Below are 71,706 nucleotides of genomic sequence, written 5' to 3' on the forward strand. Positions count from 1 at the left end.
TGTGGAATCAGAGTTTGGGAATCAGAGGAAGGGAATCAGAGTCGGGGAAACAGAGGCGGGGAATCAGATATGTGAAATCAGAGGTGGCGAATCAAAGGCGGTGAAACAGAGATGGGAAATCAGGCCAGGGAATCAGAGGCAGGGAATCAAACACGGGGAATCAGAGCTGGGGAATCAGAGGCGGGGAATCAGAGTTGGGAATCAGAGGCGGGGAATCAGAGGCGGGGAAACAGAGGCGGGGAATCAGATATGGGGAATCAGAGGTGGGGAATCAGAGGTTGGGAATCAGAGGCAGGGAATCAGAGGCGGGGAATCAGAGGCGGGGAATCAGAGGCCGGGAATCAGATATGGGGAAACTGAGGCGGGGAATCCGAGGCGGGGAAACAGAGCTAGGGAATCAGAGGCCGGGAAACAGAGGTGGGGAATCAGATATGGGGAATCAGAGGTGGCGAATCAAAGGCGGTGAATCAGAGATGGGGAATCAGAGGCGGGGAATCAGAGGCAGGGAATCAGATGCGGGGAATCAGAGGCGGGGAATCAGAGCTGGCGAATCAGAGGCAGGGAATCAGAGGTGGGCAATCAGAGGCGGGGAATCAGATATGTGGATTTCAGAGGCGGGGAATCAGAGGCGGGGAAACAGAGGCGGGGAATCAAATATAGGGAATCAGAGGTGGGGAATCAGAGGTTGTGAATCAGAGATGGGGAATCAAGGCGGGGAATCAGAGGCAGGGAATCAGACACGGGGAATCAGAGGCGGGGATTCAGAGCTGGGGAATTAGAGGAGGGGAATCAGAGTTGGGGAATCAGAGGCAGGGAATCAGATATGGGGAATCAGAGGCGGGGAATCAGAGGCGGGGAAACAGAGGCGGGGAATCAGATATGGGGAATCAGAGGTGGGGAATCAGGGGCAGGGAATCAGTGGCAGGGAATCAGAGGCGGGGAATCAGAGGCGGGGAATCAGAGGCGGGGAAACAGAGGCGGGGAATCAAATATAGGGAATCAGAGGTGGGGAATCAGAGGTTGTGAATCAGAGATGGGGAATCAAGGCGGGGAATCAGAGGCAGGGAATCAGACACGGGGAATCAGAGGCGGGGATTCAGAGCTGGGGAATCAGAGGCGGGGAATCAGAGTTGGGGAATCAGAGGCAGGGAATCAGATATGGGGAATCAGAGGCGGGGAATCAGAGGCGGGGAAACAGAGGCGGGGAATCAGATATGGGGAATCAGAGGTGGGGAATCAGGGGCAGGGAATCAGTGGCAGGGAATCAGAGGCGGGGAATCAGAGGCGGGGAATCAGAGGCAGGGAATCAGACACGGGGAATCAGAGGCGGGGAATCAGAGATGGGGAATCAGAGGCGGGGAATCAGAGGCAGGGAATCGGACGCCGGGAATCAGAGTCGGGGAATCAGAGCTGGGGAATCAGAGGCGGGGAATCAGAGTTTGGGAATCAGAGGCGGGGAATCAGATATGGGGAAATAGAGGCGGGGAATCAGATATGGGGAATCAGAGGTGTGGAATCAGAGGTTGGGAATCAGAGGAAGGGAATCAGAGTCGGGGAAACAGAGGCGGGGAATCAGATATGTGGAATCAGAGGTGGCGAATCAAAGGCGGTGAAACAGAGATGGGGAATCAGGCCAGGGAATCAGAGGCAGGGAATCAAACACGGGGAATCAGAGCTGGGGAATCAGAGGCGGGGAATCAGAGTTGGGAATCAGAGGCGGGGAATCAGAGGCGGGGAAACAGAGGCGGGGAATCAGATATGGGGAATCAGAGGTGGGGAATCAGAGGTTGGGAATCAGAGGCAGGGAATCAGAGGCGGGGAATCAGAGGCGGGGAATCAGAGGAAGGGAATCAGATGTGCGGAATCGGAGATGGGGAATCAGAGGCAGGGAATCAGAGGCGGGGAATCAGAGGCGGGGAATCAGAGGCCGGGAATCAGATATGGGGAAACTGAGGCGGGGAATCCGAGGGGGGGAAACAGAGGCGGGGAATTAGATATGGGGAATCAGAGGTGGGGAATCAGAGGTTGGGAATCAGAGGCAGGGAATCAGAGGCTTGGAATCAGATGCAGGGAATCAGATGCGGGGAATCAGAGGCGGGGAATCAGAGCTGGGGAATCAGAGGCCGGGAAACAGAGGTGGGGAATCAGATATGGGGAATCAGAGGTGGCGAATCAAAGGCGGTGAATCAGAGATGGGGAATCAGAGGCGGGGAATCAGAGGCAGGGAATCAGATGCGGGGAATCAGAGGCGGGGAATCAGAGCTGGCGAATCAGAGGCAGGGAATCAGAGGTGGGCAATCAGAGGCGGGGAATCAGATATGTGGATTTCAGAGGCGGGGAATCAGAGGCGGGGAAACAGAGGCGGGGAATCAAATATAGGGAATCAGAGGTGGGGAATCAGAGGTTGTGAATCAGAGATGGGGAATCAAGGCGGGGAATCAGAGGCAGGGAATCAGACACGGGGAATCAGAGGCGGGGATTCAGAGCTGGGGAATCAGAGGAGGGGAATCAGAGTTGGGGAATCAGAGGCAGGGAATCAGATATGGGGAATCAGAGGCGGGGAATCAGAGGCGGGGAAACAGAGGCGGGGAATCAGATATGGGGAATCAGAGGTGGGGAATCAGGGGCAGGGAATCAGTGGCAGGGAATCAGAGGCGGGGAATCAGAGGCGGGGAATCAGAGGCGGGGAAACAGAGGCGGGGAATCAAATACAGGGAATCAGAGGTGGGGAATCAGAGGTTGTGAATCAGAGATGGGGAATCAAGGCGGGGAATCAGAGGCAGGGAATCAGACACGGGGAATCAGAGGCGGGGATTCAGAGCTGGGGAATCAGAGGCGGGGAATCAGAGTTGGGGAATCAGAGGCAGGGAATCAGATATGGGGAATCTGAGGCGGGGAATCAGAGGCGGGGAAACAGAGGCGGGGAATCAGATATGGGGAATCAGAGGTGGGGAATCAGGGGCAGGGAATCAGTGGCAGGGAATCAGAGGCGGGGAATCAGAGGCGGGGAATCAGAGGCAGGGAATCAGACACGGGGAATCAGAGGCGGGGAATCAGAGATGGGGAATCAGAGGCGGGGAATCAGAGGCAGTGAATCGGACGCCGGGAATCAGAGTCGGGGAATCAGAGCTGGGGAATCAGAGGCGGGGAATCAGAGTTGGGGAATCAGAGGCGGGGAATCAGATATGGGGAAAGAGAGGCGGGGAATCAGATATGGGGAATCAGAGGTGTGGAATCAGAGGTTGGGAATCAGAGGAAGGGAATCAGAGTCGGGGAAACAGAGGCGGGGAATCAGATATGTGGAATCAGAGGTGGCGAATCAAAGGCGGTGAAACAGAGATGGGGAATCAGGGCAGGGAATCAGAGGCAGGGAATCAAACACGGGGAATCAGAGCTGGGGAATCAGAGGCGGGGAATCAGAGTTGGGAATCAGAGGCGGGGAATCAGAGGCGGGGAAACAGAGGCGGGGAATCAGATATGGGGAATCAGAGGTGGGGAATCAGAGGTTGGGAATCAGAGGCAGGGAATCAGAGGCGGGGAATCAGAGGCGGGGAATCAGAGGAAGGGAATCAGATGTGCGGAATCGGAGATGGGGAATCAGAGGCAGGGAATCAGAGGCGGGGAATCAGAGGCGGGGAATCAGAGGCCGGGAATCAGATATGGGGAAACTGAGGCGGGGAATCCGAGGCGGGGAAACAGAGGCGGGGAATCAGATATGGGGAATCAGAGGTGGGGAATCAGAGGTTGGGAATCAGAGGCAGGGAATCAGAGGCTTGGAATCAGATGCAGGGAATCAGATGCAGGGAATCAGAGGCGGGGAATCAGAGCTGGGGAATCAGAGGCCGGGAAACAGAGGTGGGGAATCAGATATGGGGAATCAGAGGTGGCGAATCAAAGGCGGTGAATCAGAGATGGGGAATCAGAGGCGGGGAATCAGAGGCAGGGAATCAGATGCGGGGAATCAGAGGCGGGGAATCAGAGCTGGCGAATCAGAGTCAGGGAATCAGAGGTGGGCAATCAGAGGCGGGGAATCAGATATGTGGATTTCAGAGGCGGGGAATCAGAGGCGGGGAAACAGAGGTTGTGAATCAGAGATGGGGAATCAAGGCGGGGAATCAGAGGCAGGGAGTCAGACACGGGGAATCAGAGGCGGGGATTCAGAGCTGGGGAATCAGAGGCGGGGAATCAGAGTTGGGGAATCAGAGGCATGGAATCAGATATGGGGAATCAGAGGCGGGGAATCAGAGGCGGGGAAACAGAGGCGGGGAATCAGATATGGGGAATCAGAGGTGGGGAATCAGGGGCAGGGAATCAGTGGCAGGGAATCAGAGGCGGGGAATCAGAGGCGGGGAATCAGAGGCAGGGAATCAGACACGGGGAATCAGAGGCGGGGAATCAGAGATGGGGAATCAGAGGTGGGGAATCAGAGGCAGGGAATCGGACGCCGGGAATCAGAGTCGGGGAATCAGAGCTGGGGAATCAGAGGCGGGGAATCAGAGTTGGGGAATCAGAGGCGGGGAATCAGATATGGGGAAATAGAGGCGGGGAATCAGATATGGGGAATCAGAGGTGTGGAATCAGAGGTTGGGAATCAGAGGAAGGGAATCAGAGTCGGGGAAACAGAGGCGGGGAATCAGATATGTGGAATCAGAGGTGGCGAATCAAAGGCGGTGAAACAGAGATGGGGAATCAGGGCAGGGAATCAGAGGCAGGGAATCAAACACGGGGAATCAGAGCTGGGGAATCAGAGGCGGGGAATCAGAGTTGGGAATCAGAGGCGGGGAATCAGAGGCGGGGAAACAGAGGCGGGGAATCAGATATGGGGAATCAGAGGTGGGGAATCAGAGGTTGGGAATCAGAGGCGGGGAATCAGAGGAAGGGAATCAGATGTGCGGAATCGGAGATGGGGAATCAGAGGCAGGGAATCAGAGGCGGGGAATCAGAGGCGGGGAATCAGAGGCCGGGAATCAGATATGGGGAAACTGAGGCGGGGAATCCGAGGCGGGGAATCAGAGGCGGGGAATCAGAGGCGGGGAATCAGAGGCCGGGAATCAGATATGGGGAAACTGAGGCGGGGAATCCGAGGCGGGGAAACAGAGGCAGGGAATCAGATATGGGGAATCAGAGGTGGGGAATCAAAGGTTGGGAATCAGAGGCAGGGAATCAGAGGCTTGGAATCAGATGCAGGGAATCAGATGCGGGGAATCAGAGGCGGGGAATCAGAGCTGGGGAATCAGAGGTGGGGAATCAGAGGCAGGGAATCAGATGTGGGGAATCAGAGATGGGGAATCAGATGCAGGGAAACAGAATCAGAAGCAGGGAATCAGTGGCCGGGAATCAGAGGCCGGAATCAGATGGTGGGAATCAGAGGCCTGGAATCAGAGGCGGGGAATCAGAGGCAGGGAATCAGATGCGGGGAATCAGAGGCGGGGAATCAGAGCTGGGGAATCAGAGGCGGGGTATTAGAGTTGGGGAATTAGAGGCGGGGAATCAGATATGGGGAAACAGAGGTAGGGAATCAGAGGCGGGGAAACAGAGGCAGGGAATCAGATATGGGGAATCAGAGGCGGGGAATCAGAGGTGGGGAATCATAGGCAGGGAATCGGATGTGCGGAATCAGAGATTGGGAATCAGAGGCCGGGAATCAGAGGTGGTGAATCAGAGATGGGAAATCAGATGCGGGGAATCAGAGGCAGGGTATCAGACGCGGGGAATCAGAGGTGGGCAATCAGAGGCGGGGAATCAGATATGGGGAATCAGAGGCGGGGAATCAGAGGCGGGGAAACAGAGGCGGGGAATCAGATATGGGGAATCAGAGGTGGGGCATCAGAGGTTGTGAATCACAGATGGGGAATCAGAGGCGGGGAATCAGAGGCAGGGAATCAGACGCGGGGAATCAGAGGCGGGGAATCAGAGCTGGGGAATCAGAAGCGGGGAATCAGAGTTGGGGAATCAGAGGCGGGGAATCAGATATGGGGAATCAGAGGCAGGGAATCAGAGGCGGGGAATCAGAGGCAGGGAATCAGACGCGGGGAATCTGAGGCGGGGAATCAGAGCTGGTGAATCAGAGGTGGGGAATCAGAGTTGGGGAATCAGAGGCAGGGAATTGGATGTGCGGAATCAGAGATGGGGAATCAGAGGTGGGGAATCAGAGGCGGTGAATCAGAGATGGGGAATCAGAGGCGGGGAATCAGAGGCAGGAAATCAGACACGGGGATTCAGAGGCTGGGAATCAGACGGGGGGAATCAAAGGCGGGGAATCAGAGCTGGGGAATCTGAGGCAGGGAATCAGAGTTGGGGATTCAGAGGCGGGGAATCAGATATGGGGAAACAGAGGCGGGGAATCAGAGGCGGGCAAACATAAGCGGGGAATTAGATATGGGGAATCAGAGGTAGGGAATCAGAGGTGGTGAATCAGTGATGGGGAATCACAGGCGGGGAATCAGAGGCAGGGAATAGAACGCGGGGAATCAGAGGCAGGGAATCAGAGCTGGGGAATCAGAGGCGGGGAATCATAGTTGGGAATCAGAGGCGGGAATCAGATATGGGGAAACAGAGGTGGGGAATCAGAGGCGGGGAAACAGAGGCGGGGAATCAGATATGGGGAATCGGATGCAGGGAATCAGAGGCGGGGAATCAGAGCTGGGGAATCAGAGGCGGGGAATCAGAGTTGGGGCATCAGAGGTGGGGAATTAGATATAGGGAAACAGAGGCGGGGAATCAGAGGCGGGGAAACAGAGGCGGGGAATCAGATATGGGGAATCAGAGGTGGGGAATCAGAGGCAGGGAATCAGATGTGCGGAATCAGAGATGGGGAATCAGAGGCAGGGAATCAGAATCAGAAGCGGGGAATCAGAGGCCGGGAATCAGAGGCCGGGAATCAGATGCTGGGAATAAGAGGCCGGGAATCAGAGGAGGGGAATCAGAGTCCGTGAATCAGAGATGGGGATTCAGAGGCGGGGAATCAGATATGGAGAATCAGAGATGGGGAATCAGAGGCGGGGAATCAGAGGCAGGGAACCGGACACCGGGAATCAGAGGCGGGGAATCAGAGCTGGGGAATCAGAGGCAGGGAATCAGAGTTGGGGAATCAGAGGCGGGGAATCAGATATGGGGAAATAGAGGCGGGGAATCAGATATGGGGAATCAGAGGTGTGGAATCAGAGGTTGGGAATCAGAGGCAGGGAATCAGAGGCGGGGAAACAGAGGCGGGGAATCAGATATGGGGAATCAGAGGTGGCGAATCAAAGGCGGTGAAACAGAGATGGGGAATCAGGGCAGGGAATCAGAGGCAGGGAATCAGAGCTGGGGAAACAGAGGCGGGGAATCAGATATGGGGAATCAGAGGTGGGGAATCAGGGGCGGGGAATCAGTGGCAGGGAATCAGAGCTGGGGAATCAGAGGTGGGGAATCAGAGCTGGGGAAACAGAGGCGGGGAATCAGATATGGGGAATCAGAGGTGGGGAATCAGGGGCGGGGAATCAGTGGCAGGGAATCAGAGGCCGGGAATAAAAGGCGGGGAATCTGAGCTGGGGAATCAGAGGTGGGGAATCAGAGTTGGGGAATCAGAGGAGGGCAATCAGATATGGGGAATCAGATATGGTGAATCAGAGGTGTGGAATCAGAGGTTGGGAATCAGAGGAAGGGAATCAGAGTCGGGGAAACAGAGGCGGGGAATCAGATATGTGGAATCAGAGGTGGCGAATCAAAGGCGGTGAAACAGAGATGGGGAATCAGGCCAGGGAATCAGAGGCAGGGAATCAAACACGGGGAATCAGAGCTGGGGAATCAGAGGCGGGGAATCAGAGTTGGGAATCAGAGGCGGGGAATCAGAGGCGGGGAAACAGAGGCGGGGAATCAGATATGGGGAATCAGAGGTGGGGAATCAGAGGTTGGGAATCAGAGGCAGGGAATCAGAGGCGGGGAATCAGAGGCGGGGAATCAGAGGAAGGGAATCAGATGTGCGGAATCAGATATGGGGAATCAGAGGTGGGGAATCAGAGGTTGGGAATCAGAGGCAGGGAATCAGAGGCGGGGAATCAGAGGCGGGGAATCAGAGGAAGGGAATCAGATGTGCGGAATCGGAGATGGGGAATCAGAGGCAGGGAATCAGAGGCGTGGAATCAGAGGCGGGGAATCAGAGGCCGGGAATCAGATATGGGGAAACTGAGGCGGGGAATCCGAGGCGGGGAAACAGAGGCGGGGAATCAGATATGGGGAATCAGAGGTGGGGAATCAGAGGTTGGGAATCAGAGGCAGGGAATCAGAGGCTTGGAATCAGATGCAGGGAATCAGATGCGGGGAATCAGAGGCGGGGAATCAGAGCTGGGGAATCAGAGGCCGGGAAACAGAGGTGGGGAATCAGATATGGGGAATCAGAGGTGGCGAATCAAAGGCGGTGAATCAGAGATGGGGAATCAGAGGCGGGGAATCAGAGGCAGGGAATCAGATGCGGGGAATCAGAGGCGGGGAATCAGAGCTGGCGAATCAGAGGCAGGGAATCAGAGGTGGGCAATCAGAGGCGGGGAATCAGATATGTGGATTTCAGAGGCGGGGAATCAGAGGCGGGGAAACAGAGGCGGGGAATCAAATATAGGGAATCAGAGGTGGGGAATCAGAGGTTGTGAATCAGAGATGGGGAATCAAGGCGGGGAATCAGAGGCAGGGAATCAGACACGGGGAATCAGAGGCGGGGATTCAGAGCTGGGGAATCAGAGGAGGGGAATCAGAGTTGGGGAATCAGAGGCAGGGAATCAGATATGGGGAATCAGAGGCGGGGAATCAGAGGCGGGGAAACAGAGGCGGGGAATCAGATATGGCGAATCAGAGGTGGGGAATCAGGGGCAGGGAATCAGTGGCAGGGAATCAGAGGCGGGGAATCAGAGGCGGGGAATCAGAGGCGGGGAAACAGAGGCGGGGAATCAAATATAGGGAATCAGAGGTGGGGAATCAGAGGTTGTGAATCAGAGATGGGGAATCAAGGCGGGGAATCAGAGGCAGGGAATCAGACACGGGGAATCAGAGGCGGGGATTCAGAGCTGGGGAATCAGAGGCGGGGAATCAGAGTTGGGGAATCAGAGGCAGGGAATCAGATATGGGGAATCTGAGGCGGGGAATCAGAGGCGGGGAAACAGAGGCGGGGAATCAGATATGGGGAATCAGAGGTGGGGAATCAGGGGCAGGGAATCAGTGGCAGGGAATCAGAGGCGGGGAATCAGAGGCGGGGAATCAGAGGCAGGGAATCAGACACGGGGAATCAGAGGCGGGGAATCAGAGATGGGGAATCAGAGGCGGGGAATCAGAGGCAGGGAATCGGACGCCGGGAATCAGAGTCGGGGAATCAGAGCTGGGGAATCAGAGGCGGGGAATCAGAGTTGGGGAATCAGAGGCGGGGAATCAGATATGGGGAAATAGAGGCGGGGAATCAGATATGGGGAATCAGAGGTGTGGAATCAGAGGTTGGGAATCAGAGGAAGGGAATCAGAGTCGGGGAAACAGAGGCGGGGAATCAGATATGTGGAATCAGAGGTGGCGAATCAAAGGCGGTGAAACAGAGATGGGGAATCAGGGCAGGGAATCAGAGGCAGGGAATCAAACACGGGGAATCAGAGCTGGGGAATCAGAGGCGGGGAATCAGACTTGGGAATCAGAGGCGGGGAATCAGAGGCGGGGAAACAGAGGCGGGGAATCAGATATGGGGAATCAGAGGTGGGGAATCAGAGGTTGGGAATCAGAGGCAGGGAATCAGAGGCGGGGAATCAGAGGCGGGGAATCAGAGGAAGGGAATCAGATGTGCGGAATCGGAGATGGGGAATCAGAGGCAGGGAATCAGAGGCGGGGAATCAGAGGCGGGGAATCAGAGGCCGGGAATCAGATATGGGGAAACTGAGGCGGGGAATCCGAGGCGGGGAAACAGAGGCGGGGAATCAGATATGGGGAATCAGAGGTGGGGAATCAGAGGTTGGGAATCAGAGGCAGGGAATCAGAGGCTTGGAATCAGATGCAGGGAATCAGATGCGGGGAATCAGAGGCGGGGAATCAGAGCTGGGGAATCAGAGGCCGGGAAACAGAGGTGGGGAATCAGATATGGGGAATCAGAGGTGGCGAATCAAAGGCGGTGAATCAGAGATGGGGAATCAGAGGCGGGGAATCAGAGGCAGGGAATCAGATGCGGGGAATCAGAGGCGGGGAATCAGAGCTGGCGAATCAGAGGCAGGGAATCAGAGGTGGGCAATCAGAGGCGGGGAATCAGATATGTGGATTTCAGAGGCGGGGAATCAGAGGCGGGGAAACAGAGGCGGGGAATCAAATATAGGGAATCAGAGGTGGGGAATCAGAGGTTGTGAATCAGAGATGGGGAATCAAGGCGGGGAATCAGAGGCAGGGAGTCAGACACGGGGAATCAGAGGCGGGGATTCAGAGCTGGGGAATCAGAGGCGGGGAATCAGAGTTGGGGAATCAGAGGCAGGGAATCAGATATGGGGAATCAGAGGCGGGGAATCAGAGGCGGGGAAACAGAGGCGGGGAATCAGATATGGGGAATCAGAGGTGGGGAATCAGGGGCAGGGAATCAGTGGCAGGGAATCAGAGGCGGGGAATCAGATATGGGGAAATAGAGGCGGGGAATCATATATGGGGAATCAGAGGTGTGGAATCAGAGGTTGGGAATCAGATGCGGGGAATCAGATGAGGGGAAACAGAGGCGGGGAATCAAATATGTGGATTTCAGAGGCGGGGAATCAGAGGCGGGGAAACAGAGGCGGGGAATCAAATATAGGGAATCAGAGGTGGGGAATCAGAGGTTGTGAATCAGAGATGGGGAATCAAGGCGGGGAATCAGAGGCAGGGAATCAGACACGGGGAATCAGAGGCGGGGATTCAGAGCTGGGGAATCAGAGGAGGGGAATCAGAGTTGGGGAATCAGAGGCAGGGAATCAGAAATGGGGAATCAGAGGCGGGGAATCAGAGGCGGGGAAACAGAGGCGGGGAATCAGATATGGCGAATCAGAGGTGGGGAATCAGGGGCAGGGAATCAGTGGCAGGGAATCAGAGGCGGGGAATCAGAGGCGGGGAATCAGAGGCGGGGAAACAGAGGCGGGGAATCAAATATAGGGAATCAGAGGTGGGGAATAAGAGGTTGTGAATCAGAGATGGGGAATCAAGGCGGGGAATCAGAGGCAGGGAATCAGACACGGGGAATCAGAGGCGGGGATTCAGAGCTGGGGAATCGGAGGCGGGGAATCAGAGTTGGGGAATCAGAGGCAGGGAATCAGATATGGGGAATCTGAGGCGGGGAATCAGAGGCGGGGAAACAGAGGCGGGGAATCAGATATGGGGAATCAGAGGTGGGGAATCAGGGGCAGGGAATCAGTGGCAGGGAATCAGAGGCGGGGAATCAGAGGCGGGGAATCAGAGGCAGGGAATCAGACACGGGGAATCAGAGGCGGGGAATCAGAGATGGGGAATCAGAGGCGGGGAATCAGAGGCAGGGAATCGGACGCCGGGAATCAGAGTCGGGGAATCAGAGCTGGGGAATCAGAGGCGGGGAATCAGATATGGCGAATCAGAGGTGGGGAATCAGGGGCAGGGAATCAGTGGCAGGGAATCAGAGGCGGGGAATCAGAGGCGGGGAATCAGAGGCGGGGAAACAGAGGCGGGGAATCAAATATAGGGAATCAGAGGTGGGGAATCAGAGGTTGTGAATCAGAGATGGGGAATCAAGGCGGGGAATCAGAGGCAGGGAATCAGACACGGGGAATCAGAGGCGGGGATTCAGAGCTGGGGAATCAGAGGCGGGGAATCAGAGTTGGGGAATCAGAGGCAGGGAATCAGATATGGGGAATCTGAGGCGGGGAATCAGAGGCGGGGAAACAGAGGCGGGGAATCAGATATGGGGAATCAGAGGTGGGGAATCAGGGGCAGGGAATCAGTGGCAGGGAATCAGAGGCGGGGAATCAGAGGCGGGGAATCAGAGGCAGGGAATCAGACACGGGGAATCAGAGGCGGGGAATCAGAGATGGGGAATCAGAGGCGGGGAATCAGAGGCAGGGAATCGGACGCCGGGAATCAGAGTCGGGGAATCAGAGCTGGGGAATCAGAGGCGGGGAATCAGAGTTGGGGAATCAGAGGCGGGGAATCAGATATGGGGAAATAGAGGCGGGGAATCAGATATGGGGAATCAGAGGTGTGGAATCAGAGGTTGGGAATCAGAGGAAGGGAATCAGAGTCGGGGAAACAGAGGCGGGGAATCAGATATGTGGAATCAGAGGTGGCGAATCAAAGGCGGTGAAACAGAGATGGGGAATCAGGGCAGGGAATCAGAGGCAGGGAATCAAACACGGGGAATCAGAGCTGGGGAATCAGAGGCGGGGAATCAGACTTGGGAATCAGAGGCGGGGAATCAGAGGCGGGGAAACAGAGGCGGGGAATCAGATATGGGGAATCAGAGGTGGGGAATCAGAGGTTGGGAATCAGAGGCAGGGAATCAGAGGCGGGGAATCAGAGGCGGGGAATCAGAGGAAGGGAATCAGATGTGCGGAATCGGAGATGGGGAATCAGAGGCAGGGAATCAGAGGCGGGGAATCAGAGGCGGGGAATCAGAGGCCGGGAATCAGATATGGGGAAACTGAGGCGGGGAATCCGAGGCGGGGAAACAGAGGCGGGGAATCAGATATGGGGAATCAGAGGTGGGGAATCAGAGGTTGGGAATCAGAGGCAGGGAATCAGAGGCTTGGAATCAGATGCAGGGAATCAGATGCGGGGAATCAGAGGCGGGGAATCAGAGCTGGGGAATCAGAGGCCGGGAAACAGAGGTGGGGAATCAGATATGGGGAATCAGAGGTGGCGAATCAAAGGCGGTGAATCAGAGATGGGGAATCAGAGGCGGGGAATCAGAGGCAGGGAATCAGATGCGGGGAATCAGAGGCGGGGAATCAGAGCTGGCGAATCAGAGGCAGGGAATCAGAGGTGGGCAATCAGAGGCGGGGAATCAGATATGTGGATTTCAGAGGCGGGGAATCAGAGGCGGGGAAACAGAGGCGGGGAATCAAATATAGGGAATCAGAGGTGGGGAATCAGAGGTTGTGAATCAGAGATGGGGAATCAAGGCGGGGAATCAGAGGCAGGGAGTCAGACACGGGGAATCAGAGGCGGGGATTCAGAGCTGGGGAATCAGAGGCGGGGAATCAGAGTTGGGGAATCAGAGGCAGGGAATCAGATATGGGGAATCAGAGGCGGGGAATCAGAGGCGGGGAAACAGAGGCGGGGAATCAGATATGGGGAATCAGAGGTGGGGAATCAGGGGCAGGGAATCAGTGGCAGGGAATCAGAGGCGGGGAATCAGATATGGGGAAATAGAGGCGGGGAATCATATATGGGGAATCAGAGGTGTGGAATCAGAGGTTGGGAATCAGATGCGGGGAATCAGATGAGGGGAAACAGAGGCGGGGAATCAGATATGTGGATTTCAGAGGCGGGGAATCAGAGGCGGGGAAACAGAGGCGGGGAATCAAATATAGGGAATCAGAGGTGGGGAATCAGAGGTTGTGAATCAGAGATGGGGAATCAAGGCGGGGAATCAGAGGCAGGGAATCAGACACGGGGAATCAGAGGCGGGGATTCAGAGCTGGGGAATCAGAGGAGGGGAATCAGAGTTGGGGAATCAGAGGCAGGGAATCAGAAATGGGGAATCAGAGGCGGGGAATCAGAGGCGGGGAAACAGAGGCGGGGAATCAGATATGGCGAATCAGAGGTGGGGAATCAGGGGCAGGGAATCAGTGGCAGGGAATCAGAGGCGGGGAATCAGAGGCGGGGAATCAGAGGCGGGGAAACAGAGGCGGGGAATCAAATATAGGGAATCAGAGGTGGGGAATAAGAGGTTGTGAATCAGAGATGGGGAATCAAGGCGGGGAATCAGAGGCAGGGAATCAGACACGGGGAATCAGAGGCGGGGATTCAGAGCTGGGGAATCGGAGGCGGGGAATCAGAGTTGGGGAATCAGAGGCAGGGAATCAGATATGGGGAATCTGAGGCGGGGAATCAGAGGCGGGGAAACAGAGGCGGGGAATCAGATATGGGGAATCAGAGGTGGGGAATCAGGGGCAGGGAATCAGTGGCAGGGAATCAGAGGCGGGGAATCAGAGGCGGGGAATCAGAGGCAGGGAATCAGACACGGGGAATCAGAGGCGGGGAATCAGAGATGGGGAATCAGAGGCGGGGAATCAGAGGCAGGGAATCGGACGCCGGGAATCAGAGTCGGGGAATCAGAGCTGGGGAATCAGAGGCGGGGAATCAGAGTTGGGGAATCAGAGGCGGGGAATCAGATATGGGGAAATAGAGGCGGGGAATCAGATATGGGGAATCAGAGGTGTGGAATCAGAGGTTGGGAATCAGAGGAAGGGAATCAGAGTCGGGGAAACAGAGGCGGGGAATCAGATATGTGGAATCAGAGGTGGCGAATCAAAGGCGGTGAAACAGAGATGGGGAATCAGGGCAGGGAATCAGAGGCAGGGAATCAAACACGGGGAATCAGAGCTGGGGAATCAGAGGCGGGGAATCAGACTTGGGAATCAGAGGCGGGGAATCAGAGGCGGGGAAACAGAGGCGGGGAATCAGATATGGGGAATCAGAGGTGGGGAATCAGAGGTTGGGAATCAGAGGCAGGGAATCAGAGGCGGGGAATCAGAGGCGGGGAATCAGAGGAAGGGAATCAGATGTGCGGAATCGGAGATGGGGAATCAGAGGCAGGGAATCAGAGGCGGGGAATCAGAGGCGGGGAATCAGAGGCCGGGAATCAAATATGGGGAAACTGAGGCGGGGAATCCGAGGCGGGGAAACAGAGGCGGGGAATCAGATATGGGGAATCAGAGGTGGGGAATCAGAGGTTGGGAATCAGAGGCAGGGAATCAGAGGCTTGGAATCAGATGCAGGGAATCAGATGCGGGGAATCAGAGGCGGGGAATCAGAGCTGGGGAATCAGAGGCCGGGAAACAGAGGTGGGGAATCAGATATGCGGAATCAGAGGTGGCGAATCAAAGGCGGTGAATCAGAGATGGGGAATCAGAGGCGGGGAATCAGAGGCAGGGAATCAGATGCGGGGAATCAGAGGCGGGGAATCAGAGCTGGCGAATCAGAGGCAGGGAATCAGAGGTGGGCAATCAGAGGCGGGGAATCAGATATGTGGATTTCAGAGGCGGGGAATCAGAGGCGGGGAAACAGAGGCGGGGAATCAAATATAGGGAATCAGAGGTGGGGAATCAGAGGTTGTGAATCAGAGATGGGGAATCAAGGCGGGGAATCAGAGGCAGGGAGTCAGACACGGGGAATCAGAGGCGGGGATTCAGAGCTGGGGAATCAGAGGCGGGGAATCAGAGTTGGGGAATCAGAGGCAGGGAATCAGATATGGGGAATCAGAGGCGGGGAATCAGAGGCGGGGAAACAGAGGCGGGGAATCAGATATGGGGAATCAGAGGTGGGGAATCAGGGGCAGGGAATCAGTGGCAGGGAATCAGAGGCGGGGAATCAGAGGCGGGAAATCAGAGGCAGGGAATTAGACACGGGGAATCAGAGGCGGGGAATCAGAGATGGGGAATCAGAGGTGGGGAATCAGAGGCAGGGAATCGGACGCCGGGAATCAGAGTCGGGGAATCAGAGCTGGGGAATCAGAGGCGGGGAATCAGAGTTGGGGAATCAGAGGCGGGGAATCAGATATGGGGAAATAGATGCGGGGAATCAGATATGGGGAATCAGAGGTGTGGAATCAGAGGTTGGGAATCAGAGGAAGGGAATCAGAGTCGGGGAAACAGAGGCGGGGAATCAGATATGTGGAATCAGAGGTGGCGAATCAAAGGCGGTGAAACAGAGATGGGGAATCAGGGCAGGGAATCAGAGGCAGGGAATCAAACACGGGGAATCAGAGCTGGGGAATCAGAGGCGGGGAATCAGAGTTGGGAATCAGAGGTGGGGAATCAGAGGCGGGGAAACAGAGGCGGGGAATCAGATATGGGGAATCAGAGGTGGGGAATCAGAGGTTGGGAATCAGAGGCGGGGAATCAGAGGAAGGGAATCAGATGTGCGGAATCGGAGATGGGGAATCAGAGGCAGGGAATCAGAGGCGGGGAATCAGAGGCGGGGAATCAGAGGCCGGGAATCAGATATGGGGAAACTGAGGCGGGGAATCCGAGGCGGGGAATCAGAGGCGGGGAATCAGAGGCGGGGAATCAGAGGCCGGGAATCAGATATGGGGAAACTGAGGCGGGGAATCCGAGGCGGGGAAACAGAGGCGGGGAATCAGATATGGGGAATCAGAGGTGGGGAATCAAAGGTTGGGAATCAGAGGCAGGGAATCAGAGGCTTGGAATCAGATGCAGGGAATCAGATGCGGGGAATCAGAGGCGGGGAATCAGAGCTGGGGAATCAGAGGTGGGGAATCAGAGGCAGGGAATCAGATGTGGGGAATCAGAGATGGGGAATCAGATGCAGGGAAACAGAATCAGAAGCAGGGAATCAGTGGCCGGGAATCAGAGGCCGGAATCAGATGGTGGGAATCAGAGGCCTGGAATCAGAGGCGGGGAATCAGAGGCAGGGAATCAGATGCGGGGAATCAGAGGCGGGGAATCAGAGCTGGGGAATCAGAGGCGGGGTATTAGAGTTGGGGAATTAGAGGCGGGGAATCAGATATGGGGAAACAGAGGTAGGGAATCAGAGGCGGGGAAACAGAGGCAGGGAATCAGATATGGGGAATCAGAGGCGGGGAATCAGAGGTGGGGAATCATAGGCAGGGAATCGGATGTGCGGAATCAGAGATTGGGAATCAGAGGCCGGGAATCAGAGGTGGTGAATCAGAGATGGGGAATCAGAGGCGGGGAATCAGAGGCAGGGTATCAGACGCGGGGAATCAGAGGTGGGCAATCAGAGGCGGGGAATCAGATATGGGGAAATAGAGGCGGGGAATCAGATATGGGGAATCAGAGGTGTGGAATCAGAGGTTGGGAATCAGAGGCAGGGAATCAGAGGCGGGGAAACAGAGGCGGGGAATCAGATATGGGGAATCAGAGGTGGCGAATCAAAGGCGGTGAAACAGAGATGGGGAATCAGGGCAGGGAATCAGAGGCAGGGAATCAGAGCTGGGGAAACAGAGGCGGGGAATCAGATATGGGAAATCAGAGGTGGGGAATCAGGGGCGGGGAATCAGTGGCAGGGAATCAGAGCTGGGGAATCAGAGGTGGGGAATCAGAGCTGGGGAAACAGAGGCGGGGAATCAGATATGGGGAATCAGAGGTGGGGAATCAGGGGCGGGGAATCAGTGGCAGGGAATCAGAGGCCGGGAATAAAAGGCGGGGAATCTGAGCTGGGGAATCAGAGGCGGGGAATCAGAGTTGGGGAATCAGAGGAGGGGAATCAGATATGGGGAAACAGAGGCCGGGAATCAGAGGCAGGGTAACAGAGGCGGGGAATCAGATATGGGGAATCAGAGGTGGGGAATTAGAGGTTGCGAATCAGAGGCGGGGAAACAGAGGCGGGGAATCAAATATAGGGAATCAGAGGTGGGGAATCAGAGGTTGTGAATCAGAGATGGGGAATCAAGGCGGGGAATCAGAGGCAGGGAATCAGACGCGGGGAATCAGAGGCGGGGATTCAGAGCTGGGGAATCAGAGGCGGTGAATCAGAGTTGGGGAATCAGAGGCAGGGAATCAGATATGGGGAATCAGAGGCGGGGAATCAGAGGCGGGGAAACAGAGGCGGGGAATCAGATATGGGGAATCAGAATTGGGGAATCAGGGGCAGGGAATCAGTGGCAGGGAATCAGAGGCGGGGAATCAGAGGCGGGGAATCAGAGGCAGGGAATCAGACACGGGGAATCGGAGGCGGGGAATCAGAGATGGGGAATCAGAGGCGGGGAATCAGAGGCAGGGAATCGGACTCCGGGAATCAGAGTCGGGGAATCAGACACGGGGAATCAGAGGCGGGGAATCAGAGATGGGAATCAGAGGCGGGGAATCAGAGGTTGGGAATCAGAGGAAGGGAATCAGAGTCGGGGAAACAGAGGCGGGGAATCAGATATGTGGAATCAGAGGTGGCGAATCAAAGGCGGTGAAACAGAGATGGGGAATCAGGGCAGGGAATCAGAGGCAGGGAATCAAACACGGGGAATCAGAGCTGGGGAATCAGAGGCGGGGAATCAGAGTTGGGAATCAGAGGCGGGGAATCAGAGGCGGGGAAACAGAGGCGGGGAATTAGATATGGGGAATCAGAGGTGGGGAATCAGAGGTTGGGAATCAGAGGCAGGGAATCGGAGATGGGGAATCAGAGGCAGGGAATCAGAGGCGGGGAATCAGAGGCGGGGAATCAGAGTTGGGGAATCAGAGGCGGGGAATCAGATATGGGGAAATCGAGGCGGGGAATCAGATATGGGGAATCAGAGGTGTGGAATCAGAGGTTGGGAATCAGAGGCAGGGAATCAGAGTCGGGGAATCAGATATTGGGAATCAGAGGTGGCGAATCAAAGGCGGTGAAACAGAGATGGGGAATCAGGGCAGGGAATCAGAGGCAGGGAATCAAACACGGGGAATCAGAGCTGGGGAATCAGAGGCGGGGAATCAGAGTTGGGAATCAGAGGCGGGGAATCAGAGGCGGGGAAACAGAGGCGGGGAATCAGATATGGGGAATCAGAGGTGGGGAATCCGAGGTTGGGAATCAGATGTGCGGAATCAGAGATGGGGAATCAGAGGCAGGGAATCAGAATCAGAAGCAGGGAATCAGAGGCCGGGAATCAGAGGCCGGAATCAGATGCTGGGAATCAGAGGCCTGGAATCAGAGGCGGGGAATCAGAGGCAGGGAATCAGATGCAGGGAATCAGAGGCGGGGAATCAGAGCTGGGGAATCAGAGGCGGGGTATTAGAGTTGGGGAATCAGAGGCGGGGAATCAGATATGGGGAAACAGAGGTGGGGAATCAGAGGCGGGGAAACAGAGGCAGGGAATCAGATATGGGGAATCAGAGGTGGGGAATCAGAGATGGGGAATCAGAGGCGGTGAATCAGAGATGGGGAATCAGAGGCGGGGAATCAGAGGCAGGAAATCAGATTCGGGGATTCAGAGGCTGGGATTCAGAGGCGGGGAATCAGAGGCAGGGAATCAGACACGGGGAATCAGAGGTGGGGAATCAGAGATGGGGAATCAGAGGCGGTGAATCAGAGATGGGGAATCAGAGGCGGGGAATCAGAGGCAGGAAATCAGACACGGGGATTCAGAGGCTGGGAATCAGACGGGGGGAATCAAAGGCGGGGAATCAGAGCTGGGGAATCAGAGGCAGGGAATCAGAGGCGGGGAATCAGATATGGGGAATCAGAGGCTGGGATTCAGAGGCGGGGAATCAGAGGCAGGGAATCAGACACGGGGAATCAGAGGTGGGGAATCAGAGATGGGGAATCAGAGGCGGGGAATCAGAGGCAGGGAATCAGACGCGGGGAATCTGAGGTGGGGAATCAGAGCTGGGGTATCAGAGGTGGGGAATCAGAGTTGGGGAATCAGAGGCAGGGAATCGGATGTGCGGAATCAGAGATGGGGAATCAGATGTGGGGAATCAGAGGAATCAGAGATGGGGAATCAGAGGCGGGGAATCAGAGGCAGGAAATCAGACACGGGGATTCAGAGGCTGGGAATCAGACGGGGGGAATCAAAGGCGGGGAATCAGAGCTGGGGAATCTGAGGCAGGGAATCAGAGTTGGGGATTCAGAGACGGGGAATCAGATATGGGGAAACAGAGGCGGGGAATCAGAGGTGGGCAAACAGAGGCGGGGAATTAGATATGGGGAATCAGAGGTGGGGAATCAGAGGTGGTGAATCAGTGATGGGGAATCACAGGTGGGGAATCAGAGGCAGGGAATAGAACGCAGGGAATCAGACGCAGGGAATCAGAGCAGGGGAATCAGAGGCGGGGAATCATAGTTGGGAATCAGAGGCGGCGAATCAGATATGAGGTAACAGAGGCGGGGAATCAGAGGCGGGGAAACAGAGGCGGGGAATCAGATATGGGGAATCGGATGCGGGGAATCAGAGGCGGGTAATCAGAGTTGGGGCATCAGAGGTGGGGAATTAGATATAGGGAAACAGAGGCGGGGAATCAGAGGCGGGGAAACAGAGGCGGGGAATCAGATATGAGGAATCAGAGGTGGGGAATCAGAGGCAGGGATTCAGATGTGCTGAATCAGAGATGGGGAATCAGAGGCAGGGAATCAGAATCAGAAGCGGGGAATCAGAGGCCGGGAATCAGAGGCCGGGAATCAGATGCTGGGAATAAGAGGCCGGGAATCAGAGGTGGGGAATCAGAGTCCGGGAATCAGAGATGGGTATTCAGAGGCGGGGAATGAGATATGGAGAATCAGAGGTGGCGAATCAAAGGCGGTGAATCAGAGATGGGGAATCAGAGGCGGGGAATCAGAGGCAGGGAATCAGATGCGGGGAATCAGAGGCGGGGAATCAGAGCTGGCGAATCAGAGGCGGCGAATCAGAGGTGGGCAATCAGAGGCGGGGAATCAGATATGGGGAATCAGAGGTGGGGAATCAGAGGCGGGAAAACAGAGGCGGGGAATCAAATATAGGGAATCAGAGGTGGGGAATCAGAGGTTGTGAATCAGAGATGGGGAATCAAGGCGGGGAATCAGAGGCAGGGAATCAGACACGGGGAATCAGAGGCGGGGATTCAGAGCTGGGGAATCAGAGGCGGGGAATAAGAGTTGGGGAATCAGAGGCAGGGAATCAGATATGGGGAATCAGAGGCGGGGAATCAGAGGCGGGGAAACAGAGGCGGGGAATCAGATATGGGGAATCAGAGGTGGGGAATCAGGGGCAGGGATTCAGTGTCAGGGAATCAGAGGCGGGGAATCAGAGGCGGGGAATCAGAGGCAGGGAATCAGATGCGGGGAATCAGAGGAGGCGAATCAGAGCTGGCGAATCAGAGGCGGGGAATAGAGGTGGGCAATCAGAGCCGGGGAATCAGATATGGGGAAACAGAGGCGGGGAATCAGATATGGGGAATAAGAGGTGGGGAATCAGAGGTTGTGAATCAGAGATGGGGAATCAAGGCGGGGAATCAGAGGCAGGGAATCAGATGCGGGGAATCAGAGGCGTGGATTCAGAGCTGGGGAATCAGAGGCGGGGAATCAGAGTTGGGGAATCAGAGGCAGGGAATCAGATGTGGGGAATCAGAGGCGGGGAATCAGAGGCGGGGAAACAGAGGCGGGGAATCAGATATGGGGAATCAGAGGTGGGGAATCAGGGGCAGGGAATCAGTGGCAGGGAATCAGAGGCGGGGAATCAGAGGCGGGGAATCAGAGGCAGGGAATCAGACACGGGGAATCAGAGGCGGGGTATCAGAGATGGGGAATCAGAGGCGGGGAATCAGAGCTGGGGAATCAGAGGCGGGGAATCAGAGGCTGGGAATCAGACGCGGGGAATCAGAGGTGGGGAATCAGAGGCGGTGAATCAGAGATTGGGAATAAGAGGCGGGGAATCAGAGGCAGGAAATCAGACACGGGGATTCAGAGGCTGGGAATCAGACGCGGGGAATCAGAGGCGGGGAATGAGATATGGAGAATCAGAGGCGGGGAATCAGAGGCGGGGAAACTGAGGTGGTGAATCAGATATGGGGAAACAGAGGTGGGGAATCAGAGGCGGGGAAACAGAGGCGGGGAATCAGATATGGGGAATCGGATGCAGGGAATCAGAGGCGGGGAATCAGAGCTGGGGAATCAGAGGCGGGGAATCAGAGTTGGGGCATCAGAGGTGGGGTATTAGATATAGGGAAACAGAGGCGGGGAATCAGAGGCGGGGAAACAGAGGCGGGGAATCAGATATGGGGAATCAGAGGTGGGGAATCAGAGGCAGGGAATCAGATGTGCGGAATCAGAGATGGGGAATCAGAGGCAGGGAATCAGAATCAGAAGCGGGGAATCAGAGGCTGGGAATCAGAGGCCGGGAATCAGATGCTGGGAATAAGAGGCCGGGAATCAGAGGAGGGGAATCAGAGTCCGGGAATCAGAGATGGGGATTCAGAGGCGGGGAATCAGATATGGAGAATCAGAGATGGGGAATCAGAGGCGGGGAATCAGAGGCAGGGAATCGGACACCGGGAATCAGATGCGGGGAATCAGAGCTGGGGAATCAGAGGCAGGGAATCAGAGTTGGGGAATCAGAGGCGGGGAATCAGATATGGGGAAATAGAGGCGGGGAATCAGATATGGGGAATCAGAGGTGTGGAATCAGAGGTTGGGAATCAGAGGCAGGGAATCAGAGGCGGGGAAACAGAGGCGGGGAATCAGATATGGGGAATCAGAGGTGGCGAATCAAAGGCGGTGAAACAGAGATGGGGAATCAGGGCAGGGAATCAGAGGCAGGGAATCAGAGCAGGGGAAACAGAGGCGGGGAATCAGATATGGGGAATCAGAGGTGGGGAATCAGGGGCGGGGAATCAGTGGCAGGGAATCAGAGCTGGGGAATCAGAGGTGGGGAATCAGAGCTGGGGAAACAGAGGCGGGGAATCAGATATGGGGAATCAGAGGTGGGGAATCAGGGGCGGGGAATCAGTGGCAGGGAATCAGAGGCCGGGAATAAAAGGCGGGGAATCTGAGCTGGGGAATCAGAGGCGGGGAATCAGAGTTGGGGAATCAGAGGAGGGGAATCAGATATGGGGAATCAGATATGGGGAATCAGAGGTGTGGAATCAGAGGTTGGGAATCAGAGGAAGGGAATCAGAGTCGGGGAAACAGAGGCGGGGAATCAGATATGTGGAATCAGAGGTGGCGAATCAAAGGCGGTGAAACAGAGATGGGGAATCAGGCCAGGGAATCAGAGGCAGGGAATCAAACACGGGGAATCAGAGCTGGGGAATCAGAGGCGGGGAATCAGAGTTGGGAATCAGAGGCGGGGAATCAGAGGCGGGGAAACAGAGGCGGGGAATCAGATATGGGGAATCAGAGGTGGGGAATCAGAGGTTGGGAATCAGAGGCAGGGAATCAGAGGCGGGGAATCAGAGGCGGGGAATCAGAGGAAGGGAATCAGATGTGCGGAATCGGAGATGGGGAATCAGAGGCAGGGAATCAGAGGCGGGGAATCAGAGGCGGGGAATCAGAGGCCGGGAATCAGATATGGGGAAACTGAGGCGGGGAATCTGAGGCGGGGAAACAGAGGCGGGGAATCAGATATGGGGAATCAGAGGTGGGGAATCAGAGGTTGGGAATCAGAGGCAGGGAATCAGAGGCTTGGAATCAGATGCAGGGAATCAGATGCAGGGAATCAGAGGCGGGGAATCAGAGCTGGGGAATCAGAGGCCGGGAAACAGAGGTGGGGAATCAGATATGGGGAATCAGAGGTGGCGAATCAAAGGCGGTGAATCAGAGATGGGGAATCAGAGGCGGGGAATCAGAGGCAGGGAATCAGATGCGGGGAATCAGAGGCGGGGAATCAGAGCTGGCGAATCAGAGGCAGGGAATCAGAGGTGGGCAATCAGAGGCGGGGAATCAGATATGTGGATTTCAGAGGCGGGGAATCAGAGGCGGGGAAACAGAGGCGGGGAATCAAATATAGGGAATCAGAGGTGGGGAATCAGAGGTTGTGAATCAGAGATGGGGAATCAAGGCGGGGAATCAGAGGCAGGGAATCAGACACGGGGAATCAGAGGCGGGGATTCAGAGCTGGGGAATCAGAGGAGGGGAATCAGAGTTGGGGAATCAGAGGCAGGGAATCAGATATGGGGAATCAGAGGCGGGGAATCAGAGGCGGGGAAACAGAGGCGGGGAATCAGATATGGCGAATCAGAGGTGGGGAATCAGGGGCAGGGAATCAGTGGCAGGGAATCAGAGGCGGGGAATCAGAGGCGGGGAATCAGAGGCGGGGAAACAGAGGCGGGGAATCAAATATAGGGAATCAGAGGTGGGGAATCAGAGGTTGTGAATCAGAGATGGGGAATCAAGGCGGGGAATCAGAGGCAGGGAATCAGACACGGGGAATCAGAGGCGGGGATTCAGAGCTGGGGAATCAGAGGCGGGGAATCAGAGTTGGGGAATCAGAGGCAGGGAATCAGATATGGGGAATCTGAGGCGGGGAATCAGAGGCGGGGAAACAGAGGCGGGGAATCAGATATGGGGAATCAGAGGTGGGGAATCAGGTGCAGGGAATCAGTGGCAGGGAATCAGAGGCGGGGAATCAGAGGCGGGGAATCAGAGGCAGGGAATCAGACACGGGGAATCAGAGGCGGGGAATCAGAGATGGGGAATCAGAGGCAGGGAATCAGAGGCAGGGAATCGGACGCCGGGAATCAGAGTCGGGGAATCAGAGCTGGGGAATCAGAGGCGGGGAATCAGAGTTGGGGAATCAGAGGCGGGGAATCAGATATGGGGAAATAGAGGCGGGGAATCATATATGGGGAATCAGAGGTGTGGAATCAGAGGTTGGGAATCAGAGGAAGGGAATCAGAGTCGGGGAAACAGAGGCGGGGAATCCGATATGTGGAATCAGAGGTGGCGAATCAAAGGCGGTGAAACAGAGATGGGGAATCAGGGCAGGGAATCAGAGGCAGGGAATCAAACACGGGGAATCAGAGCTGGGGAATCAGAGGCGGGGAATCAGAGTTGGGAATCAGAGGCGGGGAATCAGAGGCGGGGAAACAGAGGCGGGGAATCAGATATGGGGAATCAGAGGTGGGGAATCAGAGGTTGGGAATCAGAGGCAGGGAATCAGAGGCGGGGAATCAGAGGCGGGGAATCAGAGGAAGGGAATCAGATGTGTGGAATCGGAGATGGGGAATCAGAGGCAGGGAATCAGAGGCGGGGAATCAGAGGCGGGGAATCAGAGGCCGGGAATCAGATATGGGGAAACTGAGGCGGGGAATCCGAGGCGGGGAAACAGAGGCGGGGAATCAGATATGGGGAATCAGAGGTGGGGAATCAGAGGTTGGGAATCAGAGGCAGGGAATCAGAGGCTTGGAATCAGATGCAGGGAATCAGATGCGGGGAATCAGAGGCGGGGAATCAGAGCTGGGGAATCAGAGGCCGGGAAACAGAGGTGGGGAATCAGATATGGGGAATCAGAGGTGGCGAATCAAAGGCGGTGAATCAGAGATGGGGAATCAGAGGCGGGGAATCAGAGGCAGGGAATCAGATGCGGGGAATCAGAGGCGGGGAATCAGAGCTGGCGAATCAGAGGCAGGGAATCAGAGGTGGGCAATCAGAGGCGGGGAATCAGATATGTGGATTTCAGAGGCGGGGAATCAGAGGCGGGGAAACAGAGGCGGGGAATCAAATATAGGGAATCAGAGGTGGGGAATCAGAGGTTGTGAATCAGAGATGGGGAATCAAGGCGGGGAATCAGAGGCAGGGAGTCAGACACGGGGAATCAGAGGCGGGGATTCAGAGCTGGGGAATCAGAGGCGGGGAATCAGAGTTGGGGAATCAGAGGCAGGGAATCAGATATGGGGAATCAGAGGCGGGGAATCAGAGGCGGGGAAACAGAGGCGGGGAATCAGATATGGGGAATCAGAGGTGGGGAATCAGGGGCAGGGAATCAGTGGCAGGGAATCAGAGGCGGGGAATCAGAGGCGGGGAATCAGAGGCAGGGAATCAGACACGGGGAATCAGAGGCGCGGAATCAGAGATGGGGAATCAGAGGTGGGGAATCAGAGGCAGGGAATCGGACGCCGGGAATCAGAGTCGGGGAATCAGAGCTGGGGAATCAGAGGCGGGGAATCAGAGTTGGGGAATCAGAGGCGGGGAATCAGATATGGGGAAATAGAGGCGGGGAATCAGATATGGGGAATCAGAGGTGTGGAATCAGAGGTTGGGAATCAGAGGAAGGGAATCAGAGTCGGGGAAACAGAGGCGGGGAATCAGATATGTGGAATCAGAGGTGGCGAATCAAAGGCGGTGAAACAGAGATGGGGAATCAGGGCAGGGAATCAGAGGCAGGGAATCAAACACGGGGAATCAGAGCTGGGGAATCAGAGGCGGGGAATCAGAGTTGGGAATCAGAGGAGGGGAATCAGAGGCGGGGAAACAGAGGCGGGGAATCAGATATGGGGAATCAGAGGTGGGGAATCAGAGGTTGGGAATCAGAGGCGGGGAATCAGAGGAAGGGAATCAGATGTGCGGAATCGGAGATGGGGAATCAGAGGCAGGGAATCAGAGGCGGGGAATCAGAGGCGGGGAATCAGAGGCCGGGAATCAGATATGGGGAAACTGAGGCGGGGAATCCGAGGCGGGGAATCAGAGGCGGGGAATCAGAGGCGGGGAATCAGAGGCCGGGAATCAGATATGGGGAAACTGAGGCGGGGAATCCGAGGCGGGGAAACAGAGGCGGGGAATCAGATATGGGGAATCAGAGGTGGGGAATCAAAGGTTGGGAATCAGAGGCAGGGAATCAGAGGCTTGGAATCAGATGCAGGGAATCAGATGCGGGGAATCAGAGGCGGGGAATCAGAGCTGGGGAATCAGAGGTGGGGAATCAGAGGCAGGGAATCAGATGTGGGGAATCAGAGATGGGGAATCAGATGCAGGGAAACAGAATCAGAAGCAGGGAATCAGTGGCCGGGAATCAGAGGCCGGAATCAGATGGTGGGAATCAGAGGCCTGGAATCAGAGGCGGGGAATCAGAGGCAGGGAATCAGATGCGGGGAATCAGAGGCGGGGAATCAGAGCTGGGGAATCAGAGGCGGGGTATTAGAGTTGGGGAATTAGAGGCGGGGAATCAGATATGGGGAAACAGAGGTAGGGAATCAGAGGCGGGGAAACAGAGGCAGGGAATCAGATATGGGGAATCAGAGGCGGGGAATCAGAGGTGGGGAATCATAGGCAGGGAATCGGATGTGCGGAATCAGAGATTGGGAATCAGAGGCCGGGAATCAGAGGTGGTGAATCAGAGATGGGGAATCAGAGGCGGGGAATCAGAGGCAGGGTATCAGACGCGGGGAATCAGAGGTGGGCAATCAGAGGCGGGGAATCAGATATGGGGAATCAGAGGCGGGGAATCAGAGGCGGGGAAACAGAGGCGGGGAATCAGATATGGGGAATCAGAGGTGGGGCATCAGAGGTTGTGAATCACAGATGGGGAATCAGAGGCGGGGAATCAGAGGCAGCGAATCAGACGCGGGGAATCAGAGGCGGGGAATCAGAGCTGGGGAATCAGAAGCGGGGAATCAGAGTTGGGGAATCAGAGGCGGGGAATCAGATATGGGGAATCAGAGGCAGGGAATCAGAGGCGGGGAATCAGAGGCAGGGAATCAGACGCGGGGAATCTGAGGCGGGGAATCAGAGCTGGTGAATCAGAGGTGGGGAATCAGAGTTGGGGAATCAGAGGCAGGGAATTGGATGTGCGGAATCAGAGATGGGGAATCAGAGGTGGGGAATCAGAGGCGGTGAATCAGAGATGGGGAATCAGAGGCGGGGAATCAGAGGCAGGAAATCAGACACGGGGATTCAGAGGCTGGGAATCAGACGGGGGGAATCAAAGGCGGGGAATCAGAGCTGGGGAATCTGAGGCAGGGAATCAGAGTTGGGGATTCAGAGGCGGGGAATCAGATATGGGGAAACAGAGGCGGGGAATCAGAGTCGGGCAAACATAGGCGGGGAATTAGATATGGTGAATCAGAGGTAGGGAATCAGAGGTGGTGAATCAGTGATGGGGAATCACAGGCGGGGAATCAGAGGCAGGGAATAGAACGCGGGGAATCAGAGGCAGGGAATCAGAGCTGGGGAATCAGAGGCGGGGAATCATAGTTGGGAATCAGAGGCGGGAATCAGATATGGGGAAACAGAGGTGGGGAATCAGAGGCGGGGAAACAGAGGCGGGGAATCAGATATGGGGAATCGGATGCAGGGAATCAGAGGCGGGGAATCAGAGCTGGGGAATCAGAGGCGGGGAATCAGAGTTGGGGCATCAGAGGTGGGGAATTAGATATAGGGAAACAGAGGCGGGGAATCAGAGGCGGGGAAACAGAGGCGGGGAATCAGATATGGGGAATCAGAGGTGGGGAATCAGAGGCAGGGAATCAGATGTGCGGAATCAGAGATGGGGAATCAGAGGCAGGGAATCAGAATCAGAAGCGGGGAATCAGAGGCCGGGAATCAGAGGCCGGGAATCAGATGCTGGGAATAAGAGGCCGGGAATCAGAGGAGGGGAATCAGAGTCCGGGAATCAGAGATGGGGATTCAGAGGCGGGGAATCAGATATGGAGAATCAGAGATGGGGAATCAGAGGCGGGGAATCAGAGGCAGGGAATCGGACACCGGGAATCAGAGGCGGGGAATCAGAGCTGGGGAATCAGAGGCAGGGAATCAGAGTTGGGGAATCAGAGGCGGGGAATCAGATATGGGGAAATAGAGGCGGGGAATCAGATATGGGGAATCAGAGGTGTGGAATCAGAGGTTGGGAATCAGAGGCAGGGAATCAGAGGCGGGGAAACAGAGGCGGGGAATCAGATATGGGGAATCAGAGGTGGCGAATCAAAGGCGGTGAAACGGAGATGGGGAATCAGGGCAGGGAATCAGAGGCAGGGAATCAGAGCTGGGGAAACAGAGGCGGGGAATCAGATATGGGAAATCAGAGGTGGGGAATCAGGGGCGGGGAATCAGTGGCAGGGAATCAGAGCTGGGGAATCAGAGGTGGGGAATCAGAGCTGGGGAAACAGAGGCGGGGAATCAGATATGGGGAATCAGAGGTGGGGAATCAGGGGCGGGGAATCAGTGGCAGGGAATCAGAGGCCGGGAATAAAAGGCGGGGAATCTGAGCTGGGGAATCAGAGGCGGGGAATCAGAGTTGGGGAATCAGAGGAGGGGAATCAGATATGGGGAAACAGAGGCCGGGAATCAGAGGCAGGGTAACAGAGGCGGGGAATCAGATATGGGGAATCAGAGGTGGGGAATTAGAGGTTGCGAATCAGAGGCGGGGAAACAGAGGCGGGGAATCAAATATAGGGAATCAGAGGTGGGGAATCAGAGGTTGTGAATCAGAGATGGGGAATCAAGGCGGGGAATCAGAGGCAGGGAATCAGACGCGGGGAATCAGAGGCGGGGATTCAGAGCTGGGGAATCAGAGGCGGTGAATCAGAGTTGGGGAATCAGAGGCAGGGAATCAGATATGGGGAATCAGAGGCGGGGAATCAGAGGCGGGGAAACAGAGGCGGGGAATCAGATATGGGGAATCAGAATTGGGGAATCAGGGGCAGGGAATCAGTGGCAGGGAATCAGAGGCGGGGAATCAGAGGCGGGGAATCAGAGGCAGGGAATCAGACACGGAGAATCGGAGGCGGGGAATCAGAGATGGGGAATCAGAGGCGGGGAATCAGAGGCAGGGAATCGGACTCCGGGAATCAGAGTCGGGGAATCAGACACGGGGAATCAGAGGCGGGGAATCAGAGATGGGGAATCAGAGGCGGGGAATCAGAGGTTGGGAATCAGAGGAAGGGAATCAGAGTCGGGGAAACAGAGGCGGGGAATCAGATATGTGGAATCAGAGGTGGCGAATCAAAGGCGGTGAAACAGAGATGGGGAATCAGGGCAGGGAATCAGAGGCAGGGAATCAAACACGGGGAATCAGAGCTGGGGAATCAGAGGCGGGGAATCAGAGTTGGGAATCAGAGGCGGGGAATCAGAGGCGGGGAAACAGAGGCGGGGAATCAGATATGGGGAATCAGAGGTGGGGAATCAGAGGTTGGGAATCAGAGGCAGGGAATCGGAGATGGGGAATCAGAGGCAGGGAATCAGAGGCGGGGAATCAGAGGCGGGGAATCAGAGTTGGGGAATCAGAGGCGGGGAATCAGATATGGGGAAATAGAGGCGGGGAATCAGATATGGGGAATCAGAGGTGTGGAATCAGAGGTTGGGAATCAGAGGCAGGGAATCAGAGTCGGGGAATCAGATATTGGGAATCAGAGGTGGCGAATCAAAGGCGGTGAAACAGAGATGGGGAATCAGGGCAGGGAATCAGAGGCAGGGAATCAAACATGGGGAATCAGAGCTGGGGAATCAGAGGCGGGGAATCAGAGTTGGGAATCAGAGGCGGGGAATCAGAGGCGGGGAAACAGAGGCGGGGAATCAGATATGGGGAATCAGAGGTGGGGAATCCGAGGTTGGGAATCAGATGTGCGGAATCAGAGATGGGGAATCAGAGGCAGGGAATCAGAATCAGAAGCAGGGAATCAGAGGCCGGGAATCAGAGGCCGGAATCAGATGCTGGGAATCAGAGGCCTGGAATCAGAGGCGGGGAATCAGAGGCAGGGAATCAGATGCGGGGAATCAGAGGCGGGGAATCAGAGCTGGGGAATCAGAGGCGGGGTATTAGAGTTGGGGAATCAGAGGCGGGGAATCAGATATGGGGAAACAGAGGTGGGGAATCAGAGGCGGGGAAACAGAGGCAGGGAATCAGATATGGGGAATCAGAGGTGGGGAATCAGAGATGGGGAATCAGAGGCGGTGAATCAGAGATGGGGAATCAGAGGCGGGGAATCAGAGGCAGGAAATCAGACACGGGGATTCAGAGGCTGGGAATCAGACGGGGGGAATCAAAGGCGGGGAATCAGAGCTGGGGAATCAGAGGCAGGGAATCAGAGGCGGGGAATCAGATATGGGGAATCAGAGGCTGGGATTCAGAGGCGGGGAATCAGAGGCAGGGAATCAGACACGGGGAATCAGAGGTGGGGAATCAGAGATGGGGAATCAGAGGCGGTGAATCAGAGATGGGGAATCAGAGGCGGGGAATCAGAGGCAGGAAATCAGACACGGGGATTCAGAGGCTGGGAATCAGACGGGGGGAATCAAAGGCGGGGAATCAGAGCTGGGGAATCAGAGGCAGGGAATCAGAGGCGGGGAATCAGATATGGGGAATCAGAGGCTGGGATTCAGAGGCGGGGAATCAGAGGCAGGGAATCAGACACGGGGAATCAGAGGTGGGGAATCAGAGATGGGGAATCAGAGGCGGGGAATCAGAGGCAGGGAATCAGATGCGGGGAATCTGAGGCGGGGAATCAGAGCTGGGGTATCAGAGGTGGGGAATCAGAGTTGGGGAATCAGAGGCAGGGAATCGGATGTGCGGAATCAGAGATGGGGAATCAGATGTGGGGAATCAGAGGAATCAGAGATGGGGAATCAGAGGCGGGGAATCAGAGGCAGGAAATCAGACACGGGGATTCAGAGGCTGGGAATCAGACGGGGGGAATCAAAGGCGGGGAATCAGAGCTGGGGAATCAGAGGCAGGGAATCAGAGTTGGGGATTCAGAGACGGGGAATCAGATATGGGAAAACAGAGGCAGGGAATCAGAGGTGGGCAAACAGAGGCGGGGAATTAGATATGGGGAATCAGAGGTGGGGAATCAGAGGTGGTGAATCAGTGATGGGGAATCACAGGTGGGGAATCAGAGGCAGGGAATAGAACGCAGGGAATCAGACGCAGGGAATCAGAGCAGGGGAATCAGAGGCGGGGAATCATAGTTGGGAATCAGAGGCGGCGAATCAGATATGAGGTAACAGAGGCGGGGAATCAGAGGCGGGGAAACAGAGGCGGGGAATCAGATATGGGGAATCGGATGCGGGGAATCAGAGGCGGGTAATCAGAGTTGGGGCATCAGAGGTGGGGAATTAGATATAGGGAAACAGAGGCGGGGAATCAGAGGCGGGGAAACATAGGCGGGGAATCAGATATGAGGAATCAGAGGTGGGGAATCAGAGGCAGGGATTCAGATGTGCTGAATCAGAGATGGGGAATCAGAGGCAGGGAATCAGAATCAGAAGCGGGGAATCAGAGGTCGGGAATCAGAGGCCGGGAATCAGATGCTGGGAATAAGAGGCCGGGAATCAGAGGTGGGGAATCAGAGTCCGGGAATCAGAGATGGGGATTCAGAGGCGGGGAATGAGATATGGAGAATCAGAGGCGGGGAATCGGAGGCCGGGAAACAGAGGTGGGGAATCAGATATGGGGAATCAGAGGTGGCGAATCAAAGGCGGTGAATCAGAGATGGGGAATCAGAGGCGGGGAATCAGAGGCAGGGAATCAGATGCGGGGAATCAGAGGCGGGGAATCAGAGCTGGCGAATCAGAGGCGGCGAATCAGAGGTGGGCAATCAGAGGCGGGGAATCAGATATGGGGAATCAGAGGTGGGGAATCAGAGGCGGGAAAACAGAGGCGGGGAATCAAATATAGGGAATCAGAGGTGGGGAATCAGAGGTTGTGAATCAGAGATGGGGAATCAAGGCGGGGAATCAGAGGCAGGGAATCAGACACGGGGAATCAGAGGCGGGGATTCAGAGCTGGGGAATCAGAGGCGGGGAATAAGAGTTGGGGAATCAGAGGCAGGGAATCAGATATGGGGAATCAGAGGCGGGGAATCAGAGGCGGGGAAACAGAGGCGGGGAATCAGATATGGGGAATCAGAGGTGGGGAATCAGGGGCAGGGATTCAGTGTCAGGGAATCAGAGGCGGGGAATCAGAGGCGGGGAATCAGAGGCAGGGAATCAGATGCGGGGAATCAGAGGAGGCGAATCAGAGCTGGCAAATCAGAGGCGGGGAATAGAGGTGGGCAATCAGAGCCGGGGAATCAGATATGGGGAAACAGAGGCGGGGAATCAGATATGGGGAATAAGAGGTGGGGAATCAGAGGTTGTGAATCAGAGATGGGGAATCAAGGCGGGGAATCAGAGGCAGGGAATCAGATGCGGGGAATCAGAGGCGTGGATTCAGAGCTGGGGAATCAGAGGCGGGGAATCAGAGTTGGGGAATCAGAGGCAGGGAATCAGATGTGGGGAATCAGAGGCGGGGAATCAGAGGCGGGGAAACAGAGGCGGGGAATCAGATATGGGGAATCAGAGGTGGGGAATCAGGGGCAGGGAATCAGTGGCAGGGAATCAGAGGCGGGGAATCAGAGGCGGGGAATCAGAGGCAGGGAATCAGACACGGGGAATCAGAGGCGGGGTATCAGAGATGGGGAATCAGAGGCGGGGAATCAGAGCTGGGGAATCAGAGGCGGGGAATCAGAGGCTGGGAATCAGACGCGGGGAATCAGAGGTGGGGAATCAGAGGCGGTGAATCAGAGATTGGGAATAAGAGGCGGGGAATCAGAGGCAGGAAATCAGACACGGGGATTCAGAGGCTGGGAATCAGACGCGGGGAATCAGAGGCGGGGAATGAGATATGGAGAATCAGAGGCGGGGAATCAGAGGCGGGGAAACAGAGGTGGTGAATCAGATATGGGGAATCAGAGGTGGCGAATCAAAGGCGGTGAATCAGAGATGGGGAATCAGAGGCGCGGAATCAGAGGCAGGGAATCAGATGCGGGGAATCAGAGGAGGCGAATCAGAGCTGGCGAATCAGAGGCGGGGAATAGAGGTGGGCAATCAGAGCCGGGGAATCAGATATGGGGAAACAGAGGCGGGGAATCAGATATGGGGAATAAGAGTTGGGGAATCAGAGGTTGAGAATCAGAGATGGGGAATCAAGGCGGGGAATCAGAGGCATGGAATCAGATGCGGGGAATCAGAGGCGTGGATTCAGAGCTGGGGAATCAGAGGCGGGGAATCAGAGTTGGGGAATCAGAGGCAGGGAATCAGATATGGGGAATCAGAGGCGGGGAATCAGAGGCGGGGAAACAGAGGCGGGGAATCAGATATGGGGAATCAGAGGTGGGGAATCAGGGGCAGGGAATCAGTGGCAGGGAATCAGAGGCGGGGAATCAGAGGCGGGGAATCAGAGGCAGGGAATCAGACACGGGGAATCGGAGGCGGGGAATCAGAGATGGGGAATCAGAGGCGGGGAATCAGAGGCAGGGAATCGGACGCCGGGTATCAGAGGCGGGGAATCAGAGCTGGGGAATCAGAGGAGGGGAATCAGAGTTGGGGAATCAGAGGCGGGGAATCAGATATGGGGAAATAGAGGTGGGGAATCAGATATGGGGAATCAGAGGTGTGGAATCAGAGGTTGGGAATCAGAGGCAGGGAATCAGAGGCGGGGAAACAGAGGCGGGGAATCAGATATGGTGAATCAGAGGTGGCGAATCAAAGGCGGTGAAACAGAGATGGGGAATCAGGGCAGGGAATCAGAGGCAAGGAATCAGAGCTGGGGAAACAGAGGCGGGGAATCAGATATGGGGAATCAGAGGTGGGGAATCAGGGGCGGGGAATCAGTGGCAGGGAATCAGAGCTGGGGAATCAGAGCTGGGGAATCAGAGCTGGGGAAACAGAGGCGGGGAAGCAGATATGGGGAATCAGAGGTGGGGAATCAGGGGCGGGGAATCAGTGGCAGGGAATCAGAGGCCGGGAATAAAAGGCGGGGAATCAGAGCTGGAGAATCAGAGGCGGGGAATCAGAGTTGGGGAATAAGAGGAGGGGAATCAGATATGGGGAAACAGAGGCCGGAAACAGAGGCAAGGAAACAGAGGCGGGGAATCAGATATGGGGAATCAGAGGTGGGGAATTAGAGGTTGCGAATCAGAGGCAGGGAATCAGAGGCGTGGAATCAGAGGCGGGGAATCAGAGGCAGGGAATCGGATGTGCGGAATCAGAGATGGGGAATCAGAGGTCGGGATTCAGAGGTGGTGAATCAGAGAAGGGGAATCAGAGGTGGGGAATCAGAGGCAGGGAATCAGACGCAGGGAATCAGAGGCGGGGAATCATAGCTGGCGAATTAGAGGAGGGGAATCAGAGTTGGGGAATCAGAGGCGGGGAATCAGATATGGGGAAACAGAGGCGGGGAATCAGAGGCGGGGAAACAGAGGCGGTGAGTCAGATATGGGGATTCAGAGGTGGGGAATCAGAGGTTGGGAATCAGAGGCAGGGAATCAGAGGCGGGGAATCAGAGGCAGGGAATCAGATGCGGGGAATCAGAGGCGGGGAAACAGAGCTGGGGAATCAGAGGCGGGGAATCAGAGTTGGGGAAGCAGAGGCTAGGAATCAGAGGCGGGGAATCAGAGATGGGGATTCAGAGGCGGGGAATGAGATATGGAGAATCTGAGGCGGGGAATCAGAGGCGGGGATATAGAGGTGGGGAATCAGATATGGGGAATCAGAGGTGGCGAATCAAAGGCGGTGAATCAGAGATGGGGAATCAGAGGCGGGGAATCAGAGGCAGGGAATCAGATGCGGGGAATCAGAGGCGGGGAAACAGAGGTGGGGAATCAGATATGGGGAAAATGAGGCGGGGAATCAGATATGGGGAATCAGAGGCGGGGAATCAGATATGGGGAATCAGAGGCTGGGAATCAGAAGGGGGGGAAACAGAGGCGGGGAATAAGATATGGGGAATCAGAGGTGGGGAATCAGGGGCGGGGAATCAGTGGCAGGGAATCAGAGGCGGGGTATCAGAGGCGGGGATTCAGAGGCAGGGAATCAGACACGGGGAATCAGAACTGGGGAATCAGAGATGGGGAATCAGAGGCGGGGAATCAGAGGCAGGGAATCAGACGCGGGGAATCAGAGGCGGGGAATCAGAGCTGGGGAATCAGAGGCGGGGAATCAGAGCTGGGGCATCAGAGGCGGGGAATCAGAGGCAGGGAATCAGATGCGGGGAATCAGAGGTGGGGAATCAGAGGCGGTGAATCAGAGATGGGGAATAAGAGGCGGGGAATCAGAGGCAGGAAATCAGACACGGGGATTCAGAGGCTGGGAATCAGACGGGGGGAATCAAAGGCGGGGAATCAGAGCTGGTGAATCAGAGGCAGGGAATCAGAGTTGGGGATTCAGAGGCAGTGAATCAGATATGGGGAAACAGAGGCGGGGAATCAGAGGCGGGCAAACAGAGGCGGGGAATTAGATATGGGGAATCAGAGGTGGGGAATCAGAGGTGGTGAATCAGAGATGGGGAATCACAGGCAGGGAATCAGAGGCAGGGAATAGAACGCGGGGAATCAGAGGCAGGGAATCAGAGCTGGGGAATCAGAGGTGGGGAATCAGATATGGGAAAACAGAAGCGGGGAATCAGAGGCGGGGAAACAGAGGCGGGGAATCAGACATGGGGAATCGGATGCGGAGAATCAGAGGTGGGGAATCAGAGCTGGGGAATCAGAGGCGGGGAATCAGAGTTGGGGAATCAGTGGTGGGGAATTAGATATGGGGAAACAGAGGCGGGGAATCAGAGGCGGGGAAACAGAGGCGGGGAATCAGATATGGGGAATCAGAGGTGGGGAATCAGAGGCAGGGAATCAGATGTGCGGAATCAGAGATGGGGAATCAGAGGCAGCGAATCAGAATCAGAAGCGGGGAATCAGAGGCCGGGAATCAGAGACCGGGAATCAGATGCTGGGAATAAGAGGCCGGGAATCAGAGGTGGGGAATCAGTGTCCGGGAATCAGAGATGGGGATTCAGAGGCGGGGAATGAGATATGGAGAATCAGAGGCGGGGAATCAGAGGCGGGGAAACAGAGGTGGTGAATCAGATATGGGGAATAAGGGGTGGCGAATCAAAGGCGGTGAATCAGAGATGGGGAATCAGAGGCGCGGAATCAGAGGCAGGGAATCAGATGCGGTGAATCAGAGGAGGCGAATCAGAGCTGGCGAATCAGAGGCGGGGAATAGAGGTGGGCAATCAGAGCCGGGGAATCAGATATGGGGAAACAGAGGCGGGGAATCAGATATGGGGAATAAGATGTGGGGAATCAGAGGTTGTGAATCAGAGATGGGGAATCAAGGCGGGGAATCAGAGGCAGGGAATCAAATGCAGGGAATCAGAGGCCTGGATTCAGAGCTGGGGAATCAGAGGCGGGGAATCAGAGTTGGGGAATCAGAGGCAGGGAATCAGATATGGGGAATCAGAGGCGGGGAATCAGAGGCGGGGAAAAAGAGGCGGGGAATCAGATATGGGGAATCAGAGGTGGGGAATCAGGGGCAGGGAATCAGTGGCAGGGAATCAGAGGCGGGGAATCAGAGGCGGGGAATCAGAGGCGGGGAAACAGAGGCGGGGAATCAAATATAGGGAATCAGAGGTGGGGAATCAGAGGTTGTGAATCAGAGATGGGGAATCAGAGGCGGGGAATCAGAGGCGGGGAATCAGAGGCCGGGAATCAGATATGGGGAAACTGAGGCGGGGAATCCGAGGCGGGGAATCAGAGGCGGGGAATCAGAGGCGGGGAATCAGAGGCCGGGAATCAGATATGGGGAAACTGAGGCGGGGAATCCGAGGCGGGGAAACAGAGGCGGGGAATCAGATATGGGGAATCAGAGGTGGGGAATCAAAGGTTGGGAATCAGAGGCAGGGAATCAGAGGCTTGGAATCAGATGCAGGGAATCAGATGCGGGGAATCAGAGGCGGGGAATCAGAGCTGGGGAATCAGAGGTGGGGAATCAGAGGCAGGGAATCAGATGTGGGGAATCAGAGATGGGGAATCAGAGGCAGGGAAACAGAATCAGAAGCAGGGAATCAGTGGCCGGGAATCAGAGGCCGGAATCAGATGGTGGGAATCAGAGGCCTGGAATCAGAGGCGGGGAATCAGAGGCAGGGAATCAGATGCGGGGAATCAGAGGCGGGGAATCAGAGCTGGGGAATCAGAGGCGGGGTATTAGAGTTGGGGAATTAGAGGCGGGGAATCAGATATGGGGAAACAGAGGTAGGGAATCAGAGGAGGGGAAACAGAGGCAGGGAATCAGATATGGGGAATCAGAGGCGGGGAATCAGAGGTGGGGAATCATAGGCAGGGAATCGGATGTGCGGAATCAGAGATTGGGAATCAGAGGCCGGGAATCAGAGGAGGTGAATCAGAGATGGGGAATCAGAGGCGGGGAATCAGAGGCAGGGTATCAGACGCGGGGAATCAGAGGTGGGCAATCAGAGGCGGGGAATCAGATATGGGGAATCAGAGGCGGGGAAACAGAGGCGGGGAATCAGATATGGGGAATCAGAGGTGGGGCATCAGAGGTTGTGAATCACAGATGGGGAATCAGAGGCGGGGAATCAGAGGCAGGGAATCAGACGCGGGGAATCAGAGGCGGGGAATCAGAGCTGGGGAATCAGAAGCGGGGAATCAGAGTTGGGGAATCAGAGGCGGGGAAGCAGATATGGGGAATCAGAGGCAGGGAATCAGAGGCGGGGAATCAGAGGCAGGGAATCAGACGCGGGGAATCTGAGGCGGGGAATCAGAGCTGGTGAATCAGAGGTGGGGAATCAGAGTTGGGGAATCAGAGGCAGGGAATTGGATGTGCGGAATCAGAGATGGGGAATCAGAGGTGGGGAATCAGAGGCGGTGAATCAGAGATGGGGAATCAGAGGCGGGGAATCAGAGGCAGGAAATCAGACACGGGGATTCAGAGGCTGGGAATCAGACGGGGGGAATCAAAGGCGGGGAATCAGAGCTGGGGAATCTAAGGCAGGGAATCAGAGTTGGGGATTCAGAGGCGGTGAATCAGATATGGGGAAACAGAGGCGGGGAATCAGAGGCGGGCAAACATAGGCGGGGAATTAGATATGGGGAATCAGAGGTAGGGAATCAGAGGTGGTGAATCAGTGATGGGGAATCACAGGCGGGGAATCAGAGGCAGGGAATAGAACGCGGGGAATCAGAGGCAGGGAATCAGAGCTGGGGAATCAGAGGCGGGGAATCATAGTTGGGAATCAGAGGCGGGAATCAGATATGGGGAAACAGAGGTGGGGAATCAGAGGCGGGGAAACAGAGGCGCGGAATCAGATATGGGGAATCGGATGCAGGGAATCAGAGGCGGGGAATCAGAGCTGGGAAATCAGAGGCGGGGAATCAGAGTTGGGGCATCAGAGGTGGGGAATTAGATATAGGGAAACAGAGGCGGGGAATCAGAGGCGGGGAAACAGAGGCGGGGAATCAGATATGGGGAATCAGAGGTGGGGAATCAGAGGCAGGGAATCAGATGTGCGGAATCAGAGATGGGGAATCAGAGGCAGGGAATCAGAATCAGAAGCGGGGAATCAGAGGCCGGGAATCAGAGGCCGGGAATCAGATGCTGGGAATAAGAGGCCGGGAATCAGAGGAGGGGAATCAGAGTCCGGGAAACAGAGGCGGGGAATCAGATATGGGGAATCAGAGGTGGGGAATCAGAGGCAGGGAATCAGATGTGCGGAATCAGAGATGGGGAATCAGAGGCAGGGAATCAGAATCAGAAGCGGGGAATCAGAGGCCGGGAATCAGAGGCCGGGAATCAGATGCTGGGAATAAGAGGCCGGGAATCAGAGGAGGGGAATCAGAGTCCGGGAATCAGAGATGGGGATTCAGAGGCGGGGAATCAGATATGGAGAATCAGAGATGGGGAATCAGAGGCGGGGAATCAGAGGCAGGGAATCGGACACCGGGAATCAGAGGCGGGGAATCAGAGCTGGGGAATAAGAGGCAGGGAATCAGAGTTGGGGAATCAGAGGCGGGGAATCAGATATGGGGAAATAGAGGCGGGGAATCAGATATGGGGAATCAGAGGTGTGGAATCAGAGGTTGGGAATCAGAGGCAGGGAATCAGAGGCGGGGAAACAGAGGCGGGGAATCAGATATGGGGAATCAGAGGTGGCGAATCAAAGGCGGTGAAACAGAGATGGGGAATCAGGGCAGGGAATCAGAGGCAGGGAATCAGAGCTGGGGAAACAGAGGCGGGGAATCAGATATGGGAAATCAGAGGTGGGGAATCAGGGGCGGGGAATCAGTGGCAGGGAATCAGAGCTGGGGAATCAGAGGTGGGGAATCAGAGCTGGGGAAACAGAGGCGGGGAATCAGATATGGGGAATCAGAGGTGGGGAATCAGGGGCGGGGAATCAGTGGCAGGGAATCAGAGGCCGGGAATAAAAGGCGGGGAATCTGAGCTGGGGAATCAGAGGCGGGGAATCAGAGTTGGGGAATCAGAGGAGGGGAATCAGATATGGGGAATCAGAGGTGGGGAATTAGAGGTTGCGAATCAGAGGCGGGGAAACAGAGGCGGGGAATCAAATATAGGGAATCAGAGGTGGGGAATCAGAGGTTGTGAATCAGAGATGGGGAATCAAGGCGGGGAATCAGAGGCAGGGAATCAGACGCGGGGAATCAGAGGCGGGGATTCAGAGCTGGGGAATCAGAGGCGGTGAATCAGAGTTGGGGAATCAGAGGCAGGGAATCAGATATGGGGAATCAGAGGCGGGGAATCAGAGGCGGGGAAACAGAGGCGGGGAATCAGATATGGGGAATCAGAATTGGGGAATCAGGGGCAGGGAATCAGTGGCAGGGAATCAGAGGCGGGGAATCAGAGGCGGGGAATCAGAGGCAGGGAATCAGACACGGGGAATCGGAGGCGGGGAATCAGAGATGGGGAATCAGAGGCGGGGAATCAGAGGCAGGGAATCGGACTCCGGGAATCAGAGTCGGGGAATCAGACACGGGGAATCAGAGGCGGGGAATCAGAGATGGGGAATCAGAGGCGGGGAATCAGAGGTTGGGAATCAGAGGAAGGGAATCAGAGTCGGGGAAACAGAGGCGGGGAATCAGATATGTGGAATCAGAGGTGGCGAATCAAAGGCGGTGAAACAGAGATGGGGAATCAGGGCAGGGAATCAGAGGCAGGGAATCAAACACGGGGAATCAGAGCTGGGGAATCAGAGGCGGGGAATCAGAGTTGGGAATCAGAGGCGGGGAATCAGAGGCGGGGAAACAGAGGCGGGGAATCAGATATGGGGAATCAGAGGTGGGGAATCAGAGGTTGGGAATCAGAGGCAGGGAATCGGAGATGGGGAATCAGAGGCAGGGAATCAGAGGCGGGGAATCAGAGGCGGGGAATCAGAGTTGGGGAATCAGAGGCGGGGAATCAGATATGGGGAAATAGAGGGAGGGAATCAGATATGGGGAATCAGAGGTGTGGAATCAGAGGTTGGGAATCAGAGGCAGGGAATCAGAGTCGGGGAATCAGATATTGGGAATCAGAGGTGGCGAATCAAAGGCGGTGAAACAGAGATGGGGAATCAGGGCAGGGAATCAGAGGCAGGGAATCAAACACGGGGAATCAGAGCTGGGGAATCAGAGGCGGGGAATCAGAGTTGGGAATCAGAGGCGGGGAATCAGAGGCGGGGAAACAGAGGCGGGGAATCAGATATGGGGAATCAGAGGTGGGGAATCCGAGGTTGGGAATCAGATGTGCGGAATCAGAGATGGGGAATCAGAGGCAGGGAATCAGAATCAGAAGCAGGGAATCAGAGGCCGGGAATCAGAGGCCGGAATCAGATGCTGGGAATCAGAGGCCTGGAATCAGAGGCGGGGAATCAGAGGCAGGGAATCAGATGCGGGGAATCAGAGGCGGGGAATCAGAGCTGGGGAATCAGAGGCGGGGTATTAGAGTTGGGGAATCAGAGGCGGTGAATCAGATATGGGGAAACAGAGGTGGGGAATCAGAGGCGGGGAAACAGAGGCAGGGAATCAGATATGGGGAATCAGAGGTGGGGAATCAGAGATGGGGAATCAGAGGCGGTGAATCAGAGATTGGGAATCAGAGGCGGGGAATCAGAGGCAGGAAATCAGACACGGGGATTCAGAGGCTGGGAATCAGACGCGGGGAATCAAAGGCGGGGAATCAGAGCTGGGGAATCAGAGGCAGGGAATCAGAGGCGGGGAATCAGATGTGGGGAATCAGAGGCTGGGATTCAGAGGCGGGGAATCAGAGGCAGGGAATCAGACACGGGGAATCAGAGGTGGGGAATCAGAGATGGGGAATCAGAGGCGGTGAATCAGAGATGGGGAATCAGAGGCGGGGAATCAGAGGCAGGAAATCAGACACGGGGATTCAGAGGCTGGGAATCAGACGGGGGGAATCAAAGGCGGGGAATCAGAGCTGGGGAATCAGAGGCAGGGAATCAGAGGCGGGGAATCAGATATGGGGAATCAGAGGCTGGGATTCAGAGGCGGGGAATCAGAGGCAGGGAATCAGACACGGGGAATCAGAGGTGGGGAATCAGAGATGGGGAATCAGAGGCGGGGAATCAGAGGCAGGGAATCAGACGCGGGGAATCTGAGGCGGGGAATCAGAGCTGGGGTATCAGAGGTGGGGAATCAGAGTTGGGGAATCAGAGGCAGGGAATCGGATGTGCGGAATCAGAGATGGGGAATCAGATGTGGGGAATCAGAGGAATCAGAGATGGGGAATCAGAGGCGGGGAATCAGAGGCAGGAAATCAGACACGGGGATTCAGAGGCTGGGAATCAGACGGGGGGAATCAAAGGTGGGGAATCAGAGCTGGGGAATCAGAGGCAGGGAATCAGAGTTGGGGATTCAGAGACGGGGAATCAGATATGGGGAAACAGATGCGGGGAATCAGAGGTGGGCAAACAGAGGCGGGGAATTAGATATGGGGAATCAGAGGTGGGGAATCAGAGGTGGTGAATCAGTGATGGGGAATCACAGGTGGGGAATCAGAGGCAGGGAATAGAACGCAGGGAATCAGACGCAGGGAATCAGAGCAGGGGAATCAGAGGCGGGGAATCATAGTTGGGAATCAGAGGCGGCGAATCAGATATGAGGTAACAGAGGCGGGGAATCAGAGGCGGGGAAACAGAGGCGGGGAATCAGATATGGGGAATCGGATGCGGGGAATCAGAGGCGGGTAATCAGAGTTGGGGCATCAGAGGTGGGAAATTAGATATAGGGAAACAGAGGCGGGGAATCAGAGGCGGGGAAACGGAGGCGGGGAATCAGATATGAGGAATCAGAGGTGGGGAATCAGAGGCAGGGATTCAGATGTGCTGAATCAGAGATGGGGAATCAGAGGCAGGGAATCAGAATCAGAAGCGGGGAATCAGAGGCCGGGAATCAGAGGCCGGGAATCAGATGCTGGGAATAAGAGGCCGGGAATCAGAGGTGGGGAATCAGAGTCCGGGAATCAGAGATGGGGATTCAGAGGCGGGGAATGAGATATGGAGAATCAGAGGCGGGGAATCAGAGGCCGGGAAACAGAGGTGGGGAATCAGATATGGGGAATCAGAGGTGGCGAATCAAAGGCGGTGAATCAGAGATGGGGAATCAGAGGCGGGGAATCAGAGGCAGGGAATCAGATGCGGGGAATCAGAGGCGGGGAATCAGAGCTGGCGAATCAGAGGCGGCGAATCAGAGGTGGGCAATCAGAGGCGGGGAATCAGATATGGGGAATCAGAGGTGGGGAATCAGAGGCGGGAAAACAGAGGCGGGGAATCAAATATAGGGAATCAGAGGTGGGGAATCAGAGGTTGTGAATCAGAGATGGGGAATCAAGGCGGGGAATCAGAGGCAGGGAATCAGACACGGGGAATCAGAGGCGGGGATTCAGAGCTGGGGAATCAGAGGCGGGGAATAAGAGTTGGGGAATCAGAGGCAGGGAATCAGATATGGGGAATCAGAGGCGGGGAATCAGAGGCGGGGAAACAGAGGCGGGGAATCAGATATGGGGAATCAGAGGTGGGGAATCAGGGGCAGGGATTCAGTGTCAGGGAATCAGAGGCGGGGAATCAGAGGCGGGGAATCAGAGGCAGGGAATCAGACACGGGGAATCAGAGGCGGGGAATCAGAGATGGGGAATCAGAGGCGGGGAATCAGAGGCAGGGAATCGGACGCCGGGAATCAGAGTCGGGCAATCAGAGCTGGGGAATCAGAGGCGGGGAATCAGAGTTGGGGAATCAGAGGCGGGGATTCAGATATGGGGAAATAGAGGCGGGGAATCAGGTATGGGGAATCAGAGGTGTGGAATCAGAGGTTGGGAATCAGAGGAAGGGAATCAGAGTCGGGGAAACAGAGGCGGGGAATCAGATATGTGGAATCAGAGGTGGCGAATCAAAGGCGGTGAAACAGAGATGGGGAATCAGGGCAGGGAATCAGAGGCAGGGAATCAAACACGGGGAATCAGAGCTGGGGAATCAGAGGCGGGGAATCAGAGTTGGGAATCAGAGGCGGGGAATCAGAGGCGGGGAAACAGAGGCGGGGAATCAGATATGGGGAATCAGAGGTGGGGAATCAGAGGTTGGGAATCAGAGGCAGGGAATCGGACGCCGGGAATCAGAGTCGGGCAATCAGAGCTGGGGAATCAGAGGCGGGGAATCAGAGTTGGGGAATCAGAGGCGGGGATTCAGATATGGGGAAATAGAGGCGGGGAATCAGATATGGGGAATCAGAGGTGTGGAATCAGAGGTTGGGAATCAGAGGACGGGAATCTGAGTCGGGGAAACAGAGGCGGGGAATCATATATGTGGAATCAGAGGTGGCGAATCAAAGGCGGTGAAACAGAGATGGGGAATCAGGGCAGGGAATCAGAGGCAGGGAATCAAACACGGGGAATCAGAGCTGGGGAATCAGAGGCGGGGAATCAGAGTTGGGAATCAGAGGCGGGGAATCAGAGGCGGGGAAACAGAGGCGAGGAATCAGATATGGGGAATCAGAGGTGGGGAATCAGAGGTTGGGAATCAGAGGCAGGGAATCGGAGATGGGGAATCAGAGGCAGGGAATCAGAGGCGGGGAATCAGAGGCGGGGAATCAGAGGCCGGGAATCAGATATGGGAAAACTGAGGCGGGGAATCCGAGGCGGGGAAACAGAGGCGGGGAATCAGATATGGGGAATCAGAGGTGGGGAATCAGAGGTTGGGAATCAGAGGCAGGGAATCAGAGGCTTGGAATCAGATGCAGGGAATCAGATGCGGGGAATCAGAGGCGGGGAATCAGAGCTGGGGAATCAGAGGTGGGGAATCAGATTTGGGGAATCAGAGGTGGGGACTTAGATATTGGGAAACAGAGGCGGGGAATCAGAGGCGGGGAAACAGAGGCGGGGAATCAGATATGGGGAATCAGAGGTGGGGAATCAGAGGCAGGGAATCAGATGTGAGGAATCAGAGATGGGGAATCAGAGGCAGGGAATCAGAATCAGAAGCAGGGAATCAGAGGCCGGGAATCAGAGGCCGGAATCAGATGATGGGAATCAGAGGCCTGGAATCAGAGGCGGGGAATCAGAGGCAGGGAATCAGATGCGGGGAATCAGAGGCGGGGAATCAGAGCTGGGGAATCAGAGGCGGGGTATTAGAGTTGGGGAATCAGAGGCGGGGAATCAGATATGGGGAAACAGAGGTAGGGAATCAGAGGCGGGGAAACAGAGGCAGGGAATCAGATATGGGGAATCAGAGGCGGGGAATCAGAGGTGGGGAATCATAGGCAGGGAATCGGATGTGCGGAATCAGAGATGGGGAATCAGAGGCCGGGAATCAGAGGTGGTGAATCAGAGATGGGGAATCAGAGGCGGGGAATCAGAGGCAGGGTATCAGACACGGGGAATCAGAGGTGGGCAATCAGAGGCGGGGAATCAGATATGGGGAATCAGAGGCGGGGAATCAGAGGCAGGGAAACAGAGGCGGGGAATCAGATATGGGGAATCAGAGGTGGGGCATCAGAGGTTGTGAATCACAGATGGGGAATCAGAGGCGGGGAATCAGAGGCAGGGAATCAGACGCGGGGAATCAGAGGCGGGGATTCAGAGCTGGGGAATCAGAAGCGGGGAATCAGAGTTGGGGAATCAGAGGCGGGGAATCAGATATGGGGAATCAGAGGCAGGGAATCAGAGGCGGGGAATCAGAGGCAGGGAATCAGACGCGGGGAATCTGAGGCGGGGAATCAGAGCTGTGGAAACAGAGGTGGGGAATCAGAGTTGGGGAATCAGAGGCAGGGAATTGGATGTGCGGAATCAGAGATGGGGAATCAGAGGTGGGGAATCAGAGGCGGTGAATCAGAGATGGGGAATCAGAGGCGTGGAATCAGAGGCAGGAAATCAGACACGGGGATTCAGAGGCTGGGAATCAGACGGGGGGAATCAAAGGCGGGGAATCAGAGCTGGGGAATCTGAGGCAGGGAATCAGAGTTGGGGATTCAGAGGCGGGGAATCAGATATGGGGAAACAGAGGCGGGGAATCAGAGGCGGGCAAACAGAGGCGGAGAATTAGATATGGGGAATCAGAGGTAGGGAATCAGAGGTGGTGAATCAGTGATGGGGAATCACAGGCGGGGAATCAGAGGCAGGGAATAGAACGCGCGGAATCAGAGGCAGGGAATAAGAGCTGGGGAATCAGAGGCGGGGAATCATAGTTGGGAATCAGAGGCGGGAATCAGATATGGGGAAACAGAGGCGGGGAATCAGAGGCGGGGAAACAGAGGCGGGGAATCAGATATGGGGAATCGGATGCAGGGAATCAGAGGCAGGGAATCAGATGTGCGGAATCAGAGATGGGGAATAAGAGGCAGGGAATCAGAATCAGAAGCGGGGAATCAGAGGCCGGGAATCAGAGGCCGGGAATCAGATGCTGGGAATAAGAGGCCGGGAATCAGAGGTGGGGAATCAGATATGGGGAATCAGAGGTGGCGAATCAAAGGCGGTGAATCAGAGATGGGGAATCAGAGGCGGGGAATCAGAGGCAGGGAATCAGATGCGGGGAATCAGAGGCGGGGAATCAGAGCTGGCGAATCAGAGGCTGGGAATCAGAGGTGGGCAATCAGAGGCGGGGAATCAAAGGCAGGGAATCAGACACGGGGAATCAGAGGCGGGGAATCAGAGATGGGGAATCAGAGGCGGGGAATCAGAGGCAGGGAATCGGATGCCGGGAATCAGAGTCGGGGAATCAGAGCTGGGGAATCAGAGGCGGGGAATCAGATATGGGGAATCGGATGCAGGGAATCAGAGGCGGGGAATCAGAGCTGGGGAATCAGAGGCGGGGAATCAGAGTTGGGGCATCAGAGGTGGGGAATTAGATATAGGGAAACAGAGGCGGGGAATCAGAGGCGGGGAAACAGAGGCGGGGAATCAGATATGGGGAATCAGAGGTGGGGAATCAGAGGCAGGGAATCAGATGTGCGGAATCAGAGATGGGGAATCAGAGGCAGGGAATCAGAATCAGAAGCGGGGAATCAGAGGCCGGGAATCAGAGGACGGGAATCAGATGCTGGGAATAAGAGGCCGGGAATCAGAGGAGGGGAATCAGAGTCCGGGAATCAGAGATGGGGATTCAGAGGCGGGGAATCAGATATGGAGAATCAGAGATGGGGAATCAGAGGCGGGGAATCAGAGGCAGGGAATCGGACGCCGGGAATCAGAGGCGGGGAATCAGAGCTGGGGAATCAGAGGCGGGGAATCAGAGTTGGGGACTCAGAGGCGGGGAATCAGATATGGGGAAATAGAGGCGGGGAATCAGATATGGGGAATCAGAGGTGTGGAATCAGAGGTTGGGAATCAGAGGCAGGGAATCAGAGGCGGGGAAACAGAGGCGGGGAATCAGATATGGGGAATCAGAGGTGGCGAATCAAAGGCGGTGAAACAGAGATGGGGAATCATGGCAGGGAATCAGAGGCAGGGAATCAGAGCTGGGGAATCAGGGGCGGGGAATCAGTGGCAGGGAATCAGAGCTGGGGAATCAGAGGTGGGGAATCAGAGCTGGGGAAACAGAGGCGGGGAATCAGATATGGGGAATCAGAGGTGGGGAATCAGGGGCGGGGAATCAGTGGCAGGGAATCAGAGGCCGGGAATAAAAGGCGGGGAATCAGAGCTGGGGAATCAGAGGCGGGGAATCAGAGTTGGGGAATCAGAGGAGGGGAATCAGATATGGGGAAACAGAGGCCGGGAATCAGAGGCAGGGTAACAGAGGCGGGGAATCAGATATGGGGAATCAGAGGTGGGGAATTAGAGGTTGCGAATCAGAGGCGGGGAAACAGAGTCGGGGAATCAAACATAGGGAATCAGAGGTGGGGAATCAGAGGTTGTGAATCAGTGATGGGGAATCAAGGCGGGGAATCAGAGGCAGGGAATCAGACGCGGGGAATCAGAGGCGGGGATTCAGAGCTGGGGAATCAGAGGCGGTGAATCAGAGTTGGGGAATCAGAGGCAGGGAATCAGATATGGGGAATCAGAGGCGGGGAATCAGAGGCGGGGAAACAGAGGCGGGGAATCAGATATGGGGAATCAGAATTGGGGAATCAGGGGCAGGGAATCAGTGGCAGGGAATCAGAGGCGGGGAATCAGAGGCGGGGAATCCGAGGCAGGGAATCAGACACGGGGAATCGGAGGCGGGGAATCAGAGATGGGGAATCAGAGGCGGGGAATCAGAGGCAGGGAATCGGACTCCGGGAATCAGAGTCGGGGAATCAGAGCTGGGGAATCAGAGGCGGGGAATCAGAGTTGGGGAATCAGAGGCGGGGAATCAGATATGGGGAAATAGAGGTGGGGAATCAGATATGGGGAATCAGAGGTGTGGAATCAGAGGTTGGGAATCAGAGGCAGGGAATCAGAGTCGGGGAATCAGATATGGGGAATCAGAGGTGGCGAATCAAAGGTGGTGAAACAGAGATGGGGAATCAGGGCAGGGAATCAGAGGCAGGGAATCAAACACGGGGAATCAGAGCTGGGGAATCAGAGGCGGGGAATCAGAGTTGGGAATCAGAGGCGGGGAATCAGAGGCGGGGAAACAGAGGCGGGGAATCAGATATGGGGAATCAGAGGTGGGGAATCCGAGGTTGGGAATCAGATGTGCGGAATCAGAGATTGGGAATCAGAGGCAGGGAATCAGAATCAGAAGCAGGGAATCAGAGGCCGGGAATCAGAGGCCGGAATCAGATGCTGGGAATCAGAGGCCTGGAATCAGAGGCGGGGAATCAGAGGCAGGGAATCAGATGCGGGGAATCAGAGACGGGGAATCAGAGCTGGGGAATCAGAGGCGGGGTATTAGAGTTGGGGAATCAGAGGCGGGGAATCAGATATGGGGAAACAGAGGTGGGGAATCAGAGGCGGGGAAACAGAGGCAGGGAATCAGAGGCGGGGAATCAGAGGTGGGGAATCAGAGATGGGGAATCAGAGGCGGTGAATCAGAGATGGGGAATCAGAGGCGGGGAATCAGAGGCAGGAAATCAGACACGGGGATTCAGAGGCTGGGAATCAGACGGGGGGAATCAAAGGCGGGGAATAAGAGCTGGGGAATCAGAGGCAGGGAATCAGAGGCGGGGAATCAGATATGGGGAATCAGAGGCTGGGATTCAGAGGCAGGGAATCAGAGGCAGGGAATCAGACACGGGGAATCAGAGGTGGGGAATCAGAGATGGGGAATCAGAGGCGGTGAATCAGAGATGGGGAATCAGAGGCAGGAAATCAGACACGGGGATTCAGAGGCTGGGAATCAGATGGGGGGAATCAAAGGCGGGGAATCAGAGCTGGGGAATCAGAGGCAGGGAATCAGAGGCGGGGAATCAGAGATGGGGAATCAGAGGCGGTGAATCAGAGATGGGGAATCAGAGGCAGGAAATCAGACGCGGGGAATCTGAGGCGGGGAATCAGAGCTGGGGAATCAGAGGTGGGGAATCAGAGTTGGGGAATCAGAGGCAGGGAATCGGATGTGCGGAATCAGAGATGGGGAATCAGATGTGGGGAATCAGAGGAATCAGAGATGGGGAATCAGAGGCGGGGAATCAGAGGCAGGAAATCAGACACGGGGATTCAGAGGCTGGGAATCAGACGGGGGGAATCAAAGGCGGGGAATCAGAGCTGGGGAATCAGAGGCAGGGAATCAGAGTTGGGGATTCAGAGACAGGGAATCAGATATGGGGAAACAGAGGCGGGGAATCAGAGGCGGGCAAACAGAGGCGGGGAATTAGATATGGGGAATAAGAGGTGGGGAATCAGAGGTGGTGAATCAGTGATGGGGAATCACAGGTGGGGAATCAGAGGCAGGGAATAGAACGCAGGGAATCAGACGCAGGGAATCAGAGCTGGGGAATCAGAGGCGGGGAATCATAGTTGGGAATCAGAGGCGGGGAATCAGATATGGGGAAACAGAGGCGGGGAATCAGAGGCGGGGAAACAGAGGCGGGGAATCAGATATGGGGAATCGGATGCGGGGAATCAGAGGCGGGGAATCAGAGCTGGGGAATCAGAGGCGGGGAATCAGAGTTGGGGCATCAGAGGTGGGGAATTAGATATAGGGAAACAGAGGCGGGGAATCAGAGGCGGGGAAACAGAGGCGGGGAATCAGATATGAGGAATCAGAGGTGGGGAATCAGAGGCAGGGATTCAGATGTGCTGAATCAGAGATGGGGAATCAGAGGCAGGGAATCAGAATCAGAAGCGGGGAATCAGAGGCCGGGAATCAGAGGCCGGGAATCAGATGCTGGGAATAAGAGGCCGGGAATCAGAGGTGGGGAATCAGAGTCCGGGAATCAGAGATGGGGATTCAGAGGCGGGGAATGAGATATGGAGAATCAGAGGCGGGGAATCAGAGGCCGGGAAACAGAGGTGGGGAATCAGATATGGGGAATCAGAGGTGGCGAATCAAAGGCGGTGAATCAGAGATGGGGAATCAGAGGCGGGGAATCAGAGGCAGGGAATCAGATGCGGGGAATCAGAGGTGGGGAATCAGAGCTGGCGAATCAGAGGCGGGGAATCAGAGGTGGGCAATCAGAGGCGGGGAATCAGATATCGGGAATCAGAGGCGGGGAAACAGAGGCGGGGAATCAAATATAGGGAATCAGAGGTGGGGAATCAGAGGTTGTGAATCAGAGATGGGGAATCAAGGCGGGGAATCAGAGGCAGGGAATCAGACACGGGGAATCAGAGGCGGGGATTCAGAGCTGGGGAATCAGAGGTGGGGAATCAGATTTGGGGAATCAGAGGCAGGGAATCAGATATGGGGAATCAGAGGCGGGGAATCAGAGGCGGGTAAACAGAGGCGGGGAATCAGATATGGGGAATCAGAGGTGGGGAATCAGGGGCAGGGATTCAGTGTCAGGGAATCAGAGGCGGGGAATCAGAGGCGGAGAATCAGAGGCAGGGAATCAGACACGGGGAATCAGAGGCGGGGAATCAGAGATGGGGAATCAGAGGCGGGGAATCAGAGGTTGGGAATCAGAGGAAGGGAATCAGAGTCGGGGAAACAGAGGCGGGGAAACAGATATGTGGAATCAGAGGTGGCGAATCAAAGGCGGTGAAACAGAGATGGGGAATCAGGGCAGGGAATCAGAGGCAGGGAATCAAACACGGGGAATCAGAGCTGGGGAATCAGAGGCGGGGAATCAGAGTTGGGAATCAGAGGCGGGGAATCAGAGGCGGGGAAACAGAGGCGGGGAATCAGATATGGGGAATCAGAGGTGGGGAATCAGAGGTTGGGAATCAGAGGCAGGGAATCGGAGATGGGGAATCAGAGGCAGGGAATCAGAGGCGGGGAATCAGAGGCGGGGAATCAGAGGCCGGGAATCAGATATGGGGAAACTGAGGCGGGGAATCCGAGGCGGCGAAACAGAGGCGGGGAATCAGATATGGGGAATCAGAGGTGGGGAATCAGAGGTTGGGAATCAGAGGCAGGGAATCAGAGTCTTGGAATCAGATGCAGGGAATCAGATGCGGGGAATCAGAGGCGGGGAATCAGAGCTGGGGAATCAGAGGTGGGGAATCAGATTTGGGGAATCAGAGGTCGGGACTTAGATATTGGGAAAAAGAGGCGGGGAATCGGATGCGTGGAAACAGAGGCGGGGAATCAGATATGGGGAATCAGAGGTGGGGAATCAGAGGCAGGGAATCAGATGTGCGGAATCAGAGATGGTGAATCTGAGGCAGGGAATCAGAATCAGAAGCAGGGAATCAGAGGCCGGGAATCAGATGCCGGAATCAGATGATGGGAATCAGAGGCCTGGAATCAGAGGCGGGGAATAAGAGGCAGGGAATCAGATATGTGGAATCAGAGGTGGCGAATCAAAGGCGGTGAAACAGAGATGGGGAATCAGGGCAGGGAATCAGATGCAGGGAATCAAACACGGGGAATCAGAGCTGGGGAATCAGAGGCGGGGAATCAGAGTTGGGAATCAGAGGCGGGGAATCAGAGGCGGGGAAACAGAGGCGTGGAATCAGATATGGGGAATCAGAGGTGGGGAATCAGAGGTTGGGAATCAGAGGCAGGGAATCGGAGATGGGGAATCAGAGGCAGGGAATCAGAGGCGGGGAATCAGAGGCGGGGAATCAGAGGCCGGGAATCAGATATGGGGAAACTGAGGCGGGGAATCCGAGGCGGGGAAACAGAGGCGGGGAATCAGATATGGGGAATCAGAGGTGGGGAATCAGAGGTTGGGAATCAGAGGCAGGGAATCAGAGGCTTGGAATCAGATGCAGGGAATCAAATGCGGGGAATCAGAGGCGGGGAATCAGAGCTGGGGAATCAGAGGTGGGGAATCAGATTTGGGGAATCAGAGGTGGGGACTTAGATATTGGGAAACAGAGGCGGGGAATCAGAGGCGGGGAAACAGAGGCGGGGAATCAGATATGGGGAATCAGAGGTGGGGAATCAGAGGCAGGGAATCAGATGTGCGGAATCAGAGATGGGGAATCAGAGGCAGGGAATCAGAATCAGAAGCAGGGAATCAGAGGCCGGGAATCAGAGGCCGGAATCAGATGATGGGAATCAGATGCCTGGAATCAGAGGCGGGGAATCAGAGGCAGGGATTCAGATGCGGGGAATCAGAGGCGGGGAATAAGAGCTGGGGAATCAGAGGCGGGGTATTAGAGTTGGGGAATCAGAGGCGGGGAATCAGATATGGGGAAACAGAGGTAGGAAATCAGAGGCGGGGAAACAGAGGCAGGGAATCAGATATGGGGAATCAGAGGCGGGGAATCAGAGGTGGGGAATCAGATATGGGGAATCAGAGGTGGGGAATCAGAGGCAGGGTAATCAGAGGCAGGGTATCAGACGCGGGGAATCAGAGGTGGGCAATCAGAGGCGGGGAATCAGATATGGGGAATCAGAGGCGGGGAATCAGAGGCGGGGAAACAGAGGCGGGGAATCAGATATGGGGAATCAGAGGTGGGGCATCAGAGGTTGTGAATCACAGATGGGGAATCAGAGGCGGGGAATCAGAGGCAGGGAATCAGACGCGGGGAATCAGAGGCGGGGATTCAGAGCTGGGGAATCAGAAGCGGGGAATCAGAGTTGGGGAATCAGAGGCGGGGAATCAGATATGGGGAATCAGAGGCAGGGAATCAGAGGCGGGGAATCAGAGGCAGGGAATCAGACGCGGGGAATCTGAGGCGGGGAATGAGAGCTGGTTAATCAGAGGTGGGGAATCAGATATGGGGAATCGGATGCAGGGAATCAGAGGCGGGGAATCAGAGCTGGGGAATCAGAGGCGGGGAATCAGAGATGGGGCATCAGAGGTGGGGAATTAGATATAGGGAAACAGAGGCGGGGAATCAGAGGCGGGGAAACAGAGGTGGGGAATCAGATATGGGGAATCAGAGGTGGGGAATCAGAGGCAGGGAATCAGATGTGCGGAATCAGAGATGGGGAATCAGAGGCAGGGAATCAGAAGCGGGGAATCAGAGGCCGGGAATCAGAGGCCGGGAATCAGATGCTGGGAATAAGAGGCCGGGAATCAGAGGAGGGGAATCAGAGTCCGGGAATCAGAGATGGGGATTCAGAGGCGGGGAATGAGATATGGAGAATCAGAGGCGGGGAATCAGAGGCGGGGAAACAGAGGCAGGGAATCAGATGTGCGGAATCAGAGATGGGGAATCAGAGGCAGGGAATCAGAAGCGGGGAATCAGAGGCCGGGAATCAGAGGCCGGGAATCAGATGCTGGGAATAAGAGGCCGGGAATCAGAGGAGGGGAATCAGAGTTGGGGCATCAAAGGTGGGGAATTAGATATAGGGAAACAGAGGCGGGGAATCAGAGGCGGGGAAACAGAGGCGGGGAATCAGATATGGGGAATCAGAGGTGGGGAATCAGAGGCAGGGAATCAGATGTGCGGAATCAGAGATGGGGAATCAGAGGCAGGGAATCAGAAGCGGGGAATCAGAGGCCGGGAATCAGAGGCCGGGAATCAGATGCTGGGAATAAGAGGCCGGGAATCAGAGGAGGGGAATCAGAGTCCGGGAATCAGAGATGGGGATTCAGAGGCGGGGAATGAGATATGGAGAATCAGAGGCGGGGAATCAGAGGCGGGGAAACAGAGGCGGGGAATCAGATATGGGGAATCAGAGGTGGCGAATCAAAGGTGGTGAATCAGAGATGGGGAATCAGAGGCGGGGAATCAGAGGCAGGGAATCAGATGCGGGGAATCAGAGGCGGGGAATCAGAGCTGGCGAATCAGAGGCTGGGAATCAGAGGTGGGCAATCAGAGGCGGGGAATCAGATATGGGGAATCAGAGGCGGGGAATCAGAGGCGGGGAAACAGAGGCGGGGAATCAAATATAGGGAATCAGAGGTGGGGAATCAGAGGTTGTGAATCAGAGATGGGGAATCAAGGCGGGGAATCAGAGGCAGGGAATCAGACGCGGGGAATCAGAGGCGGGGATTCAGAGCTGGGGAATCAGAGGCGGGGAATCAGAGTTGGGGAATCAGAGGCAGGGAATCAGATATGGGGAATCAGAGGCGGGGAATCAGAGGCCGGGAATCAGATGTGGGGAAACAGAGGCGGGGAATCCGAGGCGGGGAAACAGAGGCGGGGAATCAGATATGGGGAATCAGAGGTGGGGAATCAGAGGTTGGGAATCAGAGGCAGGGAATCAGAGGATTGGAATCAGATGCAGGGTATCAGATGCAAGGAATCAGAGGCGGGGAATCAGAGCTGGGGAATCAGAGGTGGGGAATCAGATTTGGGGAATCAGAGGTGGGGACTTAGATATTGGGAAACAGAGGCGGGGAATCAGAGGTGGGGAAACAGAGGCGGGGAATCAGATATGGGGAATCAGAGGTGGGGAATCAGAGGCAGGGAATCAGATGTGCGGAATCAGAGATGGGGAATCAGAGGCAGGGAATCAGAATCAGAAGCAGGGAATCAGATGCCGGGAATCAGAGGCCGGAATCAGATGCTGGGAATCAGATGCGGGGAATCAGAGGCGGGGAATCAGAGCTGGGGAATCAGAGGCGGGGTATTAGAGTTGGGGAATCAGAGGTGGGGAATCAGATATGGGGAAACAGAGGTGGGGAATCAGAGGCGGGGAAACAGAGGCAGGGAATCTGATATGGGGAATCAGAGGTGGGGCATCAGAGGTTGTGAATCACAGATGGGGAATCAGAGGCGGGGAATCAGAGGCAGGGAATCAGACGCGGGGAATCAGAGGCGGGGATTCAGAGCTGGGGAATCAGAAGCGGGGAATCAGAGTTGGGGAATCAGAGGCGGGGAATCAGATATGGGGAATCAGAGGCAGGGAATCAGAGGCGGGGAATCAGAGGCAGGGAATCAGACGCGGGGAATCTGAGGCGGGGAATCAGAGCTTGGGAACCAGAGGTGGGGAATCAGAGTTGGGGAATCAGAGGCAGGGAATTGGATGTGCGGAATCAGAGAGGGGGAATCAGAGGTGGGGAATCAGAGGAGGTGAATCAGAGATGGGGAATCAGAGGCGGGGAATCAGAGGCAGGAAATCAGACACGGGGATTCAGAGGCTGGGAATCAGACGTGGGGAATCAAAGGCGGGGAATCAGAGCTGGGGAATCCGAGGCAGGGAATCAGAGTTGGGGATTCAGAGGCGGGGAATCAGATATGGGGAAACAGAGGCGGGGAATCAGAGGCGGGCAAACAGAGGCGGGGAATTAGATATGGGGAATCAGAGGTAGGGAATCAGAGGTGGTGAATCAGTGATGGGGAATCACAGGCGGGGAATCAGAGGCAGGGAATAGAACGCGGGGAATCAGAGGCAGGGAATCAGAGCTGGGGAATCAGAGGAGGGGATTCATAGTTGGGAATCAGAGGCGGGAATCAGATATGGGGAAACAGAGGCAGGGAATCAGAGGCGGTGAAACAGAGGCGGGGAATCAGATATGGGGTATCGGTTGCAGGGAATCAGAGGCGGGGAATCAGAGCTGGGGAATAAGAGGCCGGGAATCAGAGATGGGGAATCAGATATGGGGAATCAGAGGTGGCGAATCAAAGGCGGTGAATCAGAGATGGGGAATCAGAGGCGGGGAATCAGAGGCAGGGAATCAGATGCGGGGAATCGGAGGCGGGGAATCAGAGCTGGCGAATCAGAGGCTGGGAATCAGAGGTGGGCAATCAGAGGCGGGGAATCAGATATGGGGAATCAGAGGCGGGGAATCAGAGGCGGGGAAACAGAGGCGGGGAATCAAATATAGGGAATCAGAGGTGGGGAATCAGAGGTTGTGAATCAGAGATGGGGAATCAAGGCGGGGAATCAGAGGCAGGGAATCAGACGCGGGGAATCAGAGGCGGGGATTCAGAGCTGGGGAATCAGAGGCGGGGAATCAGAGTTGGGGAATCAGAGGCAGGGAATCAGATATGGGGAATCAGAGGCGGGGAATCAGAGGCGGGGAAACAGAGGCGGGGAATCAGATGTGGGGAATCAGAGGTGGGGAATCAGGGGCAGGGAATCAGTGGCAGGGAAACAGAGGCGGGGAATCAGAGGCGGGGAATCAAAGGCAGGGAATCAGACACGGGGAATCAGAGGCGGGGAATCAGAGATGGGGAATCAGAGGCGGGGAATCAGAGGCAGGGAATCGGATGCCGGGAATCAGAGTCGGTGAATCAGAGCTGGGGAATCAGAGGCGGGGAATCAGTGTTGGGGAATCAGAGGCGGGGAATCAGATATGGGGAAATAGAGGCGGGGAATCAGATATGGGGAATCAGAGGTGTGGAATCAGAGGTTGGGAATCAGAGGCAGGGAATCAGAGTCGGGGAAACAGAGGCGGGGAATCAGATATGGGGAATCAGAGGTGGCGAATCAAAGGCGGTGAAACAGAGATGGGGAATCAGGGCAGGGAATCAGAGGCAGGGAATCAAACACGGGGAATCAGAGCTGGGGAATCAGAGGCGGGGAATCAGAGTTGGGAATCAGAGGCGGGGAATCAGAGGCGGGGAAACAGAGGCGGGGAATCAGATATGGGGAATCAGAGGCGGGGAATCCGAGGTTGGGAATCAGAGGCAGGGGATCAGAGGCGGAAAATCAGAGGCGGGGAATCAGAGGAAGGGAATCAGATGTGCGGAATCGGAGATGGGGAATCAGAGGCAGGGAATCAGAGGCAGGGAATCAGAGGCGGGGAATCAGAGGCCGGGAATCAGATATGGGGAAACAGAGGCGGGGAATCCGAGGCGGGGAAACAGAGGCGGGGAATCAGATATGGGGAATCAGAGGTGGGGAATCAGAGGTTGGGAATCAGAGGCAGGGAATCAGAGGCTTGGAATCAGATACAGGGAATCAGATGCGGGGAATCAGAGGCGGGGAATCAGAGCTGGGGAATCAGAGGTGGGGAATCAGATTTGGGGAATCAGAGGCGGGGACTTAGATATTGGGAAACAGAGGCGGGGAATCAGAGGCGGGGAAACCCAGGCGGGGAATCAGATATGGGGAATCAGAGGTGGGGAATCAGAGGCAAGGAATCAGATGTGCGGAATCAGAGATGGGGAATCAGAGGCAGGGAATCAGAATCAGAAGCAGGGAATCAGAGGCCGGGAATCAGAGGCCGGAATCAGATGCTGGGAATCAGAGGCCTGGAATCAGAGGCGGGGAATCAGAGGCAGGGAATCAGATGCGGGGAATCAGAGGCGGGGAATAGGAGCTGGGGAATCAGAGGCGGGGATTCAGAGTTGGGGAATCACAGGCGGGGAATCAGAGGCGGGGAAACAGAGGCGGGGAATCAGATATGGGGAATCAGAGGTGGGGAATCAGAGGTTGGGAATCAGAAGCAGGGAATCAGAGGCGGGGAATCAGAGGCGGGGAATCAGAGGCAGGGAATCCGATGTGCGGAATCGGAGATGGGGAATCAGAGGCAGGGAATCAGAGGCGGGGAATCAGAGGCGGAGAATCAGAGGCCGGGAATCAGATATGGGGAAACAGAGGCGGGGAATCAGAGGCGGGGAAACAGAGGCGGGGAATCAGATGCGGGGAATCAGAGGCGGGGAATCAGAGCTGGGGAATCAATGGTGGGGAATCAGAGTTGGGGAATCAGAGTCGGGGACTTAGATATGGGGAAACAGAGGCGGGGAATCAGAGGCGGAGAAACAGACGCGGGGAATCAGAGGCGGGGATTCAGAGCTGGGGAATCAGAGGCGGGGAATCAGAGTTGGGGGATCAGAGGCGGGGAATCAGATATGGGGAATCAGAGGCGGGGAATCAGAGGCGGGGAAACAGAGGCAGGGAATCAGATATGGGGAATCAGAGGTGGGGTATCAGGGGCAGGGAATCAGTGGCAGGGAATCAGAGGCGGGGAAACAGAGGCGGGGAATCAGAGGTGGGGAATCAGATTTGGGGAATCAGTGGTGGGGACTTAGATATTGGGAAACAGAGGCGGGGAATCAGAGGTGGGGAAACAGAGGCGGGGAATCAGATATGGGGAATCAGAGGTGGGGAATCAGAGGCAGGGAATCAGATGTGCGGAATCAGAGATGGGGAATCAGAGGCAGGGAATCAGAATCAGAAGCAGGGAATCAGAGGCCGGGAATCAGAGGCCGGAATCAGATGCTGGGAATCAGATGCGGGGAATCAGAGGCGGGGAATCAGAGCTGGGGAATCAGAGGCGGGGTATTAGAGTTGGGGAATCAGAGGTGGGGAATCAGATATGGGGAAACAGAGGTGGGGAATCAGAGGCGGGGAAACAGAGGCAGGGAATCAGATATGGGGAATCAGAGGTGGGGCATCAGAGGTTGTGAATCACAGATGGGGAATCAGAGGCGGGGAATCAGAGGCAGGGAATCAGACGCGGGGAATCAGAGGCGGGGATTCAGAGCTGGGGAATCATAAGCGGGGAATCAGAGTTGGGGAATCAGAGGCGGGGAATCAGATATGGGGAATCAGAGGCAGGGAATCAGAGGCGGGGAATCAGAGGCAGGGAATCAGACGCGGGGAATCTGAGGCGGGGAATCAGAGCTGGGGAACCAGAGGTGGGGAATCAGAGTTGGGGAATCAGAGGCAGGGAATTGGATGTGCGGAATCAGAGAGGGGGAATCAGAGGTGGGGTATCAGAGGAGGTGAATCAGAGATGGGGAATCAGAGGCGGGGAATCAGAGGCAGGAAATCAGACACGGGGATTCAGAGGCTGGGAATCAGACGGGGGGAATCAAAGGCGGGGAATCAGAGCTGGGGAATCTGAGGCAGGGAATCAGAGTTGGGGATTCAGAGGCGGGGAATCAGATATGGGGAAACAGAGGCGGGGAATCAGAGGCGGGCAAACAGAGGCGGGGAATTAGATATGGGGAATCAGAGGTAGGGAATCAGAGGTGGTGAATCAGTGATGGGGAATCACAGGCGGGGAATCAGAGGCAGGGAATAGAACGCGGGGAATCAGAGGCAGGGAATCAGAGCTGGGGAATCAGAGGAGGGGATTCATAGTTGGGAATCAGAGGCGGGAATCAGATATGGGGAAACAGAGGTGGGGAATCAGAGGCGGTGAAACAGAGGCGGGGAATCAGAGGCGGGGAATCAGAGGTGGGGAATCAGATGCGGGGAATCAGAGGCGGGGAATCAGAGGCGGGGAATCAAAGGCAGGGAATCAGACACGGGGAATCAGAGGCGGGGAATCAGAGATGGGGAATCAGAGGCGGGGAATCAGAGGCAGGGAATCGGATGCCGGGAATCAGAGTCGGTGAATCAGAGCTGGGGAATCAGAGGCGGGGAATCAGTGTTGGGGAATCAGAGGCGGGGAATCAGATATGGGGAAATAGAGGCGGGGAATCAGATATGGGGAATCAGAGGTGTGGAATCAGAGGTTGGGAATCAGAGGCAGGGAATCAGAGTCGGGGAAACAGAGGCGGGGAATCAGATATGGGGAATCAGAGGTGGCGAATCAAAGGCGGTGAAACAGAGATGGGGAATCAGGGCAGGGAATCAGAGGCAGGGAATCAAACACGGGGAATCAGAGCTGGGGAATCAGAGGCGGGGAATCAGAGTTGGGAATCAGAGGCGGGGAATCAGAGGCGGGGAAACAGAGGCGGGGAATCAGATATGGGGAATCAGAGGCGGGGAATCCGAGGTTGGGAATCAGAGGCAGGGGATCAGAGGCGGAAAATCAGAGGCGGGGAATCAGAGGAAGGGAATCAGATGTGCGGAATCGGAGATGGGGAATCAGAGGCAGGGAATCAGAGGCAGGGAATCAGAGGCGGGGAATCAGAGGCCGGGAATCAGATATGGGGAAACAGAGGCGGGGAATCCGAGGCGGGGAAACAGAGGCGGGGAATCAGATATGGGGAATCAGAGGTGGGGAATCAGAGGTTGGGAATCAGAGGCAGGGAATCAGAGGCTTGGAATCAGATACAGGGAATCAGATGCGGGGAATCAGAGGCGGGGAATCAGAGCTGGGGAATCAGAGGTGGGGAATCAGATTTGGGGAATCAGAGGCGGGGACTTAGATATTGGGAAACAGAGGCGGGGAATCAGAGGCGGGGAAACCCAGGCGGGGAATCAGATATGGGGAATCAGAGGTGGGGAATCAGAGGCAAGGAATCAGATGTGCGGAATCAGAGATGGGGAATCAGAGGCAGGGAATCAGAATCAGAAGCAGGGAATCAGAGGCCGGGAATCAGAGGCCGGAATCAGATGCTGGGAATCAGAGGCCTGGAATCAGAGGCGGGGAATCAGAGGCAGGGAATCAGATGCGGGGAATCAGAGGCGGGGAATAGGAGCTGGGGAATCAGAGGCGGGGATTCAGAGTTGGGGAATCACAGGCGGGGAATCAGAGGCGGGGAAACAGAGGCGGGGAATCAGATATGGGGAATCAGAGGTGGGGAATCAGAGGTTGGGAATCAGAAGCAGGGAATCAGAGGCGGGGAATCAGAGGCGGGGAATCAGAGGCAGGGAATCCGATGTGCGGAATCGGAGATGGGGAATCAGAGGCAGGGAATCAGAGGCGGGGAATCAGAGGCGGAGAATCAGAGGCCGGGAATCAGATATGGGGAAACAGAGGCGGGGAATCAGAGGCGGGGAAACAGAGGCGGGGAATCAGATGCGGGGAATCAGAGGCGGGGAATCAGAGCTGGGGAATCAATGGTGGGGAATCAGAGTTGGGGAATCAGAGTCGGGGACTTAGATATGGGGAAACAGAGGCGGGGAATCAGAGGCGGAGAAACAGACGCGGGGAATCAGAGGCGGGGATTCAGAGCTGGGGAATCAGAGGCGGGGAATCAGAGTTGGGGGATCAGAGGCGGGGAATCAGATATGGGGAATCAGAGGCGGGGAATCAGAGGCGGGGAAACAGAGGCAGGGAATCAGATATGGGGAATCAGAGGTGGGGTATCAGGGGCAGGGAATCAGTGGCAGGGAATCAGAGGCGGGGAAACAGAGGCGGGGAATCAGAGGTGGGGAATCAGATTTGGGGAATCAGTGGTGGGGACTTAGATATTGGGAAACAGAGGCGGGGAATCAGAGGTGGGGAAACAGAGGCGGGGAATCAGATATGGGGAATCAGAGGTGGGGAATCAGAGGCAGGGAATCAGATGTGCGGAATCAGAGATGGGGAATCAGAGGCAGGGAATCAGAATCAGAAGCAGGGAATCAGAGGCCGGGAATCAGAGGCCGGAATCAGATGCTGGGAATCAGATGCGGGGAATCAGAGGCGGGGAATCAGAGCTGGGGAATCAGAGGCGGGGTATTAGAGTTGGGGAATCAGAGGTGGGGAATCAGATATGGGGAAACAGAGGTGGGGAATCAGAGGCGGGGAAACAGAGGCAGGGAATCAGATATGGGGAATCAGAGGTGGGGCATCAGAGGTTGTGAATCACAGATGGGGAATCAGAGGCGGGGAATCAGAGGCAGGGAATCAGACGCGGGGAATCAGAGGCGGGGATTCAGAGCTGGGGAATCATAAGCGGGGAATCAGAGTTGGGGAATCAGAGGCGGGGAATCAGATATGGGGAATCAGAGGCAGGGAATCAGAGGCGGGGAATCAGAGGCAGGGAATCAGACGCGGGGAATCTGAGGCGGGGAATCAGAGCTGGGGAACCAGAGGTGGGGAATCAGAGTTGGGGAATCAGAGGCAGGGAATTGGATGTGCGGAATCAGAGAGGGGGAATCAGAGGTGGGGTATCAGAGGAGGTGAATCAGAGATGGGGAATCAGAGGCGGGGAATCAGAGGCAGGAAATCAGACACGGGGATTCAGAGGCTGGGAATCAGACGGGGGGAATCAAAGGCGGGGAATCAGAGCTGGGGAATCTGAGGCAGGGAATCAGAGTTGGGGATTCAGAGGCGGGGAATCAGATATGGGGAAACAGAGGCGGGGAATCAGAGGCGGGCAAACAGAGGCGGGGAATTAGATATGGGGAATCAGAGGTAGGGAATCAGAGGTGGTGAATCAGTGATGGGGAATCACAGGCGGGGAATCAGAGGCAGGGAATAGAACGCGGGGAATCAGAGGCAGGGAATCAGAGCTGGGGAATCAGAGGAGGGGATTCATAGTTGGGAATCAGAGGCGGGAATCAGATATGGGGAAACAGAGGTGGGGAATCAGAGGCGGTGAAACAGAGGCGGGGAATCAGATATGGGGAATCGGATGCAGGGAATCAGAGGCGGGGAATCAGAGCTGGGGAATCAGAGGCGGGGAATCAGAGTTGGGGCATCAGAGGTGGGGAATTAGATATAGGGAAACAGAGGCGGGGAATCAGAGGCGGGGAAACAGAGGCGGGGAATCAGATATGGGGAATCAGAGGTGGGGAATCAGAGGCAGGGAATCAGATGTGCGGAATCAGAGATGGGGAATAAGAGGCAGGGAATCAGAATCAGAAGCGGGGAATCAGAGGCCGGGAATCAGAGGCCGGGAATCAGATGCTGGGAATAAGAGGCCGGGAATCAGAGGCGGGGAAACAGAGGCGGGGAATCAGATATGGGGAATCAGAGGTGGGGAATCAGAGGCAGGGAATCAGATGTGCGGAATCAGAGATGGGGAATAAGAGGCAGGGAATCAGAATCAGAAGCGGGGAATCAGAGGCCGGGAATCAGAGGCCGGGAATCAGATGCTGGGAATAAGAGGCCGGGAATCAGAGGTGGGGAATCAGATATGGGGAATCAGAGGTGGCGAATCAAAGGCGGTGAATCAGAGATGGGGAATCAGAGGCGGGGAATCAGAGGCAGGGAATCAGATGCGGGGAATCGGAGGCGGGGTATCAGAGCTGGCGAATCAGAGGCTGGGAATCAGAGGTGGGCAATCAGAGGCGGGGAATCAGATATGGGGAATCAGAGGCGGGGAAACAGAGGCGGGGAATCAAATATAGGGAATCAGAGGTGGGGAATCAGAGGTTGTGAATCAGAGATGGGGAATCAAGGCGGGGAATCAGAGGCAGGGAATCAGACGCGGGGAATCAGAGGCGGGGATTCAGAGCTGGGGAATCAGAGGCGGGGAATCAGAGTTGGGGAATCAGAGGCAGGGAATCAGATATGGGGAATCAGAGGCGGGGAATCAGAGGCGGGGAAACAGAGGCGGGGAATCAGATGTGGGGAATCAGAGGTGGGGAATCAGGGGCAGGGAATCAGTGGCAGGGAATCAGAGGCGGGGAATCAGAGGCGGGGAATCAAAGGCAGGGAATCAGACACGGGGAATCAGAGGCGGGGAATCAGAGATGGGGAATCAGAGGCGGGGAATCAGAGGCAGGGAATCGGATGCCGGGAATCAGAGTCGGGGAATCAGAGCTGGGGAATCAGAGGCGGGGAATCAGAGTTGGGGAATCAGAGGCGGGGAATCAGATATGGGGAAATAGAGGCGGGGAATCAGATATGGGGAATCAGAGGTGTGGAATCAGAGGTTGGGAATCAGAGGCAGGGAATCAGAGTCGGGGAAACAGAGGCGGGGAATCAGATATGGGGAATCAGAGGTGTCGAATCAAAGGCGGTGAAACAGAGATGGGGAATCAGGGCAGGGAATCAGAGGCAGGGAATCAAACACGGGGAATCAGAGCTGGGGAATCAGAGGCGGGGAATCAGAGTTGGGAATCAGAGGCGGGGAATCAGAGGCGGGGAAACAGAGGCGGGGAATCAGATATGGGGAATCAGAGGCGGGGAATCCGAGGTTGGGAATCAGAGGCAGGGAATCAGAGGCGGAAAATCAGAGGCGGGGAATCAGAGGAAGGGAATCAGATGTGCGGAATCGGAGATGGGGAATCAGAGGCAGGGAATCAGAGGCAGGGAATCAGAGGCGGGGAATCAGAGGCCGGGAATCAGATATGGGGAAACAGAGGCGGGGAATCCGAGGCGGGGAAACAGAGGCGGGGAATCAGATATGGGGAATCAGAGGTGGGGAATCAGAGGTTGGGAATCAGAGGCAGGGAATCAGAGGCTTGGAATCAGATACAGGGAATCAGATGCGGGGAATCAGAGGCGGGGAATCAGAGCTGGGGAATCAGAGGTGGGGAATCAGATTTGGGGAATCAGAGGCGGGGACTTAGATATTGGGAAACAGAGGCGGGGAATCAGAGGCGGGGAAACCCAGGCGGGGAATCAGATATGGGGAATCAGAGGTGGGGAATCAGAGGCAAGGAATCAGATGTGCGGAATCAGAGATGGGGAATCAGAGGCAGGGAATCAGAATCAGAAGCAGGGAATCAGAGGCCGGGAATCAGAGGCCGGAATCAGATGCTGGGAATCAGAGGCCTGGAATCAGAGGCGGGGAATCAGAGGCAGGGAATCAGATGCGGGGAATCAGAGGCGGGGAATCAGAGCTGGGGAATCAGAGGCGGGGATTCAGAGTTGGGGAATCAGAGGCGGGGAATCAGAGGCGGGGAAACAGAGGCGGGGTATCAGATATGGGGAATCAGAGGTGGGGAATCAGAGGTTGGGAATCAGAAGCAGGGAATCAGAGGCGGGGAATCAGAGGCGGGGAATCAGAGGCAGGGAATCCGATGTGCGGAATCGGAGATGGGGAATCAGAGGCAGGGAATCAGAGGCGGGGAATCAGAGGCGGAGAATAAGGGGCCGGGAATCAGATATGGGGAAACAGAGGCGGGGAATCAGAGGCGGGGAAACAGAGGCGGGGAATCAGATATGGGGAATCAGAGGTGGGGAATCAGAGGTTGGGAATCAGAGGCAGGGAATCAGAGGCTGGGAATCAGATGCAGGGAATCAGATGCGGGGAATCAGAGGCGGGGAATCAGAGCTGGGGAATCAGAGGTGGGGAATCAGAGTTGGGGAATCAGAGTCGGGGACTTAGATATGGGGAAACAGAGGCGGGGAATCAGAGGCGGGGAAACAGACGCGGGGAATCAGAGGCGGGGATTCAGAGCTGGGGAATCAGAGGCGGGGAATCAGAGTTGGGGGATCAGAGGCGGGGAATCAGATATGGGGAATCAGAGGCGGGGAATCAGAGGCGGGGAAACAGAGGCAGGGAATCAGATATGGGGAATCAGAGGTGGGGTATCAGGGGCAGGGAATCAGTGGCAGGGAATCAGAGGCGGGGAAACAGAGGCGGGGAATCAGAGGTGGGGAATCAGATTTGGGGAATCAGAGGTGGGGACTTAGATATTGGGAAACAGAGGCGGGGAATCAGAGGTGGGGAAACAGAGGCGGGGAATCAGATAAGGGGAATCAGAGGTGGGGAATCAGAGGCAGGGAATCAGATGTGCGGAATCAGAGATGGGGAATCAGAGGCAGGGAATCAGAATCAGAAGCAGGGAATCAGAGGCCGGGAATCAGAGGCCGGAATCAGATGCTGGGAATCAGATGCGGGGAATCAGAGGCGGGGAATCAGAGCTGGGGAATCAGAGGCGGGGTATTAGAGTTGGGGAATCAGAGGTGGGGAATCAGATATGGGGAAACAGAGGTGGGGAATCAGAGGCGGGGAAACAGAGGCAGGGAATCAGATATGGGGAATCAGAGGTGGGGCATCAGAGGTTGTGAATCACAGATGGGGAATCAGAGGCGGGGAATCAGAGGCAGGGAATCAGACGCGGGGAATCAAAGGCGGGGATTCAGAGCTGGGGAATCAGAAGCGGGGAATCAGAGTTGGGGAATCAGAGGCGGGGAATCAGATATGGGGAATCAGAGGCAGGGAATCAGAGGCGGGGAATCAGAGGCAGGGAATCAGATGCGGGGAATCTGAGGCGGGGAATCAGAGCTGGGGAACCAGAGGTGGGGAATCAGAGTTGGGGAATCAGAGGCAGGGAATTGGATGTGCGGAATCAGAGAGGGGGAATCAGAGGTGGGGAATCAGAGGAGGTGAATCAGAGATGGGGAATCAGAGGCGGGGAATCAGAGGCAGGAAATCAGACACGGGGATTCAGAGGCTGGGAATCAGACGGGGGGAATCAAAGGCGGGGAATCAGAGCTGGGGAATCTGAGGCAGGGAATCAGAGTTGGGGATTCAGAGGCGGGGAATCAGATATGGGGAAACAGAGGCGGGGAATCAGAGGCGGTCAAACAGAGGCGGGGAATCAGAGCTGGGGATAGAACGCGGGGAATCAGAGGCAGGAAATCAGACACGGGGATTCAGAGGCTGGGAATCAGACGGGGGGAATCAAAGGCGGGGAATCAGAGCTGGGGAATCTGAGGCAGGGAATCAGAGTTGGGGATTCAGAGGCGGGGAATCAGATATGGGGAATCAGAGGTGGTGAATCAGTGATGGGGAATCACAGGCGGGGAATCAGAGGCAGGGAATAGAACGCGGGGAATCAGAGGCAGGGAATCAGAGCTGGGGAATCAGAGGAGGGGATTCATAGTTGGGAATCAGAGGCGGGAATCAGATGTGGGGAAACAGAGGCGGGGAATCAGAGGCGGTGAAACAGAGGCGGGGAATCAGATATGGGGAATCGGATGCAGGGAATCAGAGGCGGGGAATCAGAGCTGGGGAATCAGAGGCGGGGAATCAGAGTTGGGGCATCAGAGGTGGGGAATTAGATATAGGGAAACAGAGGCGGGGAATCAGAGGCGGGGAAACAGAGGCGGGGAATCAGATATGGGGAATCAGAGGTGGGGAATCAGAGGCAGTGAATCAGATGTGCGGAATCAGAGATGGGGAATAAGAGGCAGGGAATCAGAATCAGAAGCGGGGAATCAGAGGCCGGGAATCAGAGGCCGGGAATCAGATGCTGGGAATAAGAGGCCGGGAATCAGAGGCGGGGAAACAGAGGCGGGGAATCAGATATGGGGAATCAGAGGTGGGGAATCAGAGGCAGGGAATCAGATGTGCGGAATCAGAGATGGGGAATAAGAGGCAGGGAATCAGAATCAGAAGCGGGGAATCAGAGGCCGGGAATCAGAGGCCGGGAATCAGATGCTGGGAATAAGAGGCCGGGAATCAGAGGTGGGGAATCAGATATGGGGAATCAGAGGTGGCGAATCAAAGGCGGTGAATCAGAGATGGGGAATCAGAGGCGGGGAATCAGAGCTGGCGAATCAGAGGCTGGGAATCAGAGGTGGGCAATCAGAGGCGGGGAATCAGATATGGGGAATCAGAGGCGGGGAATCAGAGGCGGGGAAACAGAGGCGGGGAATCAAATATAGGGAATCAGAGGTGGGGAATCAGAGGTTGTGAATCAGAGATGGGGAATCAAGGCGGGGAATCAGAGGCAGGGAATCAGACGCGGGGAATCAGAGGCGGGGATTCAGAGCTGGGGAATCAGAGGCGGGGAATCAGAGTTGGGGAATCAGAGGCAGGGAATCAGATATGGGGAATCAGAGGCGGGGAATCAGAGGCGGGGAAACAGAGGCGGGGAATCAGATGTGGGGAATCAGAGGTGGGGAATCAGGGGCAGGGAATCAGTGGCAGGGAAACAGAGGCGGGGAATCAGAGGCGGGGAATCAAAGGCAGGGAATCAGACACGGGGAATCAGAGGCGGGGAATCAGAGATGGGGAATCAGAGGCGGGGAATCAGAGGCAGGGAATCGGATGCCGGGAATCAGAGTCGGTGAATCAGAGCTGGGGAATCAGAGGCGGGGAATCAGTGTTGGGGAATCAGAGGCGGGGAATCAGATATGGGGAAATAGAGGCGGGGAATCAGATATGGGGAATCAGAGGTGTGGAATCAGAGGTTGGGAATCAGAGGCAGGGAATCAGAGTCGGGGAAACAGAGGCGGGGAATCAGATATGGGGAATCAGAGGTGGCGAATCAAAGGCGGTGAAACAGAGATGGGGAATCAGGGCAGGGAATCAGAGGCAGGGAATCAAACACGGGGAATCAGAGCTGGGGAATCAGAGGCGGGGAATCAGAGTTGGGAATCAGAGGCGGGGAATCAGAGGCGGGGAAACAGAGGCGGGGAATCAGATATGGGGAATCAGAGGCGGGGAATCCGAGGTTGGGAATCAGAGGCAGGGGATCAGAGGCGGAAAATCAGAGGCGGGGAATCAGAGGAAGGGAATCAGATGTGCGGAATCGGAGATGGGGAATCAGAGGCAGGGAATCAGAGGCAGGGAATCAGAGGCGGGGAATCAGAGGCCGGGAATCAGATATGGGGAAACAGAGGCGGGGAATCCGAGGCGGGGAAACAGAGGCGGGGAATCAGATATGGGGAATCAGAGGTGGGGAATCAGAGGTTGGGAATCAGAGGCAGGGAATCAGAGGCTTGGAATCAGATACAGGGAATCAGATGCGGGGAATCAGAGGCGGGGAATCAGAGCAGGGGAATCAGAGGTGGGGAATCAGATTTGGGGAATCAGAGGCGGGGACTTAGATATTGGGAAACAGAGGCGGGGAATCAGAGGCGGGGAAACCCAGGCGGGGAATCAGATATGGGGAATCAGAGGTGGGGAATCAGAGGCAAGGAATCAGATGTGCGGAATCAGAGATGGGGAATCAGAGGCAGGGAATCAGAATCAGAAGCAGGGAATCAGAGGCCGGGAATCAGAGGCCGGAATCAGATGCTGGGAATCAGAGGCCTGGAATCAGAGGCGGGGAATCAGAGGCAGGGAATCAGATGCGGGGAATCAGAGGCGGGGAATAGGAGCTGGGGAATCAGAGGCGGGGATTCAGAGTTGGGGAATCACAGGCGGGGAATCAGAGGCGGGGAAACAGAGGCGGGGAATCAGATATGGGGAATCAGAGGTGGGGAATCAGAGGTTGGGAATCAGAAGCAGGGAATCAGAGGCGGGGAATCAGAGGCGGGGAATCAGAGGCAGGGAATCCGATGTGCGGAATCGGAGATGGGGAATCAGAGGCAGGGAATCAGAGGCGGGGAATCAGAGGCGGAGAATCAGAGGCCGGGAATCAGATATGGGGAAACAGAGGCGGGGAATCAGAGGCGGGGAAACAGAGGCGGGGAATCAGATGCGGGGAATCAGAGGCGGGGAATCAGAGCTGGGGAATCAATGGTGGGGAATCAGAGTTGGGGAATCAGAGTCGGGGACTTAGATATGGGGAAACAGAGGCGGGGAATCAGAGGCGGAGAAACAGACGCGGGGAATCAGAGGCGGGGATTCAGAGCTGGGGAATCAGAGGCGGGGAATCAGAGTTGGGGGATCAGAGGCGGGGAATCAGATATGGGGAATCAGAGGCGGGGAATCAGAGGCGGGGAAACAGAGGCAGGGAATCAGATATGGGGAATCAGAGGTGGGGTATCAGGGGCAGGGAATCAGTGGCAGGGAATCAGAGGCGGGGAAACAGAGGCGGGGAATCAGAGGTGGGGAATCAGATTTGGGGAATCAGTGGTGGGGACTTAGATATTGGGAAACAGAGGCGGGGAATCAGAGGTGGGGAAACAGAGGCGGGGAATCAGATATGGGGAATCAGAGGTGGGGAATCAGAGGCAGGGAATCAGATGTGCGGAATCAGAGATGGGGAATCAGAGGCAGGGAATCAGAATCAGAAGCAGGGAATCAGAGGCCGGGAATCAGAGGCCGGAATCAGATGCTGGGAATCAGATGCGGGGAATCAGAGGCGGGGAATCAGAGCTGGGGAATCAGAGGCGGGGTATTAGAGTTGGGGAATCAGAGGTGGGGAATCAGATATGGGGAAACAGAGGTGGGGAATCAGAGGCGGGGAAACAGAGGCAGGGAATCAGATATGGGGAATCAGAGGTGGGGCATCAGAGGTTGTGAATCACAGATGGGGAATCAGAGGCGGGGAATCAGAGGCAGGGAATCAGACGCGGGGAATCAGAGGCGGGGATTCAGAGCTGGGGAATCATAAGCGGGGAATCAGAGTTGGGGAATCAGAGGCGGGGAATCAGATATGGGGAATCAGAGGCAGGGAATCAGAGGCGGGGAATCAGAGGCAGGGAATCAGACGCGGGGAATCTGAGGCGGGGAATCAGAGCTGGGGAACCAGAGGTGGGGAATCAGAGTTGAGGAATCAGAGGCAGGGAATTGGATGTGCGGAATCAGAGAGGGGGAATCAGAGGTGGGGTATCAGAGGAGGTGAATCAGAGATGGGGAATCAGAGGCGGGGAATCAGAGGCAGGAAATCAGACACGGGGATTCAGAGGCTGGGAATCAGACGGGGGGAATCAAAGGCGGGGAATCAGAGCTGGGGAATCTGAGGCAGGGAATCAGAGTTGGGGATTCAGAGGCGGGGAATCAGATATGGGGAAACAGAGGCGGGGAATCAGAGGCGGGCAAACAGAGGCGGGGAATTAGATATGGGGAATCAGAGGTAGGGAATCAGAGGTGGTGAATCAGTGATGGGGAATCACAGGCGGGGAATCAGAGGCAGGGAATAGAACGCGGGGAATCAGAGGCAGGGAATCAGAGCTGGGGAATCAGAGGAGGGGATTCATAGTTGGGAATCAGAGGCGGGAATCAGATATGGGGAAACAGAGGTGGGGAATCAGAGGCGGTGAAACAGAGGCGGGGAATCAGATATGGGGAATCGGATGCAGGGAATCAGAGGCGGGGAATCAGAGCTGGGGAATCAGAGGCGGGGAATCAGAGTTGGGGCATCAGAGGTGGGGAATTAGATATAGGGAAACAGAGGCGGGGAATCAGAGGCGGGGAAACAGAGGCGGGGAATCAGATATGGGGAATCAGAGGTGGGGAATCAGAGGCAGGGAATCAGATGTGCGGAATCAGAGATGGGGAATAAGAGGCAGGGAATCAGAATCAGAAGCGGGGAATCAGAGGCCGGGAATCAGAGGCCGGGAATCAGATGCTGGGAATAAGAGGCCGGGAATCAGAGGCGGGGAAACAGAGGCGGGGAATCAGATATGGGGAATCAGAGGTGGGGAATCAGAGGCAGGGAATCAGATGTGCGGAATCAGAGATGGGGAATAAGAGGCAGGGAATCAGAATCAGAAGCGGGGAATCAGAGGCCGGGAATCAGAGGCCGGGAATCAGATGCTGGGAATAAGAGGCCGGGAATCAGAGGTGGGGAATCAGATATGGGGAATCAGAGGTGGCGAATCAAAGGCGGTGAATCAGAGATGGGGAATCAGAGGCGGGGAATCAGAGGCAGGGAATCAGATGCGGGGAATCGGAGGCGGGGTATCAGAGCTGGCGAATCAGAGGCTGGGAATCAGAGGTGGGCAATCAGAGGCGGGGAATCAGATATGGGGAATCAGAGGCGGGGAAACAGAGGCGGGGAATCAAATATAGGGAATCAGAGGTGGGGAATCAGAGGTTGTGAATCAGAGATGGGGAATCAAGGCGGGGAATCAGAGGCAGGGAATCAGACGCGGGGAATCAGAGGCGGGGATTCAGAGCTGGGGAATCAGAGGCGGGGAATCAGAGTTGGGGAATCAGAGGCAGGGAATCAGATATGGGGAATCAGAGGCGGGGAATCAGAGGCGGGGAAACAGAGGCGGGGAATCAGATGTGGGGAATCAGAGGTGGGGAATCAGGGGCAGGGAATCAGTGGCAGGGAATCAGAGGCGGGGAATCAGAGGCGGGGAATCAAAGGCAGGGAATCAGACACGGGGAATCAGAGGCGGGGAATCAGAGATGGGGAATCAGAGGCGGGGA

This window comes from Narcine bancroftii, chromosome 2 (assembly GCF_036971445.1).
Source record: "Narcine bancroftii isolate sNarBan1 chromosome 2, sNarBan1.hap1, whole genome shotgun sequence".
Taxonomy (NCBI): domain Eukaryota; kingdom Metazoa; phylum Chordata; class Chondrichthyes; order Torpediniformes; family Narcinidae; genus Narcine; species Narcine bancroftii.